The 72,089-nt window shown below is 43.8% G+C and overlaps 1 protein-coding gene across 1 annotated transcript; it reads left to right on the forward strand.

The window, feature by feature from the left end:
* Window positions 1–23,722: 23,722 nt before the first annotated feature.
* LOC115083346 (40S ribosomal protein S23-like) lies at window positions 23,723–36,033 on the forward strand. The gene is made up of 2 exons (XM_029587146.1): window positions 23,723–23,798; window positions 35,642–36,033. The coding sequence occupies exons 1-2, from the start codon at window positions 23,723–23,725 to the stop codon at window positions 36,031–36,033; spliced, it is 468 nt and encodes a 155-aa protein (XP_029443006.1).
* Window positions 36,034–72,089: the final 36,056 nt, after the last annotated feature.

Genomic DNA, 72,089 nt, shown 5'->3' on the forward strand with positions numbered 1-72,089 from the left:
CAGTGCTTTACACATGGAGATGGGCTTTTACAAAATTGTCAGGCCTATACCAGGGTAAATTTAAGCATATAGTACCTTCAGGGATGTACGTTTTCTTGCCATGGAATGAGGTATTCTCAGGGGCAGGGTTGGGAAAGGATTTGTACTTACATGCATGCTTTAGAATTTTCACAAGTGTGCAAATATATTTTCCTGAAAAAAAACTACCTGTACAAATTAGCAGGTGTAAATGTGCACAGCTAATTTTCCTGGCATAATTTTCATAGTACATGAATGTGCATACTTTCCTTTTAATAACTAATGAAAAATCTGCAGAGAACTGACTTTGCATAAATGCAGGTAATTTCAAAAATATCCCATTAATGAGCAATGCACTAACATTTATTGTGCAGTCTTCTATTTCTACTATTACTATTTATCATTTTTAAAATGCTACCGGTCATAAGCAGCACTGTTCACTTACTGTACATATTTATTTATTTATTTTTTATATACCGCAGTACGTAAAAATATACATCACCGCGGTTTACAATTAACAATAATTAGCAACAGGACAGAGCTTACAATCTAGTGAATATAAACATTATAACAAACAAGAATCTGTGGGAAGTGTATTACAGGAAAGTACTTAGAATTTAAAAAGATGAATTTTTAAACTGAATTTGAATACAGCCAGTGAGAGAGCATGACACACCAGCCCAGGAAGTCTATTCCAGGCATTAAAAAAGTGGATAGTACAGCTTTTCGTGTAGACAGTGGAGGAGAAAAGCACAGATAGGAGCAATTTGCCTGATAAACAAAGTTCATGAGGAAGGGTATAATTAGAGAGGAGAGGCAATCACTAATGGGGACCTGCAGAATGAACGCATTTGTGGGTGAGTAAGAGAATCTTGAACTGTATGTGGAAGTGAATAGGGAGCCAATGCAGTGACTTGAGAAGAGGGGTTAAGTGATCATAGCAGCAATGGAGAAGTCATACAGCTGAATTTTGAACAGATTGCAGTGAGGAGGGGGGCAAGATTGGGGGGGGGGGCAAGATGGCGGCATGGGCCAGACGCGCACAATCGCTCCGAGTTTCTTCATATCTGTTACCACTTTAGATGTCGTCTAAGCGCAAGGGAAGGGTTCAAACCTACCCCTCGGATTCTCCTCTTCCCTCTGGTCAGCGACTTATAACCAACTTTGCCTCTGGAAAGGTTGCAGTTGAGGGGGTGCTGTACCCCGCTGTGATATCCGGTGAGGGAGTACCAGTATTGCCTGGGGAATTTACCCTTAGCCCCCAGATCTATGGCTCCCGCTGGCGTTAATGATTGCCGTTACTCCACGTTTGACCACGGCACAGGGTGATGACGTGCGCCTGCGGGTGGGGGGTCAGAGCGGAGTCTGGGCACAGGCATTTTTGCCTTCCTCGTCTCTCCTGGCAGTTTTGGACATCTCCAAGGTGGCTGTATGTCCTGCCACCTCTTCTCCGGTTGAGACTGAAGGAGTGCATGGAAGATCTTCTGAAGAGCTGGCAATGAATGTTCCTGAACCAGTCAGCTATGGAACTTCAGGTGAGATTTTTCATCTCCCTCCCAAGCCAGCAGTTGTGACCCTTGAAGCCCTATGGGACCTGGTTGCTGGGTTTGGCTGCTCTTTGCAAGCCTGTCAGGTGAAGATAAAGGACCTTGATACAAAAGTGGACACTTTGGAGGGAAAGTGGGAAGAGAAATATAGGAATTTACAATCACAGATAAAGACTTTGGAGTCTGTTACCTCTGAAACTCAATATTGTAATGTCAAATTGATTAAAGACTTTATCAACTGCTCCAGAAGGCTGGAATATCTAGAGAATCATACTTGGCATTTAAATCTCCGATTTTTGAATTTCCCCAAGGTAATGGGTGAAAACTTCTACCAAACTCTTAAGAAATATTTCTTAGAAATATTGCAGTTTGAGGAAGGGAAGATTCCTTCTATTAATAAATTGTTTTTCCTATCAGATGTGAATAAAAGAAGAACATCTCAAGACCAACGTCCTGAAGCCATTACAGGTTTAACACAGTTGCTGGAAGATTCCACTGCAGAAGTTTATGACCGCTCATCTCTGCTTGTTTCTTTCATCTCCGAGCAGGAGTTGAGTGAGGTGATGAAGAGATATTTTAAAAATATCTCGGCTCCCTTTTATGGGCAGAATATTTGAATCTTCCTGGATTTTGCCCATGTTACCCAAGAACAAAGACGTAATTTCCTTGCTCTCCAGCTGCGGATCACTTCACTGGGGTTGTCTTTTGTATTAAGGTATCCTTGAAAATGCATAATTTGTTCGTCGAATGAATGTTTCGTTTTCTTTCTTCCAGAACAGCTCAAATCCTTTGTTAATTCCAGGAGTATATTGTCTCTTCCTCCTGGAGAAACCAGGTCTATCTAGATCCAAGATATTGTATAGCCTTTATTTTTCACATTAAGCATATTTCACTGTATATTTAATTCCTGCATTTCTCCCATAACTCTGTTCCCCTTCTACTTGCTTTTCTTCAGTGAAAATGACTTATTATTAAAAGGACTAATTGCTCTGTATACCGTTTCATTTTCTTTTCTTTGAAAAGTCATTTGATTTTCTGAAGTAAGGTATTGTCTTGCTTGGATTGATGAAATTAATTAAAAAAATAAATAAATACATAAAAAAGATTGCAGTGGGGAAAGACAGTTTAGCAGGAGGCCAGCAAAGAGCAAGTTGCTCTAGTCTAAGTGGGAGGTGATAAGGGAGTGAATAAGCATTTTGGTAATCTGATATGAAATGAAGGGATGGATTTTAGCAACGTTATAGAGGAAGAACTGACAACTTTAACAGGGTTTGGCTGAGCATAGAGGAGAGAAAGGCATCAAGATGACTCCAAAGTTATGAGCTCAAAAAACCAAGAGGATGAGAGTGCCATCCACAGAGACAGAAAAAGAAGAACTAGAGAACTGGGTTTTGAAGGGAAGACACAGGCCACCTTGGCCATTTTAAAGTTTTAAATGGTGGTGGGACATCCAGGTAGCAATGTCAGATAAGCAGGTTGAAATTTGAGGTGAAATTTGAGTGAAATTTTAAGCGTAAATAGGTAGATCTGAGACTCATCAGCATAAAAGTGGCACTTAGAGCCAGGGAAAACGATCAGAATGCCAAGGGAAGAAGTGTAGATAGAAGAGAGAAGAGTGCCCAAAACAGTGCCTTGAGGCATCCCGACTGATAGCAGAATAGCAGTGGTGGAAGAACCACCAGTAGATACAGTAAAAGTATTATGGTAGAAGTAAGAAGAAAGCAAGGATAGAGCAGAGTTCTGAAATGCAGTCGAGTATAGCATGTCAAGAATAGACAGTGATTAACAGTGTCAAAAGCAGCGAGTACGTCAAGAAGGATGAGGATCAAGTAAAGGCCCTTGGCCACTTCTATAATAGTTTCTATTGTGAACTTGCAAAATTATTATACATACAAACTTCTACATCTGAAAACCCTATCACTAATAAGCCCAAATTAAAAGGCTGATTAGCAAGGAAGATTTCATTTTCCACCCTCCATGGCAAATCTCTATTCTTCCCCCCCTCCCCCCCCCCCCCCATGGTGCAGCATAAAGCAGCTGAAATGTCCTAATCCATACCTCCTCAAAACCAGTATAAATGACCTCTGGCAACCTGATACTCAGCTCAATTTATTTATTTATTTAGATTTAATACCTGCCTTTCTGAATATGAAATTCACTCAAACTGGTTTACAGTACAATTAGAGAAACAGCAGATGAGCATAAAGCCATTTGCTGCCTTACAGTGGTTAGTATAAAGAATTTTAAAGTAGCAGCAATTTAAAGAGTAAGAATTTAGACACTTCAGTTTGGCATTCAAAAGATGCTTAACAAATACTGACTAAATTCTACTGACTAAGTTTATAAATATAGTGGAAAATACTACTTATTAAATTCAAGAATTAGATAACATAGAAAATATTCATAGCAGCATGCTTAAACAGCATATCTAAGGCACTTGAGGTGAAGTCATGTAGTGTCCTATAGTCATGTGTATTTGTGCTTCAGGTTTCACATTAAAGGCATGACAGAAAAGCTAGGCTTTGTTTCCTGAAGTGACAGTAATTGTGTATTTCTCAGAGCTCCTGAGATGGATCTGTTCCTGGTATCTGTTCTTTTAAGTGATTTTGAGACCAGAATTGACATTGAAGATCTGAGCAAGGATCTTAGTGGTCTAAATGGTAAGTATGCAGACAATCTTTCACTCAGGTATAGTGGCCCATCCCCTCTTAGCACTTTGATCATCAATTACAATGCTCAAATGGCTAAGAGAAGATGGGCATCCATTGCCCCGATCCTCTTCCTCATCAATTCAAGTTTAATGGACCTCCAGTGGCTTGTGCGCCCCCTACTTGACTCCAAGTTCAAGGTACTCTTAAACTTAGTAGTCTTGTGAATGTCAGAGCCTGAATTTAGGCTCTTTATCTTCCTATTTTTTTTTATTTTATTTGTATTGAATTTTACACATTTTAACAGAAATAGAATATTTTCAGAACTGAAATACAGATCTTGGCAAAATCCCTTAAAGAAAACATAGATGTTCTGCAATTATATTATCCATTCATTCAAGGAAATATGGGGAAACCAAGATGTGAAAGAAGCAGTTATACAAAAGAAAAAATAAACAAGTATCAATACAAATGCTGTGTAGTTCACTCCGCACTACTTAACTATACCAACCCACAGTGGTGATTCCTAGGAAAGAGAATCTAAATAAGAGCGTAATTGATCGGGGTCATTAAATGCATACTTAGAATCTTTATACACAATCATACATCTACAAGGAAATTGTAGTACGAATTTTGCCCCTCTAGCAATGACCTCCCCCCTCATTGTAATGAACTTTCTTCTTCTAAGTTGGGTATTCCTTGCAATGTCCGGAAATATTCTAATCGGGTGACCATAGAAGTTCGATTTTTGAAATCGGAAAAAAGATCTAAGAACAATATCTCTCTCCGTCACAAATGTAAATTGAACTAACAAGGTAGCTCTTGTTTTTATATCCATCTCAAAGGATTTCTCCAACAAATCAGAGAAATCCACATTTATATCTAGTTGATTTTCTTGTTGTGAAATAATATCTTCAGAAGAAGGTTGGGGCAAATAGTAAATTTTAGATATTGCAGGCAATGCATGGTCTAGATACTTTAATTTATTCAGAAGGTAGCTCTTGAATAAATCATTTGTCGATAATCATCTTTGTCTTAGAGAAATTTAGAATCCTAAGATTTGCCCTTCTCATTTGATTTTCAATTATCTCCAATTTATCCGTGCATATTTTTTCAGATTTTATAAGGTTAAGTTGGATATTCTCCAGCTCTTCTATTTTTCCCTCCATTGCTTTTACCACTGTTTCCATATTCATTTTTGTCTCCAAAAGCTGGGTTTTACAGATAACCTCTTGTACCGTCGTAGTCAGATTATTTATGGATTTATGCATAATTATCAACATGTTCCAGATTTCATATAACGTTATATTTTGTGGTGCAATGAGTGGGGTAGTACACAAAACTCTTATTTTATCGTTCTCTATTCCTACCTCCACTGGGCCTTCTCCAGGCTGGTCCCGGTGTTGTTGTGCCTCCTCGACTTGGCTCCTGGAACCCAATACTTCCAGGTTCACTGAAGAACCGAGGAATCCCTCAGCTCTTCTCTGGTTGCCAAGATTCATTGGGATAGATTTTTCTCTCAAAATCTCAGGTGAAATTTCCTCCTCTCTCTTTCCCGTCGGTGATTCAGGTGTCGTTGGTGCGCCCGGGCTTAAAAATGTCTCATAGGTCAGGGGGCTCGGTAACTGCTCCTTGCCGATTACCCCAGTGGCCTTGCCTCCAGGCTGTATTGGCGGAGTCCTCGCAAACAAAGCCTCTATCTGTGGCTGTCTCAGTTCAGAAGTTGGCGTCGAAGTCGAATCTCTAACTCTGGTTTTCCTCTTAGTATGAGGCATGTTTTAAAGTAAATTCCAAGGGAAAAGAAGGTAAATAACCAGAGAAGTAATAACAATGGATTGGAGCTGCTGTGTTCACGTGCTTGCTATACAGCGGCCATCTTAGTTACCTTCTAGGTTCTTTATCTTCTATTGCCTCAGTTACCAACATATATTGTAAACTCTTTTGGGAAGGGACTTACTGAACTTAAATACTAATAATACTATAAGCCTCTTTGAGAATTATCTGGAAAGGTGGGCTAAATGTCAAAATATTGGGGTAGATTTTAAAACCTGCACACACGTGTCCATGGGCACACGCTACACGGCACGTACGTAACCTTTTGAAAATCTGCCCCATTATGTCCATGTTTTTTTTTCTTTCTTTCTTAAACCATTTGGAGTCAGTCCAGAGTGTGGCTATTAAAATGGTCAGTGGTCTTCATTCTAAAACATATGGGGATAGACTTAAAGATCTAAATGTATACCCTAGAGAAAAGGCAAGATAGAGGAGATTTGTTAGAGTCATTCAAATATCTCAAAGGATTCCAGACACAGGAGGTGAACCTTTTTCAATGGAAAGGAGATCTAGAACAAAGGGTATGGAATGAGGGTGAAAGGGGGTAGACTCAGGAGTAATCTTAGGAAATATTTCTTTACAGAGAGGGTAGTGGATGCATGGAACAGCCTCCTAGTAGAGATGGTGGCATCAAAATAGTATCTGAATTCAAGAAGACCTAGGATAAACACAGGGGATCTCTGAGGGAGTGATAGGAATTATAAAGCTAAATTAGGTGGGTGGCTGAGCAGACTAGATAGGCTATATGATCTTTTTCTGCTGTCATGTTTCTCTGTTTGTTTGTTTTTAATGAACATGACATTGGAGGTTCCACTGTTTGAGAAGGGTGAAGACAGTGGAAATTTGAGCCTGCTTCAGGATTTTTGAGTTTAGGATTTTCTCGCAGGCAATGCATGTGGAAACTTTTCAGCTTCTTCACTCCATGAGAGTATAGTATCCATGTCATACTGCAATAAAGAAGAGTACAGCGGCTTTGTAGGCATTGATTTCAGTGTGATCCTTGCGTCTGTTTTTCTTCCATACTCTGTTCAGAGTATCTCTGAGAGTAGTGACAGATTTTCCAATTTATAGTTTCAAGTCTGTATCAAGTGAGAGACTGTGATAGAGGATGTGAACTTATCCACAACCTCTAGTATATAATTATTGATACTGATGGAGGGGGCTTGTCAACATTCTGTGCCATTGTATTTGTCTTCTTCAGTCTAACAGTGAGTCTGAAGTCCTGGCATGCTTGGGAGAAGTGGTTCATAAAACATTAAAGATGTTCTTCAATTTGGTTATCACAACAGCATCATAAGCAAATAACAACTCTCTAATAAGAACTTTATGGACCTTGCCTATTGTTCTGATTTTAGAGAAGTTGAACAGTTTTCCATCAGATCTTGCTTATGCAGTAGATATAGTCCCTCAGTTGCTGATCCAAAGGCATTCTCTAACAGGAGCATGAAGAAGATCCCAAACAGGATAGGGGTGAGGATGTCTTATCGTTTGATCCTACTGTATATGTTGAATTGAGCTGTAATATTATATGATGGCTTCTATGCTATCATTCAAAGCCTTAATAAAGCTGAGAAGCTTGGGAGGACAGCTAATCTTTTCCAGGAGCTAAAGAAGAGTCCCTCTGCTCTTGAGGTCAAAGATCTTAGTGAGATCAATGTAGGTGATTTACAGTGGTTTTCTGTGCTATCTGCATTTCTCCTGAAGCTGCCTCAGAGAGAAAATCATGCCAGTAGTCAACTTCTCAGCTCAGAAACTGATCTGTGAGTCAGGGTAGACTCTTTTCAGCCAGAATCTGGAATTGGTTTAGGACAATTCTTGCAAAGAGTTTTCAAATTGTATTTAGAAAGGAGATACCACCACAGTTGTTACAATCACTCCTGTCACCATTGTTCTTATAAAATATGGTGCTGTTGGCATCTTTTATGTCTGGTGGAACCATGCCTATCTTCCAGTATAAATAGAGGAGCTAGTGAAGCTGTCTAAGCCTCATAGTTTTTCACATTTCATGAGTCTGGGTGGAATTCCAACCTTTCCAGGGATTTCCTTTTTGCTAAGCCATCAGTTGACTTGCTAAGCTCTTCTTCTGTTGGCATATCATCTGCTTTCCCTCAAGACAGGCAGACACTTTGTGGCTTTTTTTTGGTTTCATCTAAAACAATATTTTCTTTGAAGCAGATATTTGAATGATATTATATTCATTGCTATTTTGTTTGGCATGTTTGTTGATGGTCTCATACCTGGCTGATTTCAAGGGTGTTTGCTTATTCTGTATTGGTCCAACTGCCCTTTTAATACAATCACACATACCTTACCTGTATCTGCAGAGATCTAAATGTCTTCGCGTAGCTGCAGCCAGTAGTCATTGGCACAACATTTAGCTGTCTGTTTCGTAGTGTTTCTGGCTGCCCTTAACTGTTCTAGAATCTTTTGGCTTGGGGCATGCGTGTAAACAATGAGCTTGGATTCAATGATTTGGATTTTAGATTTAATTGTGCACCTCTCCAAATATAAGTTCTAAAGTGAGCTACAAATTCAAAGAGGGCTTAAAATCCAAGTTTATGCCTGAAGTAGTGACTTGCCGATGGTCACAAGGAACATCAGTGGGAGAAGATAGATTTGAAGCCTTTCTTCCCTGGTTCTCGGCCCACTGCTTTAACCACTAGGACCTGTGCTCCACTCTTGACGTCAGTTAGTTTAATCATGCTTGAGACAGTCAGTGGTTTTGTTATACTTTTTGCCAAATATGAGCAAGGCAATATTATGAATAGTATCTCTTAGTTATTCCCGTTTCTGTTGTACACTTGAAACCGGGGAACAGGTAAGCAGTGTTTCTCTACAGTACCTGCATATTGGTTTGTCTTCTCCGGCGTCCCCTGCTTTGCTGGTATCTATGCATGCCACTCATCTTTTTGAAGTGGGGGCTTTTCTTGAGCTGAAGCCTGACCTTGATGCATGCCGCAGAATTAGTCAGCATTTTGACATCTGCATGGGAGAAGCATGTGTAACCCTTAAAGTTCAATTTTCTTTATGACTCCTTGTGTCTGAAACCTGCACTTTGATTCCCAACCCAGTATCAGAAATGAATCCACACGCTCTTTAGTGAGTAACAGTTTTATCTTTACTGGAATGAATGACTGAAATAAATCTGTTCACTTCCTAAGCATCTGCATTTATCATATAAACACATGTATATAGTACAAGAGAAAACTCAACTTTGTCATAAACTCATGTTAAGTATTTCAACCAGAATCAGCATGTGATATAGCACCCGACCTTAAGCAGTCTCTGAACAAGCAAAGTCCCAGATTGTATCCTACTGTGTGTCCATTTGAATTTAGAGCTGAAGAGGGCGTCAGTACTGCTGCTTCAACTGCCAAATCCACAATACAGCAGCCTCTATCCAAAAGAAGAGCTTCAAATCCTGACAGGGCACAGTTCAACTACTCCCAAGTCGTCCACAGCAGGGTTCCAGAAAAGAGAACCTTAATCAGCACAGATAATATTTATTAGTTCAGAGCAGGGCAGGAACTCTGTTCAAGCTGAGCAGTGATCTGTTCGCACACGCTCAATACAATCAAATTTTTATACATCTCTTTAGGTAAAGTAAGAAACAACTTCAATACATCTCAAAACAATGTTAACTAACATAAATACATTACACATGAATACAATTATAGAGGGCTGCTCACCTTAATCAGCACAGATAATATTTATTAGTTCAGAGCAGGGCAGGAACTCTGTTCAAGCTGAGCAGTGATCTGTTCGCACACGCTCAATACAATCAAATTTTGAATCTCCTTTCCCCCCCCTCAGCTCTTAAAGAGACAGCACTCTATTGTCAGTCTTTTCATGTCACAATGATGATTCAACATTTCTCTGCCCTAGTTCCTAGAGGTATGTTACATGGTCCCCTCCTAAAACCTGACGTCCCCGGCAGGTATTTATGTCCACAGCTTATATATTAACTCTGTTTGTTTGCTCAATATCTCTTGCATCATACTACTTAGTTGCTGCATGTGTTGTGAACCCCGATCGCGTTTGCACGCGACCGGGCTCCCCTACCTTCGCCAGCCGGGCCAGCTCGGGTCCCCTTCCCCGCGGTCCGCGGCGCACGGGCCGCGGCAGCAAGATGGCCACCATCCGGGAAGCAGCGTCGTCATGCCCGCGATCGGCCCCGCCCCTTAAAGGGGCTGGTTCCCGGAAGAGGGGCCGGCCCCGGAAGAGGACGTCAGCAGGGAGGGATATTTAAACCCCTTGCAGTGTAGGGCTGATTGCCTTTGCAATAGGTCTGGTGGTTTGTTCCTGTTTGCGGTTCCCTGGTTGTTTGACTCCTGCCTGCCTGATTTTGCCTTGCTTGCTACCTGCCTGGACCCCGGATTGGACTTTGACCTTGCTTGCCTGCTGCCTGCCTGGACCCCGGATTGGACTCTGACTTTGCTTTGCCTGCTGCCTGCCTGGACCCCGGATTGGACTCTGACCTTGCTTACCTGCTGCCTGCCTGGACCTCGGATTGGACTCTGACTTTGCTTTGCCTGCTGCCTGCCTGGACCCCGGATTGGACTCTGACCTTGCTTACCTGCTGCCTGCCTGGACCTCGGATTGGACTCTGACTTTGCTTTGCCTGCTGCCTGCCTGGACCCCGGATTGGACTTTGACCTTGCTTACTTGCTGCCTGCCTGGACCTCGGATTGGACTCTGACTTTGCTTTGCCTGCTGCCTGCCTGGACCCCGGATTGGACTTTGACCTTGCTTGCCTGCTGCCTGCCTGGACCCCGGATTGGACTTGGACCTTGCCTTACCTGCGGTCTACCCGGACCTTCGGATTGGACACTGACCCCTGCCTGGAACCAGGACGCGGTACCTGGTTGTCGTTGGCCTGTACCCCGTTCATGCTGAAGCCAGCATAGGGTACTGAGGGGTTCTAGTACCGGGACTTCCACTTCCAGAGTCGAAAGGCACCTAGATTCCTCAGGTGGGTGACTTTTACTCTGGGTCTAGGGTCCACTTACATAACAGATTGCAAAGGCCATGGACCCAGTGGACCTGTCCGGTCTTCAGGCAATCCCAGGCCTCGCCCAGCAGTTGATGCAGCAACGTCAGCAGCAACAACAACAACAACTGAGCTTGGAAGCACTAACAGCCACGGTGGATCGGTTAGCTCGGCATCTGGAAAGACCCCATGGAGCCGAGGCCGCGGTTCCAGCACCACCTCCACCAACTATTCATGCTTCAGTATCTCACTTGCCCGCTCCTCCTCGCTTTTCCGGGGAGGCCAAGTTATGTCGAGGATTTCTTAACCAGTGTTTTATAAGGTTTTCGTTACAAGGACAACAATTCCCCAATGACCAGACGAAAACCTCTTTTATTATCTCTTTGCTCGATGGGAAGGCCATGGCCTGGGCATCCCCTCTCTGGGAGAGGACAGACCCCATATTGAATGACTTGTCTCGGTTCGTGACTACATTCCGCCAGGTGTTCGATGAACCCGGAAGACTGGCCACAGCCTCATCAGAACTACTAAATCTGCGCCAAGGTTCCCGTACCTTGGCAGATTTTGCTATTGAATTTCGGACACTGGCCTCCGAGTTAGGATGGCAATCGGACTGTCTCAGGGGCATTTTTCTTGAAGGCCTATCTCCCCGCATCAAGGACGAACTTGCGGGTAGAGATCTTCCGGAGGATCTAAATTCCTTAATCGACTTGGCAGGCCGTATCGATCGACGAATCCAACAGAGGGCCAGAGAAACAAGAACCTCTCGCCAACTATTTTCCTTGGCTCCCAATTTCTCCCGTCCATTGGTAACTCCCGGCACGGCCGAAGTTCCACCGGAGACAAAGGATGAACCCATGCAGTTGGGAAGAAGTCGGCTGACGGTTGAGGAGAAACAACGACGAAGGAGGCTGGGGCTGTGCCTATACTGCGGTAACCGAGGACACCTTCTGGCTCAGTGTCCCGAGCGCCCGGGAAACTACCGGTCCTAGGAGTCTCGGAGGGGCAGACCCTAGGGAGTAATCCTGCTCCTCAATTTGTTGTACCAGTGACACTTCAATGTGAGACAGGACCTTTCACCACCCAGGCCCTGGTTGATTCCGGTGCCGGAGGAAACTTCATTCTGGCAGAACTGGTCCATCAATTACAGATTCCGACTTACCTTCGTAAGACACCACTATTCATTTCCTCCATCCGTGGTGAGAACCTTCCTGGACGGATTACCTCCTGCACTACCCCTTTACTCCTCCTCACTGGATTGTTGCATCAAGAAAAGATTTCTTTTTTTGTCCTGGAAAAAGCCATCCACCCAGTGGTACTGGGTCTGCCCTGGTTACAACGACATTCCCCTACGATTGATTGGAGTACTCTCCAAATTGCGGCATGGGGCCCAGAATGCCATGGGACTTGCATCCAATGGACTCATCAACCTGCAATTCCAGTAATCACCACGAAGCTGGCTTTACCACCACAATATGCCAAATTTGTGGACGTTTTTTCTAAAGAAAAAGCAGAGATTTTACCCTGTCATCGAAGGTTCGATTGCGCTATAGACTTACTCCCGGACACCATTCCTCCCAGGGGGCGAATTTATCCACTCTCGGGGCCAGAGTCCCAGGCCATGTCAGATTACATTAAGGAGAATTTATCCCGAGGATTTATTCGTCCTTCCACATCCCCGGCAGGTGCGGGGTTTTTCTTTGTACCCAAGAAAGACGGGTCATTACGGCCATGTATAGATTACAGGGGTCTTAACGCCATCACTCGCAAAGATCGTTACCCTCTTCCTCTGATACCTGAATTACTAGACCAATTGCACGATGCAAAAATTTTCTCGAAACTGGACTTGCGGGGAGCATATAACCTGGTCCGAATTAAGCCTGGGGATGAGTGGAAGACCGCTTTTAATACTCGTAATGGCCACTACGAATACTTAGTCATGCCTTTTGGATTGTGTAACGCACCTGCGGTTTTTCAAAACCTTATGAACGAAGTTTTTCGTGACATGCTATATAAACAAGTGATTGTATACCTTGATGATATCCTCGTTTACTCCAAGGATCTGAACACACACCGCAAAGATGTTAAACGAGTCCTACAACGTCTCAGAGAGAACCAGCTATTTGTGAAACTTGAGAAATGTCTCTTCGAGAAACAATCAATACCTTTCTTAGGATTTATTATATCCACCACGGGGTTTCAGATGGATCCAGAGAAACTGGCCAGTATTCGAGACTGGCCACAGCCCAAGGGACTTCGAGCCATACAGCGATTTCTTGGGTTTTCCAATTTTTACCGGAACTTTATCCCACATTATTCACACATCATAGCTCCGATTACCGCTTTGACCAGAAAGGGGGCTGATACCAAGAGATGGTCTCCAGAGGCAATACAAGCATTTAAGGATATCAAGATGGCCTTTTTACAAGAACCATGTCTCCATCATCCAAACCCCAATCGTCCATTTATCGTTGAGGTGGACGCATCCGAGGTAGCTGTGGGGGCTGTCCTCAGCCAGTGTTCGGATCAAGGGGCACTAATTCCCTGTTCTTTTTTCTCTCGTAAGTTCTCACCCGCAGAAAAAAACTATGGTATCGGTGATAAAGAATTGCTGGCCATCAAGATGGCTTTGGAGGAATGGAGACAGTGGCTGGAGGGGGCGCAACACACCATCACCATTTTTACTGACCACAAGAATTTGGAATATCTTAACAGAGCTCAGCATCTCAACCCTCGCCAAGCCCGCTGGTCTTTATTCTTCTCACGTTTTGACTTCAACCTCCGGTATCGTCCAGCAGCAAAGAATGGGCGAGCGGATGCCCTATCCAGATCGTTCGAGGTCGAAGATTCACCAGAGACTCTGCAACACATTATCGATCCCGCCAAACTTACGCTAGCGGTCACTGAGACAGTGCCACCCGGAAAGACTGTAGTGCCTCTCAGACTACGCCCCAAAGTACTTTCATGGGCTCATGATTCGTTATCTGCTGGACACCCCGGGAAAGCACGAACCTGGGAACTACTTGCTCGTTACTACTGGTGGCCCCGGATGAAGGGGGATGTACAAGCCTATGTTTCCTCCTGTCCAAAGTGTGCTCAGCAGAAGCCGTTGCCGGGTCGACCCTGGGGTCTCCTCCAGCCCCTTCCACCCCCCCAAGAGCCCTGGACCCACATTTCCACGGACTTTGTAGTCGACTTGCCTCCTTCTGGGGGGCACCAGGTCATCTGGGTCGTTGTCGACCGTTTTTCTAAGATGGTCCACTTTTTGCCTTTGCCCAAATTGCCTTCGGCTCCCGAATTGGCGGATCTCTTCACCTCGCATATTTTTCGACTTCACGGCCTTCCTCTTCACATCACTTCTGACCGGGGACCTCAGTTCACGGCCAAATTCTGGAACGCGCTTTGTCAGAAGTTCGGCATCCAATTGGACTTTACCACTGCCTTCCATCCGCAGGGGAATGGTCAGGCTGAACGGGTCAATAGGGGATTAAAATTATTCTTACGTCTTTTTGTGAACCACCGTCAGGATGATTGGGCCAGCCTTCTCCCCTGGGCCGAATTCTCTCATAATTCGCATGTACATTCTGCCACTGGACACTCTCCTTTTCAAATTGTTTTTGGTAAACAACCTCGCCCTCCACTACCTCTCCCTCTTACGGTAGCTTCTCCTGCTGCTCAACTTTCGGCTCAACTCCTACATGAACTTTGGGTCACCACCAACGCTCGCCTGCACAGGGCTGCCATGGCAGCGAAACGGATGGCTGACAAGCATCGCCGTCCCGCTCCGCTCTTTCTTCCGGGAGATCGGGTTTGGCTTTCCACTCGTCATCTGCGTCTCCGGGTTCCTTCCATGCGACTGGCTCCCCGGTACATCGGACCTTTCCTTATCAGTAAACGTCTGGGTCCGGTAACCTACCGCCTCCGGCTTCCTACTAGTCTTCGAATCCACAATTCCTTCCACGTGTCTCTCTTGAAGCCTCTGACTTCCTCTCCTTTCCATACGACCCCGGGTCCGGTCCCCGCCGTCGAGTCCGCTGAGGATGCCATCTATCAAGTCCGTGAGATTCTGGACATTCGGCGCCACCATCGACGGTGGGAGTACTTGATCAGCTGGGAGGGCTTTGGCCCTGAGGAAAACTCCTGGGAGCCTGTGGCAAATATATTGGATAAATCGTTGCTTCTTCAATTTCATCGGATGCATCCTGGGAAACCCGGTCCGTCCAGGAGGGGACGTAAGAGGGGGGGTACTGTTGTGAACCCCGATCGCGTTTGCACGCGACCGGGCTCCCCTACCTTCGCCAGCCGGGCCAGCTCGGGTCCCCTTCCCCGCGGTCCGCAGCGCACGGGCCGCGGCAGCAAGATGGCCACCATCCGGGAAGCAGCGTCGTCATGCCCGCGATCGGCCCCGCCCCTTAAAGGGGCTGGTACCCGGAAGAGGGGCCGGCCCCGGAAGAGGACGTCAGCAGGGAGGGATATTTAAACCCCTTGCAGTGTAGGGCTGATTGCCTTTGCAATAGGTCTGGTGGTTTGTTCCTGTTTGCGGTTCCCTGGTTGTTTGACTCCTGCCTGCCTGATTTTGCCTTGCTTGCTACCTGCCTGGACCCCGGATTGGACTTTGACCTTGCTTGCCTGCTGCCTGCCTGGACCCCGGATTGGACTCTGACTTTGCTTTGCCTGCTGCCTGCCTGGACCCCGGATTGGACTCTGACCTTGCTTACCTGCTGCCTGCCTGGACCTCGGATTGGACTCTGACTTTGCTTTGCCTGCTGCCTGCCTGGACCCCGGATTGGACTCTGACCTTGCTTACCTGCTGCCTGCCTGGACCTCGGATTGGACTCTGACTTTGCTTTGCCTGCTGCCTGCCTGGACCCCGGATTGGACTTTGACCTTGCTTACCTGCTGCCTGCCTGGACCTCGGATTGGACTCTGACTTTGCTTTGCCTGCTGCCTGCCTGGACCCCGGATTGGACTTTGACCTTGCTTGCCTGCTGCCTGCCTGGACCCCGGATTGGACTTGGACCTTGCCTTACCTGCGGTCTACCCGGACCTTCGGATTGGACACTGACCCCTGCCTGGAACCAGGACGCGGTACCTGGTTGTCGTTGGCCTGTACCCCGTTCATGCTGAAGCCAGCATAGGGTACTGAGGGGTTCTAGTACCGGGACTTCCACTTCCAGAGTCGAAAGGCACCTAGATTCCTCAGGTGGGTGACTTTTACTCTGGGTCTAGGGTCCACTTACATAACAGCATGGATATACACGTCTCCAATGGATTCCTTGAATATGACTGTCTCAATATGTTGTGGCTGTGCAACCCCTTGGGCAATTGCACTTCAAAGTCATCGAATCTACTAGGCAGTCTCCTTGGTCTCTGCGATCTTTGAGGTAACGGTAGAAGTCCTATTTTGGTCATTGATTCATCAAGAGTTTTCCTCTTCCCCGAGGAGGATGCACGCTGTTCTTCATTGACTGAGCTGTTCAAATCGCATGAATTGTTATGATTTACTGGTATACTAACTTCCACAGGATCCTCTTCCCATGACTCTGGATGAAACTCCTCCGCATTAGGATTTAATGTTCCATTTGACTGAATTTCACCAGTAATTGGACTCTCTTCCAGTTCAGCTGGATCTGAACTTCCGCTCTCCATGATAGAGCCATCCATACTATCCTCAGCATCCTCCTTCTGCTTTTTCATCAATTGCTTGGTACTATTGAATGGTTCACAGTGAATATCAGCCTCTTCTCTTCCAGAAATAAATCCACAGGGGCGCAGTAGATCCCTGTGTAACGTCCTTTCGGGTCCATCCCCTGTTTCTGGCTTCACCACATAGACTGGTATACCTTCAATTTGTTTTACCACAATATACACTGAAGACTCCCACCGATCAGCCAATTTGTGCTTGCCCCTCAACTTCACATTCTTGACCAATACTCTATCACCCTCTTCCACTGAGGATGGCATTACTTTCGCATCCCATCTGCGTTTGTTGGCTAGTTGATGTTTCTCAGCTTCCTGAGTAGCCAGCTCGTATGCATACTTCAACCTCTGACGTAACTCTCGTACATATTGGTGATGAGTTTTAGCATTATGACCCACTGGACTGATGCCGAAGCATAAGTCTATTGGAAGTCGAGGTTCTCTTCCAAACATGAGAAAAAATGGAGAAATTCCAGTACTGTCATTCCGAGTACAATTATAGGCATGTACTAGTGGCCGAACATATTTTCTCCAATGTTCCTTACGCTTATCCTCTAATGTACCCAACATTTCTATTAAGGTTCTATTGAAGCGTTCTACTGGATTTCCTCGAGGGTGATATGGAGTGGTTCTGGATTTAGTGCCTGCTATTCTACATAGCTCTGAAATGAGTTCAGATTCAAAATTGGCTCCTTGGTCACTATGGATTCGTTTTGGAAATCCATAGTGGCAGATGAAATTCTCCCACAGGGTAACAGCAACAGTTCTTGCAGTCTGATCTCTAGTGGGATATGCCTGAGCATACTTAGTAAAGTGATCCGTGACTACCAAAACATTTCGTGTATCCTTGTCGTCAGGCTCTAAGGTAAGGAAGTCAATGCAAACGAGCTCCATGGGGGCGTAAGCTTTTATATTTACCAAGGGGGCTGCTTTTTCTGCTCTAGCTTTTCTCCGCACACATCTTTCGCATGTCTTCACCCATTGCTCTACCCCATGTGCCATTCTCGGCCAATAAAAATGTGCACGTGCTAAGTCCAAGGTCCGTTCACAACCCAGATGGCCAGTTTCATCATGTACCCCCTCCAGAGCTCTCTGACGATATTTTCTTGGAATCACAAGTTGTTGGTGTGGTCCTCCACTCCTCATCACTTTTCTGAAAAGTACTCCCTCTTGAAGACATAGTTTTTGCCATTCTCTGAAGAATAATCGCAATTCTGGATGCTCCCGATTCCTGTCTCGATCTTCAAATTTCTCACCTCTCTCCAGCATCATTATGACTCGGGATAAACATGGATCTTCCCTCTGGAACACTCTCCAGTCACCCAAGGTAAACCCAGGTAGGGTGGGTTGTCCAGGCCACAGGTCCGGGTCATCAAAATCATCTGGAACAGCATCTCCTCCTGCAGGTAAGATTTCCACCAAGGCACCAGGGCTGCACTCAAACTTGGAAGTAGAATGAGGTGTAATGGGAGTGTCGTAGTCTCCCGAATCTTCTGAAATATGTGTCAAAATAGAGACATCATGCTTCTGGAATGCCGCCTTACATATTACCTTAGATAGAGTGTCCATTCCTTCTAGATCTGTCTTCACACGAGATAGCATCTTGGCAACCCTCTCCTCATATTTCAAAAATTCTTCATCATCTTCTTCAGGATCATGTGGTCTCCTAGACAACCCGTCAGCATCTATATTGGCTTTACCAGATTTGTATCCGATGTCAAAGTTGTACAGGGAGAGGGATGCTAACCATCGATGACCTGTGGCATCCAGTTTAGCAGTCGTCAGGACGTACGTCAGAGGGTTATTATCTGTCACTACTTTAAACTCTGCACCATATAGATAATCATGAAATTTTTCACAAACTGCCCATTTAAGGGCTAAAAATTCCAATTTGTGGATAGGGTAATTCCGTTCACTTTTAGTGAGCCCACGACTGGCATATGAAATCACTCGCAGTTTTCCTTCTTGAATTTGGTAAAGTGCAGCGCCTAGCCCTGTAGTGCTGGCATCAGTGTGTAATACATAAGGTAGCTTCCAATTTGCGAAAGCCAACACAGGGGCAACCGTGAGTTTTTCCTTTATAATTTCGAATGCTTTCTGACATTCTGAGGTCCACCGCGTACCCAATAGCTGCTGACTTTGAATCCGGGCTTCTTTCCTATCCTTTCGACTGTTTGTTAGTCCCACCAACAGATTACTGAGCGGCTTCACCAAGCGTGAGTATTGATTCACGAATCTTCGGTAATAGCCCGCAAATCCTAGAAAAGATCGCAGCTCTCTAATGTTTTTAGGTTGTGGCCACTTAGTAATGGCTGAAATTTTCTCTTCATCGGGGAGCACCCCCTTTTCTGAAATATGATGACCCAAATATTTCACTGACTTCTGAAAGAATTTACATTTAGATGGAGAGAGCTTCAATCCACATTTCAACAGTCGTTGTAACACCCTCATCAATCGGTCCTCATGCTCTTCCAGTGTGTCCGAGAATATTATAAGATCATCCAAGAAGGCCACAACTTCATGTAGATTAATATCAGTCATTACTTTCTCTATCATTCTTTGAAAACTTGCTGGAGCATTTGTCAGTCCTTGAGCCATTCTCTTAAACTGCCAGTTTCCAAAGGGCGTGGTGAATGCAGTTTTAGGCCTATCCATTTCTTCTACCTCAATCTGATAGTACCCACTCTTGAGATCTAGTACTGAGAACCACTTGCTACCTGATAGGAGAGTGAATGTCTCCTCAATTCGAGGCAACGGATAGGAGTCTTTTCTGGTTATGTTGTTCAATTTACGATAATCAACAACCATCCTCAAGGTACCATTCTTCTTTCTAACCAATACCACAGGTGAAGCATAAGGGCTATCAGACTCCTCAATCACTCCTGTGGCTAATAGCTCCTTCAGGTGCTGCCTGAGATCCTCAAAGTCAGCTGGGGATACATGACGTGTGCGCTCTTTAAATGGAGTTGGATCCAACAGGGTGATTTTATGCATTATTCCTGGAATACATCCAATATCAAGGTCATGACAGGAAAATGCTCCTTTTGCCTCTTGATTAATTCTCTTTTCTATATGCTGTTTAAACTCTTCAGATATTGGAGAATCTCCGAAGTCTAGCGACACCTTCTCAGACTCCATGTTACCCTCTCCAATAGATTCTAGTTTAGCACCATCCTTATAGGTCGAGCCTGTAACGTTCATGGTCCTCACTATATCGACTGGCTCACCTACACCCAATGTCCTTCTAGGAGGCAAACTGATGCTACAATCCGATATATTCTTCAATAGCACCCTAGCCTTTGTGTGCGACTTACTGCCAGTTCGGATGAGTTGAGGTTGTACTAGTAAGCCTCCGGGTAGAGGATAATTTTCTGAAGCCTCAAGCAATATGGACAAACTCTGACCATGTCTGGGCATTCTCAGAATGCATTCCACTTCCTTCGCTTCATCCCTTTCGAACACTATTGGTCTGGTGCTGGTCAATCTAGCCATCATTGGCCTAGTAACTCTTTGATTGGAACTTTGATGAGAAACATAGGTCTGATATGTAGTTACCCAATTTTTGTCCATGGCTAACTCCTTAAGGTAATTTGGGCCAGCCAGTTCTTTACAGTCATGTATTAGATGTCTGAGAATATTTGTTCCCACTATTAAAGGCAGGGGTTTGTTCTTTTGATCGGGACAGACTAGAGCAAGGACAGAATATTTGTTCCCACTTCCACAGGCCTCCTTGGGAAACTGTACTTCAACTTCAATATACCCCAGATAAGGAACAGGTTGACCTCCTGCACCCGTAACACAAAGTAAGTCTTCTAGCGGGTATAGCTTCCGATGTGATAAATAGTCTTCATAGAAGGTTTGTGTTATGCACGTCACTTGAGAGCCAGTGTCCACTAAGCAAGGGCACTGCACACCATCCAAATAAGCGGTTGCAGAACAAACCTTTCCCACGAGGCGTTTCAAAACATCATCTGGTAGAGGACATGGTGGGATATGATCACTGGATATTTTTCTTTTGGGACTTATCTGAATTGTATTTGGTGCCTTTGTCTGCCCCTCGCAAAAGCACCTTTTTAGTTTAAAGGAGTATTTGAAACCTACCTAATGCTGGGTATTTTTTTTTTTTCAAATTTTTCCCGCAATTTCTGTTGGACTAGAGCAGCATTTACAGAATTGATGCATTCTCCCATCATGTGTCCATTCTCTCCACAGTTATAGCAAAATGAAAGTATCTTGGGATGATGCCTCCCTTTTTGAGGCATCTTCTCTACCCAAGAGTTTCTTCGCATCATGCTGTTTGCAACAGGGCTATTTACTATTTCTGAATTGGCAGCTCTACAATGAGTGATCAATGGGGCGAGCAAAACATTATCTTCTCCTGAAAATGTTCCCAACTCAGATCCCACCTTAAACTCACTTGCCTCTGGTGTCATATGTTGAGCAATGCTTATGTCATTTGCTAGGTAAGTCCTGCTTACAGGTTTAATCTGGGTAACTCCCAATTGACGTATCCTCCTAGATTCTTTCATGTTTCTTTCTTCCTCAATCGTTCTGATTTTAAATAGCAGCTCCGAGTACTGTGGCAGTTTCTTCGACTGGCTCTCTAATAAGTCCCTCAATTGCAGTCTGGTAATCAGGGTCTCCTCCCAGCACCCACGTACAAACTGTTGTAGTAACTGCCTGTCTGGGGCGAGCCCAAAGAAAATTCCCCGCTCCACGACTTTCTGTAACAGGACCTGAAGCCTTCTCAAATAGTCTGAAGATTTTTCTTTGCCATTCTGGAAAGTTTCAATAAATTGAAAAAATAATTCCTCTCCATTAGTTACACTGCCATATGCCTTCTCCAGTTCCTCTAAACACTGCTCTGCTGTGGCGCTTTTATCTATGTAAGAGACAATATTTAAAGCTGGAGGAAGGAGACTTTCAATTAATTTCCTTTTTTTTGCACCTGCAGTGAGATCTGGATCCTGCAGTAATTGCTTAATTTGAATATGCCAAGTTTCATAGTCTCCTTCATTACTAGGTTTAGGGACATTTCCAGAGAAGACTTTAATTTTGTAGTACGTATGATTCAACTCTGCGCCCTTTTCCTTAGGAGTTTTGATCACATGCTCCACTATAACCTTTGAAACATCCGCAGGAATAGAAATTGGTGGAATGGAATATTGAGAAGAATTGACTGCCACAGGATTTTGGGTTAGCATAGCATCCAAGCACTTGGGGACTCTTTTTCGGCTTTTAACTGGAGTCTGCAATATACTCTGGGGTGATTGATCTATATCTCGTGTTTCTTTTTCTTGTGACCCCAAACTCTCAATCATGAGAGCAGATGTTCTTTTTCTCAGATCTTGAATATTGATTTTATGACTGTCAGCTATATATGCTAATTCTTCTTGAAGTCGATCTGTCATATCTAAAAGTATGTCACTCACTAGTGGGTCAGTGCATGCTTCAGGGGACATTGACTCAACATCCTGTTCTGATACTGTCTCATCTAAGACAGGTAAAATTATCCACTGACTGTCCAATTCCCCTTTTAAGCTCATTCTTTCTAAAATAATTATAGAAAGCGGTTCTTCAAACTCACACAAAACTTGATCAGATGACTCAGTTCTTAAACGTTTCAATTTTGTAACTACACCCGCTGGGCTTAAGGCATCTTCTACACTTGCTAAAGATATTTCAGGATTTACAGAACTCAGAATAACAGATCTATCAGGAATACAATCATAGTACTTGCAATACTCCATTTTGTATGAGAAAGAAACAAAGAGAATACTGTGCTCACTTCACTAATGATGCTGGGTCGCTCAGTAGCAGGTCAGACAGAGAGAAGAGAAAAAAAAAAAACACTGCCCCACGTTGATGCGCCAGAATTTGTTGTAACCCTTAAAGTTCAATTTTCTTTATGACTCCTTGTGTCTGAAACCTGCACTTTGATTCCCAACCCAGTATCAGAAATGAATCCACACGCTCTTTAGTGAGTAACAGTTTTATCTTTACTGGAATGAATGACTGAAATAAATCTGTTCACTTCCTAAGCATCTGCATTTATCATATAAACACATGTATATAGTACAAGAGAAAACTCAACTTTGTCATAAACTCATGTTAAGTATTTCAACCAGAATCAGCATGTGATATAGCACCCGACCTTAAGCAGTCTCTGAACAAGCAAAGTCCCAGATTGTATCCTACTGTGTGTCCATTTGAATTTAGAGCTGAAGAGGGCGTCAGTACTGCTGCTTCAACTGCCAAATCCACAATACAGCAGCCTCTATCCAAAAGAAGAGCTTCAAATCCTGACAGGGCACAGTTCAACTACTCCCAAGTCGTCCACAGCAGGGTTCCAGAAAAGAGAACCTTAATCAGCACAGATAATATTTATTAGTTCAGAGCAGGGCAGGAACTCTGTTCAAGCTGAGCAGTGATCTGTTCGCACACGCTCAATACAATCAAATTTTTATACATCTCTTTAGGTAAAGTAAAAAACAACTTCAATACATCTCAAAACAATGTTAACTAACATAAATACATTACACATGAATACAATTATAGAGGGCTGCTCACCTTAATCAGCACAGATAATATTTATTAGTTCAGAGCAGGGCAGGAACTCTGTTCAAGCTGAGCAGTGATCTGTTCGCACACGCTCAATACAATCAAATTTTGAATCTCCTTTCCCCCCCCTCAGCTCTTAAAGAGACAGCACTCTATTGTCAGTCTTTTCATGTCACAATGATGATTCAACATTTCTCTGCCCTAGTTCCTAGAGGTATGTTACACATGCTTTTGAGATTAGTTTGTCGTTTAATGGTTAGATCCAGTTGATACTAATAGCCTGATCTTGAATGTCTCCTTGAAACCTTCTCAGGCTTGGTCTGGAAAAATGAATTAGTATGAAAAGAGCAATGTTCGAAGAGTCTGTGACCATCTGAGTTCATTTTTCAGATGCCTTAGTATCCTAGGCGTGTATTCCAGGAGTTATGGTTAGTTCTTGCTCTCGCACAGAAGTCATCAAGCTGATAAAGATGTTCGTTTATGGGGATCATGCAAATGGAGGTATTGAATTCATTAATGAATTGAGTTTTTATTTCAGAGGAAATATTAAGGGTTGAGGTGAACGCAATCACAAGATTAGCTGGGAAGGGGGCTTTAATTAATGAAGGCACATTTTGTCCAACTCTATGCAATCATTCTAATAATTAATTCTAATATTGCTATCCCTAATTTCTGCTTTTATATATAACACCCATATTTGCAATTGGATGAGAACTTTCAAATTATGTCCAAGTTAGTTGTACTGACAAGTTTCTTAAATTTGTATTTATTTGTACAGTTTTCACAGTGGATTGTACAGTGTTCTTTTTCATGAAAATAATCTTCTAGTCTTCGCTGAAATGGACAGTCTTTTGAGGTAGAATAAGTGCATGAGGTCAAACTACATTGGTGGATGTCTGAATATTAGAGAGGTAATTTTCACAAGGTTTGTTTTGCCAATAAATGGGTGTTCACCTGCAGATTCATGTCTTCCAAGAATTGCCCCCCTCCACTCCTAGTGTGGCGAATGGGAGTGGTATTGAGGGTGGTACTGGGGACATTCTTGCAAAGTTTGCACAGGAAGCTTATTTCTAGCTCCCCATGCATACTAAGTTCTCAGCAGGGGTGTTTGTACCTGCCAACTCTGCGGTGGTTACATACGTCCTTAAAGAGCAAGAAAATTTCAAAAGGAAACTCCACAGAGAGTTTACATTTGAAAATGAGTTTACAGGCCTCTGGGCATACAATAGTCATGGACCTGCATGCTCTGGGTAACTGAAAATCTCTCCATAAGATACCACAGTATGGAAAGTGGCTGAATGAAAGTTGCCATTTAATTCAATTGCAGATTCCCATTAAGTCAAGCATCTTGTGGCTTCTTGCAAAACGTTCTGCATTCCACATACTGCAAGTCTTCTCACTCTCTGGATGATAATAGGGTTAGTGGTAAAACATTAATAAGATGATGGCTTTTTATGTATCTTGAGTCCCTTGAGTGCTCTCTACTTATCTACAAGGTATTCTGAGAGGTTCTGTTTTGAAAGCCTCCATCTAGGAGTGGTAATGATTTTGTGTGAATCTGTGATTCCATTATAAATTCCAAGCTTTTTAATAACCAGGGCTAACGCTGTCCACATACATCGTTTTCATCAATGGAAAGCAGATTTATTTGTAACTGTATGACTTTTCATACAGTAATTTGATAACCATAATGCCAATAGGTTAATCATATTGATGAAGTACCCAGAGAGAATGTATTTAACGCAGCTTACCCTCTGGAAACGTGACCTGATTTACTGTGAACCTTTTCACCTTTAGTGGCAAGGGAATAGCTGCTAGTTTGGCCTGGTGTTCAAATATATAATTCCACAGGCTGGCATACAACCCAAGGGCAATATTACCACTGCAAGATTGATCTGAATTAACAAGGTAGAAAAAAGACCCAGTCTAATAAGCAAAGAAAATGTACAGTCACAAAATAAACAGCAATTTAAATAAATGTATTTCTTTTAGGAGACTCCGTATGAATGCCAGTTATGGTATAAATTCAAAATTTTCCTAATATATTAAGGTCTATATTTACTCAATTTTTTTTCCCATTCTGTGTCTAAGGGAAAAATGCTTAGTAAATAACCCCCATAGTTGTATTTATATATATCTAATTTTATTAAGCTAGTATTTTTTTTATAAATTAAAAAAATCTTTAACTAAACCATGACTAATACTACATGACTTAAAATTGTGTGTAATAGTAGAATTATAATAGTATTTTCGACAAGTTTTGTTTTGATTTTAAGATATTTTAGATTTGAGAGAACTGACCAATGTGCTGGGATCCTGAGTCTGGTTCCCTGATTTGAACTTTTAAACAGCAGAGTGAAATGTCATTTTTACTGTGTTCAGAACCCCAGCTTCCATCTAAAAAAATCACAGGAAGTTCTCAAAGTTTCAGGAGATCAAAAAACCCCCAAAACACTAAATTTTGTGTAAATTCTTATGAATCTCAAAATGAACCGAGTCACAGGTTTTGCATTTTGACTATTCTCATACTACCAAAGACTTGAATATCATTACTGACACTTAGCATGACCATTAATCAAAGTGACGAAACCTCCACTGTGGTTGATGTCACTCTTTTCCTAAGATGTGTGGTCATGCAGCATTTTGGAATCTTTTTAGGACAATTTTCAGAGCTAATTAGTAGAGATGTGAATCAGAACCGGAATCGGTTCGGATTCCGGTTCCGATTCACATGTGGGTTTTTTTTCATTGGGCCTGATCGCGGTTTTGTTTATCGGCTGCGCCCGAGCCGATAAACAAAAAACCCACCCCAACCTTGTAAAACTAATCCCTTTGCTTCCCCCACCCTCCCGATTCCCCCAAAAACATTTTACAGGTACCTGGTGGTCCAGTGGGGGTCCCGGGAGCGATCTCCCGCTCTCGGGCCGTCGGCTGCCACTAATAAAAATGGCACCGATGGCCTTTGCCCTTTCCATGTGACAGGGTATCCGTGCCATTGGCCGGCCCCTGTCACATGAAGGGAGCACTGGATGGCTGGCACCATCTTTAAACCTATTGGACTGTAGAATAGATTAGTATGGAAACATTGACTCTAATTGTTTTAGGTGATTTTAGCATACACACAGGTGGGGGGGGGGGCGGGGGATCAGCTTGCCAGGTGGACACCCCCTTTCCTGTGGCTTTCCTGCTTCTGCTGCTGCTGCTGCTACTTTGAGTGGAGGACAGGGTCCTAAGGCTAATACTCGCGTCCCCTAAGACCAGAACTAATGAGTGCTGGTTTGGAAAATCATGGAGCATACCATTGTTTGAAAGATGGCCCAGTACCTACCTTCTATTTTTGACCTTTCAATAATGAATGCATTCTGCAAAATACTGATCCGCCATAACTATAAAATGCTTCCACACCTCTGATGTTTTGCGGGATCTCCATTCTGCATCCTTGGGTGCTGCTGCTGGGGCTGGAATTGAGACGGGACCAGGAGGTAATAGGCCAGGGGTGTCTTTCACACTTTCAGCTGCCTACTGATCCTGGGGTGTCCTTTGCTCTGGTAGGGGTCATTTACTGTCTGCGGCTGCTCACTGGCTATCACGCTGGTAACTGGGTTTTCCAAACCCTCCACAACTGCTAAACTTTCAATATCTCCTTCCTCTAATTCTTCAAATCTTCACATGATTCAGCTGAATTAGTAGGTTCTGCAAAAATCTTTTGCAGACACTAATTGGACTGGAACACAGAGCACTGTGCTGGGTTTAACTGATGCCCTCCTTATCCTTTTCATTTGCTTCTGCCCTCCTCCATGGCTACTTGTGATGGCCCCAGGTATCTCTGAAGGGAGAACCTGCTCTTTTCCTCTCCCCTTGCAACATTTGCCTCTTGTTGCCAGTGACATGTTGGAATTTATTGAAATAGATCACTAGTGGACACACAAAGACATCAGAATGGCCAGTCACTCTTGTCAAAAGGAGAGTACAGTGAGTGAACTAATGGTGCTTGCCAAGTGACTCTGCACACTAATAGATGTATTTTAAAAGCCCATTTGCACGCACATGCATGCTTCTATATAAAATTGTGCGCACATGTATGCTCAGTTAGCCTATTTTGTGTTATGCATGCATATCCGCGCGCATGTTATAAAATGGCCACGTCTCTGGACATGAACATGCATAAGTGCATACATGTGCGCTCATGCGCCGGTATTAAAGTTGTCATCTAAGAAAATTAGTCAAACTTAGGGCAATAGTCACACTTAAAAGAATTAGGGGTAGATTTTAAAAGGTTGTGTGCATGCGTCCATGTGCGTGCAGTACCCGGCTCGTGCACTTGGACGCCCGATTTTATAACAAGTGCGCACAAAGGGGTGCACGATTCTGCAACTTGCATGCACCGACGCCCGCGGCCTTCCCCCGTTCCCTCCCAGGCTGCTCCAATTGCGGAGCAGCCTCAGAGGGAACTTCCTAACCTAACCTACCTTCCCCTTCCCCTAACCCTCCAGCCCCTTAGCCCTATCCTAACCCCCCCCCCCAACCTTAATTTTACCTGTTTTGCCTGCCTCTGGGCAGGTGCAAGTTGTGGGCGCCAGCACCCTGCAGGCACATGGTCCTCTGACAGCGGCAAATGGCCGCTGTGCCGGAGGCCTCTGGCCCCACCCTGCCCTGCCCCCCGGACTGCCCCACCCCACCCCCTCCCCACCCCTTTTTCGAAGCCCTGGGACATATTCGCATCCCGGGTCTTTACACACTTCACCGGTCCTTTCTAAAATAGGCCTGGCGCGCATAACCCCACCTATGCGCATAAATCCAATGGATTTACTTGTGCAAGCTTTTGAAAATCTGCCCCTTAGTTTACTGTCACACTGACTGTTTTACACAGAGAAAGCTGCAGACTGCCTCTAAGTCACTGCAGTGCGTAAATATTCCACACAATACAGGAAACAAAAAGCTTTCCTGATTCATTGGCACAGTATTGACTGTAGTGGTAGTCTTACCCTGATAATAAACACTGTGAGGTTATTTGATTAAGTGTGGGAGTGGGAGAGAGAGAGAACCTCTGTAGGGAGCAAGCTGTCATTCTACTATTTATACCACTGTAAGAGGGGGCACTATTAACTAGGGGTGAGGTTTGGAGTGGGGAGGGGGCAGTTTTACACACATAGTCAGAGGTACGAACAGCAAAGGTGCCATCAGTGAAGATTTTCTGTCATTTGGAGTGATGAAAGGTAAAAGAGGAGTTGATTTGTACAATGTACTCTCTACCTAGTTTGATTGCTAGGTAGAGAGTACATTGTACAAATCAACTCCTCTTTTACCTTTCATCACTCCAAATGACAGAAAATCTTCACTGATGTCAACTTTGCTGTTCGTACCTCTGTGTATGAAAAACTGTCTCCCGAAACCTATCTCCACCCCACCCTTCAAAGCTCACCTGCATTAATAGTGCCCCTTTTACAGTGGTATAAATAGTAGAGTGACATATTGGTCCCCATAGAGGATTTTGTTTTCTCTTTCTCTCTTTATTTCTCTCTCTCTGATATACTTTGCCACATAGCAGAAGCTCCTGGTTAAGTTATCCTGATATGATTTTCTGGCTAACTGTCTCAGCCGGATAATGGCTGAATATCTACCTCTGTAACTCTTTCACAGAAATCACAGACTTTATCCTGATAGTAGGTAGCAAGCCAAACCACAGTGTCTGTGAGTGACTCTAACTGAACACTTTGCTTTCTCCTGTATATTAATCTCAAAAGAATTTTATAAGCTTTTTGTTAACTTTAAAGTTTGAAGCCAGGTAGTAGCCTTACCATTGTGGACTGACCACTCCCTTATTAAATTTGCGGTAAATTTATTGTATTATTTAGAAAAAGCCTCGCAAAAACATATCCTTATTTTTGGAACAGAGCTAAAATGTCAGGAGAGAATCTGTCTCCCCTGTTTCACCGGCGTGTCTGTCTAATAATGTGGGAACATCAGTGGAAATTTGAAACAATGCTTTGAAGAATACCATTGATTCCTTTGCCCCTGTAAAGTACTGTGTCTGTATTAAAAAAAAAAAAAAAAAAGAGAGTGCCTTGGTTTTCTGATAAATTACATGCCTTGAAATGCTCTGTATGTCAGATGGAGAGAAAATGGAGGAAAATGTAGCTTGAATCTGACAAGTTTAGCTGTTAAACTTATCTGCTCTATACTGCAGGATGATTATGGACACCAAGAAGGCTTTCTTTCCTATCTTATCTGTTAAGAGTTCAGCCGGAGAACTCTTTTATGTTGTTAACCATGGACTAGTCCCTTCTAAACAATGTTTGTCAATGGTTGTTAATGACCTTGACTGTCTTGATTTTGCTGCCTTTTTTAACTGAAAAAAGATTACTAACCTCTAGAAGTCCATCATCTTGTTTTGTTGTATTTTTGATTCAAGGCCAAATATTATAAATTAAGTTTTTGACTCTTTTGCATGTATTACATGAGAAGAAAGCTTAGATATTCTTAATAATATTGGACCTATTATTTGTCAGCTGGTTGATGCATCTTACGGCTATTGACCTTGTAGGACCAAATATTCTTAAAAAAGGAACATTTGGACCAGAATAACTTAGTGAATTACTATGTGCAATATCGTTTATTTGGAAAAGGTCATTGATAAAACAATGCCCCTGCAGCTAGAATCATTCTTAGTAAAACAAATTTGACTAGATCTTTCCAGTCCTGGTTGGTCAGATTTGAGACTGAAACAATTGATCTATTAAACAACCTCTGCTTAGAACTATAAGGGTAATTTGATTTTACTGGTATTATTGGACCTTTCAGTACCTTTTGATAACCTTGACCAGAACATTTCAATTACCTGAAATAATATAGATAAGTATTGGAGGATTGATTCTTAGTAGGCTGAGGTCCTTTATTGCAGAACACAATATACGGTGGAAAAGGAATCAAGGCACCTCTTAATAGTTGTCAAGAGTAAATTTTGGCAAATAAGAAAAACATGGAGTATGTCATCTTTTGGATTCATTATGTCTAGTGACAATTATATATGCCCTAATAACATCCAGAATTGATTACCATAATTCTCTGTATAATGAGCTACCCTTGAGAATTCGTAAGAAGCTGTAGTGGATTTAAAATGTGGCTGCATGGGTGTTAACTGGTAAAAGGCACAGCCAACATATTACCATGGTTTTAAGACAATTTCAATTGTTGCCTGCTTATACAAGTCTCTAATCAATTGAGGTTGGCCTTTTAAGGCCATGAATGGCTTTGGGCTGGGTCAGACCAAGGTCCATTGAGCTCAGCAGCCTGTCTCTGATAGTAGCCAATCCAGATCGCAATTATCTGACAGATCCCCTAAAGAAGATCTAATTCCTGTTACCTATCCCAAGGGATAACAATAACTTTTTTAGATTACCTGACTATTAATGTGTTATCGACTTTTTCTCCAGGAACTTGTCAAACGTCTTTTAAACCCTGCTATGCTAGTGGCCTTAACCACATCTTCTGGCAACAGATTCCAGATTCGCTGAGCCGAGCAGCCTGCCTCCGGAACTTTTTTTTTTGTGTCCCCCCCCCACCTTTCCCTCCCTTCCCCTATCTAACTCACCCCCCGGTCCTAACTAAATCCCCTCCTACCTTATTTCGTGGAGTTATGACTGCCTCTGGCAGGTGTAACTTGCACGCGCCGCTGGCTCCCTGCCCCGGCACAGGCCGTTGTGCCAGAGCACTTGGCCCTACTCCCAGCCCGCCGCCATGCCTCCGGCCCCGCCCACGGCCCGCTGCCATACCCCCAAACACGCCGCTGGCCAGCCCCTTATTCAAAGCCCCGGGATTTACGCGCATCCCGGGGTTTGCGCGCTCCGCCGAGCCTATGCAAGATAGGCTCGGCGCGTTCATGGGGAGGCAGGGGTAGGTTTTCGGGGGTTGCGCATGTATCTTACGCACGCAACCCTTTGAAAATCTACCCCTATTCTTTTTTGGGCCATTCCTAATATTCTGTTTGCTTTTTTGACAGCAACTGCACACTGAGCCAAGAATTACAATGTATTGTCCACATGGACTCCAAGGTCCTTTTCGTGAGAAGTAACTTCCAACAGAACCCAGCATTGTGAACCTGTAGTTGGAATCATTTTTTCCTATGTGCTTCACTTTGCACTTTTTCACATTAAATTTTATCTGCCATTCAATTGCCCATTCTCCTAGTCATATAACTTCTGGAAAGGGGAACAACCAGTGAAGTGATCATATATACAGATGGGGCCGGATTTTAAAAGGGTTACGCGCATAAGGTACGCACGTAACCCTTTTAAAACCCCCCTGCGCGCGCCAAGCCTATTTCGCATAGACTCGGCAGTGCGTACAAGCCCCGGGGATGCGCACAAGTCCCGGGGCTTTGCAAAGGGGGCGTGTCGGGGGCCTGTCGGGTGGGCAGGGCGAATTTTGGGGTGTTCCGGGGCATGTCAGGGGCGTGGCACCAGCCCAGGGGCGTGGTCGAGGCCTCCGGACCAGCCCCTGGGTTGGGTGAAGGCGCGCCAGCAGCCCGCTGGTGCGCGCAGAGTTATGCCGGCCAGCATAACTTCAGCAACAAAGGTAGGGGGAAGGTTTAGATAGGGCCGGGGGGGGGTGGGTTAGATAGGGGAAGGGAGGGGAAGGTGCGGGAGGGTAGAAGAAAAGTTCTTCTACCCTCGGAGCGACCTCGGAGGGAACGGGCAGCGCGCGCAGGGCTCAGCGCCCGCAAGTTGCACAAATGTGCACCCCCTTGCGCGCGTATCTTATAAAATCCAGTATGCTTTTGTTCGTGCCTAGTGCGCGAACAAAAGTACGCGTGCGTGTATATTTATAAAATCTACCCCATGGTGTCAATATGTTTTATGGCTGCATGTTATACGGCTGTTAAACAAAATAGCACAGCACTCAGAACTGGTGCCATTGTTTAAACCAGGAGGTGTAGAGCAGTAGCAACTGGGGTCTGCTCCTGCCCCTTTTTCTACAGAGACCCCTGCGGAAGAGGAATGGGGAGGGCCGCGTTGGCATTTTATTTCTAAAAAAAAATCCTTTATGAAATACTAGTGCATGCAGACTGTGCCGCTATGTGGGAAGTGATAAAGTTACCCTCCCTATCGTTAGCCTAGCCTCAGATAAAGATGCCATGGTGGAAATACAGAGTTTAGATTCAAGATTTAGAGTAATTTAATTTATCTTATTTTCATTTAAAATCATTAGTATTTATGTAATACTTTTTCCTACTCATTTATATTTTCATTTTTGAGAATTCTAAGTTTATTTATGATGTTTGCTTGATTCTAGCACTTATATTGAATTCACTTTTCATGCAGATTTTTTTAGGCATGTTTTCTCTTTTGTAATTTCTTTCTCCCTTCCTATAGAGGATTTATTTTAAAAGTTTGACAGATATGTACAAAAATAAGTTTTGACTATCTTTATGAATTCCCTCTTCTTCATACTTTGTTCTGCCAGATATATTGTCTTCATTTGCTTACATCATAAATGACATCATAATAAAAAAAAATAACAAACAAACAGTTGTTTGCCCTGAAAAATATATCACATGTGGAACCTATGAAATAAAATGACCAAACAAGCCCTAGCTAAACTGGTGTTTTCCTTTGATACTATTTTTTATGGGATACAGAAGGCCTCACAAGCTGTTTACATGTGACTTTTCCTCTTTACGCTGCAGTGACTTCATACTCTTAAACCAGAACAATCAGAAGCTGATGTTATTAGTGTATACCTTTTGCCCCTGCAGGATGAAGACTGTTGTCCTGGCCGAGAATGATAGTATAAAGGTGTAGTTGTGTGACCAGGGTAACAAGTTCTCAGATGGAACCCACAGGGGTGCAGTTCAGTTCCTTCCTCCCAAACAGTTCTCCCAAAGACACAGGGGTCCACAACCCACCCAGCCAAGTCTCCTTAGATTAAGAGCGGAGGCAAGGATAAACGCATAAAAGGCTAAACTTCTCTTTCAATAGAAGCAAATTTAACAATTTTATTTCAAACAATAGCTTTCTCCTTTTAGCAAACAATACTATTTTTTTTTCTTATTCTATAAAATGTGCATATAAAAATAAATTCTTTCACTTTTCTTTATTTTCTGTTAGAAACCATCACTTTAATAAAAGCCAAAACAACAAATAAACGTAAAGCACAGAACTCAGGTCTCACGATTCTATAAAATTATCAAGCATTACAGTCAGATAAGTATTGGCTCATATTCAACTCAGCATTTGCATATTAATACTTTATGTCAAGAACCGAATCTTTGTGTGATCTGTTTTCCAGGTAAAAGAGAAGTTTTCTTCTTGGAGTTCTCATTCAGGTCAGTGTATACTTTTGTTTTTTTGCTTCCTTTCTGTCCTTGTGTTTTCTATGTGTGTCCCCTCTTTTCCTTTATGTTCTTTTCTTTCTTCTCTCTCTTTCTTTCTTTTTTTTTTATTTTCTTGTTTGTATTTTGTGTATTTATCAGCTGAAGCCTGTCTATATCATGGAGGTGTATACAGTTAGCTTGAGTTTTTGTTCCTGGTCCCAGAATGGTAGAGAAAGTTCTTGCAGGTTTGGATGTCCTTCTTTGGTTCTTCTTTCCCGTTCTTCTCCCTACTATCCTAAACCTAACAAATTAATAAGAGAGGCTTCCTCCCTGCACCGAGCTTCTTCTGCAACCTGAATGTGACAAGTTCCTCCAGTGTTTTTGTCCTCGACGACTTAGTGAAAACTATGGGGCGGATTTTCAGACTCCGCGAATAGGCCTACTTTTGTTTGCGCTCCAGGCACAAACAAAAGTACGCTGGATTTTAGCAGATACGCGCGGAGCCGCGCGTATCTGCTAAAAACCTGGATCGGCGCGCGCAAGGCTATCAATTCTGTATAGCCGGCGCGCGCCGAGCCGCGCAGCCTACCCCCATTCCCTCCGAGGCCGCTCCGAAATCGGAGCGGCCTCGGAGGGAACTTCCTTTTGCCCTCCCCTCACCTTCCCCTCCCTTCCCCTACCTAACCCACCCACCCGGCCCTGTCTAAGCCCCCACCTTACCTTTGTCGGGGGATTTACGCCTCCTGCACGCCAGCGGGCCTCTTGCGCGCCGGGCCACGACCTGGGGGTGGGTACGGAGGGCGCGGCCACGCCCCCGGACCGCCCTGGGCCGTAGACACGCCCCCGAAGCCGCCCCAAAACGCTGCCGACAAGCCCCGAAAATGCCGCGACGACCGGGACCGCCCCCGACACGCCCCCGACACGCCCCCCTCGGAGAACCCCGGGACTTACGCGAGTCCCGGGGCTCTGCGCGCGCCGGTAGGCCTATGTAAAATAGGCGCACCGGCGCGCAGGGCCCTGCTCGCGTAAATCCGGGCGGATTTACGCGAGCAGGGCTCTTAAAATCCGCCCCTATGTGTTTAACTAACTAAAAAAAAGAAGACAATTTGAATATTCCTACACTATGAGAATGAACAAAGTTTCTTCCCATTCACAGCTTTACTTAAGCTGTTGTAAAGTTTTTCTTCTATTCAGTAGTTCCTATTCCCCTATGGCCATTGAATGTAGTACTGTGACCTTGTCTGAGCTTACATTAGTAAGAAGGGGTAGGATTCTTTTTCTTTAATCTCTTCTCAGCTTTTATCTACAAGCTAACCAGTTAGTGTCATGGACCTCAGAGTAAGGCTGACTAAGGTGGTGAGCTTCAAGAACTTTACTTCTTTCTTTAATAAATGTCTCCTTCTTATTGCATGTGAGACCTTAGTCATACATTTTTCCAGTCTCAAATCACTAAATAATGCTGCTTAAATTCACCGCAGAGCAGCAGTTCTTTTAATATTACTGCCCACTCCCTTATGTTGCCTGGACGGGAACCACTGCTTCTAACATACATATTAGACATTCACATTCTATAATGTTTCCCCACCATCATTTCTCAGTTATAATGTGTTTATTATTTATTTAAGGCCTTTAGGGACTGAGCACCAAGACAGTGCTTCTGCCCTCTAAGAATTCAGCTTTCATTCTCTCTATCAGTTCAAAAACTGTCATTGGATTTTTTTTCTCTCTTATCCACAGGTTGTTTTTCTTACAGTCTTATGTTCCCTAGGGAATGGCTTCAGAATTATACTTGCACTGGATTCCCGAGTGATTTGGGGCCCTCTAACTGAGACTCTTTCTGGACCAGGCCATTCCATCACTGTCCCTTCTACAGCCACAGGGACCTGTAACAGCCTCCTGCTCACTTCAGACCTCAGACAGACCCTGCACTAGCTTCTCTTTCTCAGGGGCACACAGTCAGAATCCAGGTAATTTCTATTTTTCTTAACACTTTTAATTATTAATTTTTAATTACGAGTCTTTATACAGTGAGAAAAACTTCATAACCACTGTCGTGAGCAGAAATGGTGTGACAAGAAAGCTCACTTGGGTACTGGCCTGAGGGCCAATCCTTTTGGAGGCGCTTCCTATGCCAAGGAAAATGTCTTGGAAAAAGTTGCTGTGAAGGTTAAACAGCTCAACTCTGTCATCAGGAAGTGTGTTCGAGTGCAACTGATCAAGAATGGCAAGGAAATTACAGCTTTTGTCCACAGTGATAGTTGCTTGAACTTCACTGAGGAAAATGATGAAGTTCTGGTTGCTGGTTTTGGTCATGCCAGTGATGCTGTTGGTGATATTCCTGGTGTCCGATTCAAGGATGTAAAAATAGCCAATGTTTCCCAGTTGGCCTTGTATAAAGGCAAGAAGGAGAGGCCAAGATCATAAACTTTTGATAAAACACTTCCTTTATGACTAAAACCCTGACTGTTGATAGAGCAGGAGCACAGATGTAATGCTCACCTCCCCCAGGCCTAGTAAAATACCCAAAACATAAAAAAAGGGAAGGAACATTAAAAAGAAAAATAGAGCATGATTGAGAAGTATGTACGAGTGTGTTTATTACAAAGGTTTCTGAAAGGTAAGTGGAAAAACAGAACAGAGTTACTGTAAAGTTACTGCTACACCAGGTGATTCTGAGCAGCTTAGTTTAACAGGTGTAAGACTGGAACATATGTCTGAAAGAAAACTCACACACGATGAGCAAAGAAAGATGTGTTGAAGAGACAAATGAATTATCACAGCCCAGATATCTCAGTCAGCCCTGCCAAAGAGGTTTTGACAAATGATTAGCTTAGAAGTAAAAGCTGACCAGAAACAAAAGAAAGTGACAGTAACTTTCCCCACACTCCCATCTCTTCATGACAAACAAAGTTTCAAAATTAAAATTTAAGGCAATAGAGAAGCACTCATCTGTGAGCAGCAAAATCATTAAGTATCAAAGTAATAGCAACTCTGTAAGTTACGGGCTGCACCCCAGCACGGATGTGTGAGCGCCGCAAATAACCAGGTGCCCGATGCACCTGTGCTGGTGGCCACCCCCGCCGCGCCCGCGCCGTACTTGAGCTCGGTGGGAGGGCAGGGGTCTGACCTCCTTCCCCTCCACATGCTGGTTAGAATGGCACTGGCCTTGTGTCACCGGCACCGCAGGATGCTGTGGCGCAGAAGCAAACTGATGATGGTGCTCCCCCTGATTGGCCCAGCGTCAGGGGCGGCAACATCATCAAAGCGCACCCCGACGCTGGCTGCCCGATTGGCTGAGGGGGAGCGCACATTGCTGACGTTAGGGGGTGGTGGCCGGCAAGTGATTTAAATCCCACTGGCACCCCCTTGAACCAGCCTTTTTCCTCCTTGGCCCCCGAGCGGAGCCATTTCCTGTGGTCCTGGTGAGTCCCTCTCTGATTAAAAAATATGTATATATATATATATATATATATATATATATATATATATATAAATCAAGTGGATTCTTTTGCAGCGGGAGCTCTTTACATTTAATAGTTTCCTGCTCTAAGGAAGCTGAGCTGTTGTTGCCTTTCTATGGGGAATTTTGGGTTGGGTCCTGAGATGTCTTGTCCTGCCAATCTGCCTTAAAAAATTTAAAGTTGCCCGCTGCTGTTTACCGCACTCCTGCTGGTTCCTGTTCAACCCCGCACCCCACAATTAATTGGTTTGTGTTTTAGCTGATACACGTCCATTGCACTATCATTAGGAGCTGCTGCCATTTGCACAGATTTCCCTGAGGTCCAACTCCTTGGCTGTAGCTTGGCAGGCCCCAGCACAGTGCACTACAGGGGTTTTAGGTACCCCTGTCCTCAAGGCTCCTGCTGGTCCGGAACCCTCTGGTCCCGACCCCGTGGTCCTCCCACCCACTGGCATTTCTGACTACAGGGGAGCTAGAAGTCAACATGGAGGAGGTAGGGTGCTTGGGCTGTCTCGTGGAACAAACGTTTCCATCAAAGGAACCATGAAGCTTGGGGCATGGGCCAAAAATACCCCGAATGGACAGCATAATTTGGCAAAAAATGGGGGCCATGGAGGAAAAACATCAGAGGGTAGTAGCAGTGGCATCGGTTGCCTCAGCACTGATATGTTGCAGCTCGCTCTTGAGGAAATCAAGGATCCAGCAGCCATCCAGATGCAAGTTGTCCCACTATACTTACTAAGGCGTTATACAGTACCTGAATGCAATCCACTTTGAAGCACTGTAAAAAAGTGTGAAAAGCGGAATATAAATCCAAATAAATAAAATTAATCTGATACAGGTATGCAAAGTCCGGTGGGCTGTGCAGAACATGACCCAACAACATCTCACAAGCCCAGTGCCAGGAACTCACCCAGCCCAAGCAAGAGGCGCTACAGGTTCCCATCCTGGCTGGCCTCCCACTCACATCTGAGCATTTAAATATCAGCCAATGCCCTTGACACCGGCCATAATACTGGCCGTACTGCTCCTAAGACTGTCACACCTATAGGGACCCGGCTGGTGCCACTCATTACTGGGGTTATACGCCTTACAAGATTGACCCATGGCCCAGGTGGGACAGTTGGCCTCACTATTCCCCACCCACTTTTTGATCTCTGCAGTGCACTTGCCGAGAACCCTCACCTTACACCAAATGGGGTCAGGAATACGGAGGGCACAGTCGCTTTCCTGAGCAATACAGAGGTAGGCAAGGTTGCCACAAGTGGCTGCCAGTGCCCTTGGGCAGCACACAGAGAAGGGGAGACAGCGACGCATGCAGTCACAGACAATGCTTGTCTTCAGCGCACTCAGCCGAGTTCCATCGCAGTGCTTCTGCTCGCACAATAAGCATAGCGTGAAAGAAGTTCTCTTAAAGGAGAGTGCAGGCAGGTAAAGGCACAAGTGGCTGAGGCACTGACATTCGTTGTCTTCCTCTTCCTCATTTAGCGGCTCTTCCAGATCATTCTCCTCTTCCTTCTGTAGTTCAGGTCCCGCTTCTGCACTTCACGAACAGGAGAGGGAGAAAGCAGTCTGCACCCACAAACTGTCGGAATTCGAACACCAACTGTGGGAACTGGTGCCTAGGTCTCTTAGGTGGCGTATCAGACACAGATACTACGTTGACTTGTTCTGTTTGATGGAGAGGCATAGGAGGCGGGGCCAGACCAAGCAGGAGGAGAAAGGTAGCTGGAAACAGCCATGCCCATGAAAAGAGAGATCATAAATTGGGTACGTGCTTTCATGCGTTTGTCCTTGTGGTGTACTCTGAGCTGGCTGCAAAGCAGCCCTTGCTCTCTTACTTAGACACTATCCTATGCACAAACAAAGAATACGATGGTTTTGCATGGCTCAATTATGATGAGGCCTTCCGCGAAAAATGGCTGGGCTGTCCGCCATGTCAAGGGGGAGAAAGGATGTCAGCCTGTGGCTCACTAAAATATCTACCTGGGCTGTCATTTATTTATTTATTTAAAATCTCTTCTATACCGATAGCCGTTCGCACATCGTATCGGTTCACACAAAACAGAAACTTTTGGGCGGTGCCCTTACAAGTAACCAAAAAATACAATTAACAGGGGGAGAGGAAAAATTGAAATGCAAAGCAGGTACAAAAACTAGGTATAACAACTATAACATCAATAACAATGTACAATGATCAACGTCATAAGAACATAAGAACATAAGAATATGCCATACTGGGTCAGAGCAAGGGTCCATCAAGCCCAGCATCCTGTTTCCAACAATGGCCAATCCAGGCCATAAGAACCTGGCAAGTACCCCAAAACTAAGTCTATTCCATGTTACCGTTGCTAATGGCAGTGGCTATTCTCTAGGTGAACTTAATAGCAGGTAATGGATTTCTCCTCCAAGAACTTATCCAATCCTTTTTTAAACACAGCTATACTACCTGCACTAACCACATCCTCTGGCAACAAATTCCAGAGTTTAATTATGCGTTGAGTAAAAAAGAACTTTCTCCGATTAGTTTTAAATGTGCCACATGCTAACTTCATGGAGTGCCCCCTAGTCTTTCTATTATCTGAAAGAGTAAATAACCTATTCACATCTACCTGTTCTAGACCTCTCATGATTTTAAACATCTCTATCATGTCCCCCCTCAGTCGTCTCTTCTCCAAGCTGAAAAGTCCTAACCTCTTTAGTCTTTCCTCATAGGGGAGCTATTCCATTCCCCTTATCATTTTGGTAGCCCTTCTCTGTACCTTCTCCATCACAATTATATCTTTTTTGAGATGCAGCGACCAGAATTGTACACAGTATTCAAGTTGCGGTCTCACCATGGAGCGATACAGAGGCATTATGACATTTTCCACTTTGTTCACCATTCCCTTTCTAATAATTCCCAACATTCTGTTCGCTTTTTTGACTGCCGCAGCACACTGAACCGACGATTTCAATGTGTTATCCACTTTGACGCCTAGATCTCTTTCTTGGGTTGTAGCACCTAATATGGAACCCAACATTGTGTAATTATAGCATTGGTTATTTTTCCCTATATGCATCACCTTGCACTTATCCACATTAAATTTCATCTGCCATTTGGATGCCCAATTTTCCAGTCTCACAAGGTCTTCCTGCAATTTATCACAATCTGCTTCTGATTTAACTACTCTGAACAATTTTGTGTCATCTGCAAATGTGATTATCTCACTCGTCGTATTTCTTTCCAGATCATTTATAAATATATTAAAAAGTAAGGGTCCCAATACAGATCCCTGAGGCACTCCACTGACCACTCCCTTCCACTGAGAAAATTTTCCATTTAATCCTATTCTCTGTTTCCTGTCTTTTAGCCAGTTTGCAATCCACAAAAGGACATCGCCACCTATCCCATGACTTTTTACTTTTCCTAGAAGCCTCTCATGAGGAACTTTGTCAAACGCCTTCTGAAAATCCAAGTATACTACATCTACCGGTTCACCTTTAGCCACATGTTTATTAACTCCCTCAAAAAAGTGAAGCAGATTTGTGAGGCAAGACCTGCCTTGGGTAAAGCCATGCTGACTTTATTCCATTAACTATGTCTTTCTATATGTTCTGTGATTTTGATGTTTATAACACTTTCCATTATTTTTCCTGGCACTGAAGTCAGGCTAACCGGTCTGTAGTTTCCCGGATCGCCCCTGGAGCCCTTTTTAAATATTGGGGTTACATTTGCTATCCTCCAGTCTTCAGGTACAATGGATGATTTTAATGATAGGTTACAAATTTTTACTAATAGTTCTGAAATTTCATATTTTAGTTCCTTCAGAACTCTGGGGTGTATACCATCCGGTCCAGGTGATTTACTATTCTTCAGTTTGTCAATCAGGTCTACCACATCTTCTAGGTTCACCGTGATTTGATTCAGTCCATCTGAATCATTACCCATGAAAACTTTCTCCATCATGGGTACCTCCCCAACATCCTCTTAAGTAAACACTGAAGCAAAGAAATCATTTAATCTTTCCGCGAGGCCTTATCTTCTCTAAGTGCCCCTTTAACCCCTCGATCATCTAATGGTCCAACTGACTCCCTCACAGGCTTTCTGCTTCGGATATATTTAAAAAGGTTTTTACTGTGAGTTTTTGCCTCTACAGCCAACTTCTTTTCAAATTCTCTCTTAGCCTGTCTTATCAATGTCTTACATTTAACTTGCCAACGTTTATGCTTTATCCTATTTTCTTCTGTTGGATCTTTCTTCCAATTTTTGAATGAAGATCTTTTGGCTAAAATAGCTTCTTTCACCTCCCCTTTTAACCATGCCGGTAATCATTTTGCCTTCTTTCCATCTTTCTTAATGTGTGGAATACATCTGGACTGTGCTTATAGAATGGTATATTTTAACAATGACCAAGCCTCTTGGACATTTTTTACTTTTGTAGCTGCTCCTTTCAGTTTTTTTCGGGGACGCCGTAAAGCTTCATGTGATATAAACCAGTGGAGTTGCCTAATTGAATTAATAAAAATTCTTTTCACCTTTGAAAAATATTTTGAGTATTCTGTCAGGATTCACAACTATCCTGCACTTTTTGTACTATGCGGTAATTGAAGTCTCCCATTATTACCACACTATCAATTTGGTTAGCTTCCCTAATTTCCCTTAGCATTACACTGTCCGTCTCACCATCTTGACCAGGTGGATGGTAGTATACTCCTATCACTATAGTCTTCCCCAACACACAAGGGATTTCTACCCATAAAGAATCCTTTAAATCCTTCCTACAAGACAGGTTCTATTAAGTTACGATAAACAACTATGTATCTCAACCGATCAGTTCTAACCTTGGCGTCCCTCAAGGATCCTCTTTATCCCCGACTTTATTCAACATTTACCTGCTCCCACTTTGTAACCTACTTTCTAAGCTAAATCTAACCCACTACCTTTATGCGGACGATGTCCAAATACTTATTCCTATCACCAAATCCTTGCAAGAAACTCTTCACTTTTGGAATTCATGCTTCCTCTCCATATCCAATCTCCTTGCTGATCTCTGTCTAGTTCTGAATACCAACAAAACAGAATACCTCCTAATCACCCAAGAAGGCAACTATCAACTCTCCAACACTTATCCTTCGGCACCACCTCCTCTATCTACCCAGGTCAGAAACCTAGGAGTCACTATGGATAACCTACTGAATTACAAAAGTTTTATCAGTAACACAGTGAAAGAATGCTTCTTCAAACTCCAGGTTCTAAAAAGACTCAGACCTTTATTGTACCCCCAGGATTTCAGATCAGTTCTGCAAGCAATCATATTTTCTAAAATTGATTACTGCAACTCCCTTTTACTTGGTCTCCCAGATATCTCTCTAAAACCGCTACAAATGCTCCAAAATGCCACTGCCAGGATCCTAACTAAAGCAAAAAAAAGGGACCACATAACACCGATATTAAAAAATCTACATTGGCTCCCTATAAAATACAGAATCACCTACAAAACCCTTTCATCCATCCATAAATCCATTTACAAAGCCTCATACCTAGACCTCAGGATCCCATTCCAGTTACATACTTCCTCCCGTCCACTGAGAACTGCGCAAAAAGGTTCTCTGAAAACCCCTCCACTCAAAATTTCGTCAAACAAAATAGCCTTCTCCACTGCAGGTCCGATCCACTGGAACTCTCTACCATCGGATCTCAGGCTTGAACAATGTCCCCTCACTTTTAAAAAAAGACTTAAAACTTGGCTATTCTCTCAAGCCTACGATTGAGCACTATTCTCAAATCGCTCCTCCAGGTCTATGCCATATAATACCTCTTGCTCGACATCTCAACAATTAATTTTCCAATCCCTCCTATCTATTTTGCAGATACCTTATTCATAATTGATTTTAATCGCCTGTATATAACATTTCTATTACTACTGTTGTTTTTAATGTTATTTGTTATTAGTATTTATTCAATTTTCTCCAAGTTCATGTTCCTGTTCCATGTAAGACACACATGTTAAGTCACCCCAATGTTATATGTAAACCGAAATGATTAGCAACATTGTTGCTAGAACTTCGGTATATAAAAAATGTTAAATAAATAAATAAATAAATAAATAAAGATTCAATTTTGTATTTAGTCTCATGCAGGATGTTTATCTTGTTGGACTCTATGCCATCCCGGACATAAAGTGCCACACCTCCTCCCGGGTGCTCCTCTCTGTCATTTCGATATAATTTGTACCCCGGTATAGCACTGTCCCATTGGTTGTCCTCCTTCCACCATGTCTCTGAGATGCCAATTAAGTCTGTCATCATTCACTGCTATATATTCTAATTCTCCCATCTTACTTCTTAAAGACTTCTGGCATTAGCATACAAACATTTCAAAGTTTGTTTTTTGTTTGTATTTTCATTCTGCTTTTTAATTGATAGGGATAAGTTAGAATTTTTTTAGCTCAGGTGAGTTTTCAGTTACAGGCACTTGGACTACTTTTCTTATTATTGGAACCTCACTGTCGGGATGCCCTAATTCTAATGCATCATTAGTATCCTTTGAAGATACCTCTCTCTGAACCATGAGCTGCTGAGTGACTGGCGGCTTTCCCCTTTGTTCTAGTTTAAAAGCTGCTCTATCTCCTTTTTAAAGGTTAGCGCCAGCAGTCTGGTTCCACCCTGGTTAAGGTGGAGCCCATCCCTTCAGAAGAGACTCCCCCTTCCCCAAAAGGTTCCCCAGTTCCTAAAAAAACTGAATCCCTCTTCCTTGCACCATTGTCTCATCCACGCATTGAGACTCCGGAGCTCTGCCTGCCTCTGGGGACCTGCGCGTGGGACAGGGAACATTTCAGAGAATGCTACCCTAGAGGTTCTGGATTTAAGCTTTCTACCTAAGAGCCTAAATTTGGCTTCCAGAACCTCCCTCCCACATTTTCCTATGTCATTGGTGCCCACATGTACCACGACAGCCGGCTCCTCCCCAGCACTGTCTAAAATCCTATCTAGGTGATGTGTGAGGTCCGCCACCTTCGAACCAGGTAGGCATGTTTCCAGGCGATCCTCACACCCACCAGCCACCCTGCTATCTACATTCCTAATAATCGAATCACCAATTATGACAGCCGACCTAACCCTTCCCTCCTGGGCAGTAGGCCTTGGGGAGATATCCTCAGTGAGAAAAGACAATGTATCACCTGGAGAGCAGGTCCTCGCTGCAGGATCTTTTCCTGCTGCACCCGGTTGATGATCTCCCATCATGAGACCTTCTTCCTCCAAGGCAGCACCAGGGTTGCCAGTCTGAAGTTGGGACTTGGCTACTATGTCCTTGAAGGTCTCATCTATATACCTCTCTGTCTGCCTCAGCTCCTCCAGGTCTGCCACTCTAGCCTCCAGAGATCGGACTCGTTCTCTGAGAGCCAGGAGCTCTTTGCATCGCATGCACATGTACAACTTCTCACCGGTGGGTAAAAAATCATACATGTGACACTCGATGCAAAAGACTGGGAAGCCCCCTCTTGCTGCTGGACTGCTGCCTTCATCTCAATTTTGATCAGTTCCTAGTTAAGTTTTAGGATGCTATTGGAGTAGGAATGTGTCTAACGTCCTTTAAATGTATCAGTGAATTAACTATATGTCTGGTAGTGGCCTACTGGGGTCTGATCGAATTCTCAATAAAGTTTTTGTTGATGGGTTTTTGGGGTTTTTTTGTGAAAGTGGCACCTGCCTATAAATTAAGGGATGAGCTAGGGGTGGGTTGGGAAATACAAACAGTCTAACTTCAGTTAGTCAGCCAGAGTGACTTACTGCTCTCTTGATTAACAAATGTTGATACCTATTCAACCCAATCACACTACCTCAACACCTTTCCAAGGTGAGTAACTGAGCTGAACCTTTCAACCTTTTTAGATAAAGACTGCTCCTAGCTTATTTCTAGCTTCTGGCTACTTTTTGGGGTTTTTTTTTTAATTCAAACACTCAGTTTGTATTAAATACAAACACTCAGTTCTGCAGACTTTTAAAACTTAACACACTACCTACTGCTTACTAGCTAGCTTATTGACTGACTATTTAAAAATACAAACAGTCTAACTTGTTTATTCTCTGTCTTTCTGACTATTAAATGCACACACACACAAACACACTAAATAATATTCCCAAATAGCTAACTTTGCCCCAATACTTTTAAAAAGACAATGTCCCAAGCAAAAACTTCCTGATTCCTTTCAGCCACCAGCAAGGTGATCCTCTCCTCTCAGTGTTCCCACTGGATGCTAAAGCCAGTTCACAGCCCTTTGGTAGCAAGCTGTCATATGGCGGGGCAAATTAAGTGCGTGCAAGACGTGGGCGGCACATACTGGAAATTCAACCATGGCGCCTGCTCTGCAACTGATTGCAGATTTAACCACATCTGCAGCTGATGCGCTGCACCACACCAGGTTGTCTGTGCAGCGATAAGTGAAGGAAAGGAAAAGGCCTTAGCCCCAACCCCAATGAGATGGCAAGCAATGCTTCCCTGGATGGCCCACTATGCCTGAAGGGTCATGGCAAATACTATAGTGAGTGGTTTCTGAAAGAGTTTCCTTATTCCCCGCATGGGTCATCCACAATCCACTAAGGTGGCCAACACTCCTTTAGCATGCATCCTGGCTGACATCATGTAGGAGAAGCTGAGAAAGGAGGTTCAGCTGGGATGCCTAACCTTCCCTTTTGCCGAACCTCCTCTAGAGCATCTGATGCTCTTCCTACTAGAGATGTGAATCGTGTGATCGATCGTCTTAACGATCGATTTCGGCTGGGAGGGGGAAGGAATCGGATCATTGCAGTTTGGGTTTTTTAAATATCGTGTAAATTGTGTAAATCGAAAACCGGCACACTAAAACATCCCTAAAACCCACCCCGACCCTTTAAAATAAATCCCCCACCCTCCCGAACCCCCCCAAAATGCCTTAAATTACCTGGGGTCCAGTGGGGGGGGGGGAGGGGAAGGGGGAGGGTGGGAAAACCGGCACACTAAAACAACCCTAAAACCCACCCCGACCCTTTAAAATAAATCCCCCACCCTCCCGAACCCCCCCAAAATGCCTTAAATTACCTGGGGTCCAGAGGAAGGGTCCCGGTGTGATCTTTTACTCTCAGACCTCCGTGCGCTGTAGAAATGGCGCCGGCGCTACCTTTGACCTGTCATATGACAGGTCAAAGGTAGCGCCGGCGCCATTTTGTTTTTTTGTCCTCCGACATCAGGAGCATAGGAGATCGCTCCCGGACCCCTGCTGGACCCCCAGGGACTTTTGGCCAGCTTGGGGGGGCCTCCTGACCCCCACAAGACTTGCCAAAAGTCCAGCAGGGGTCCGGGAGCGATCTCCTACGCGAATCGTTTTTACGTACGGAAAAACGATTCGACTGCAGGAGGTTGTTCCGGACCCCCGCTGGACCCCCAGGGACTTTTGGCCAGCTTGGGGGGGCCTCCTGACCCCCACAAGACTTGCCAAAAGTCCAGCGGGGGTCCGGAACGACCTCCTGCAGTCGAATCGTGTTGCCGTACGGCCGGCGCCATTTTGCGTAAAATGGCGCTACCTTTGACCTGTCATATGACAGGTCAAAGGTAGCGCCGGCGCCATTTCTACAACGCACGGAGGACCGAGAGTAAATGATCACACCGGGACCCTTCCTCTGGACCCCAGGTAATTTAAGGCATTTTGGGGGGGTTCGGGAGGGTGGGGGATTTATTTTAAAGGGTCGGGGTGGGTTTTAGGGTTGTTTTAGTGTGCCGGTTTTCCCGCCCTCCCCCTTCCCCTCCCCCTTCCCCCGATTTACGATTTTTTAACGATAAATCAGGGGAATTGTTATTGTATCACGGCTCTAACGATTTTTGACGATTTAAAATATATCGGACAATATTTTAAATCGTCAAAAAACGATTCACATCCCTACTTCCTACTAGCAGTCATTCCCAAAAGGAGCCGGGAAAATACAGGTTCATAGATAACCTTTCTCACCCACTCGGAGCTTCTGTGAATGACCATATTCCCTCAGAATACTGCACAGTGCAATATTCGTCCTTCGATGCTGCATTGGACTTACTAAGATCTTGTGGCCGGACAGCTGGACTGCTCGCAGCCTAAACAGGAATATCACATTTCTTGAACTCTTTCCCATCATTGTCACCTTGCCTATCTGGGGCAGCACTCTTAGCTGCCAATGACTACATGGAACTCATACATCCGCACCTACAGCAAAGTGAAGGCATTTCTCATTGCAAACCACTGGTCTGGTCACCAGGTTTCAGAGGACCTCATGATTAAATATATAGTGCATGCCATATGACTGTCCAGGAACATGGTTCGTTCGCACCTAGCAGCCCTAGCATTTTTCTCTAAGCTCAAAACGGGTCACACTGAGCACCATTTTACAGGGAAAAGAGTGATACTCGGCTGGGCCAGAGAGTCCCTGCCTCAGCATAACGCTTGGAGGCCACTAACCCATGACCTGCTGCTATGACTGTGGCATGTTTTGCTTCAGGTAGCTACTGATGAGTTCAAGACTGTGCTTTTCTAGGTTGCTTTTGTGCTGGCATTTTTTGGTGCCCTGCGTGTTAGCGAGTTTACAGCGCCTTTGCATAAGGCATCTCAACTTCAGGGCTTGCTGGTGGAGGACATGAGCATCACAGGTGGAACCTTAAATCTAAAGTTGAGGCAGTCTAAGAATGACCAGAGCACCCGTGGCCAAGTCATCATACTGACAGTGGTCAAGGATCTGGAGACATGTCCGGTATCGGCCGTTACCTGATACCTAACCCTATTCCCAAAAGGGAATGCTTTATTTTTGCTACCCTGCGATAAATCCCCTTTAACTCACTATCAGTTTTCGGTGGTGTTCAAGGAAGCCCTAGCAGAGGCGTGGTTCCAGAGTGAATGTTTTGGCACTCACTTATTCTGCATAGAAGCTGCTTCCAGTGCTGCCACTGCCGGGATTCTGCAGGCAGCAATTCAGCGGTTGGGTTGCTGGAGGTCAGGAGCTTACGCGTCATACATTAGGCATGAGGACAGTTCCCTTGTGCTTGCACTCAGCCAGTGCACACCATGACCTAGTTTTCTATTTCACTTGCAGCTGTCATCCGGCATCACTCTGCATGGATCGTTGGCCACTCATTCATCACTCATGCATGGAGAAGAGCCATCGAAAGGAAATTTGGTCATGACCTTGGACTCTCGCGAAAAATTTGGACAGTCAATTGGCTGGGCTGAGGAGGCATGCGATGGCATCAGCTATGGCCCATGTTGCAGTCGAGAAGAGTAAGCACAGCACCACCAGACCTTATCATGATTCACCTTGGCGGCAATGACTTGGGCAAAGGCTTTGGGTTCGCGCTGATGAACGCAATCAGGAAAGATTTAACCACCTGGCCTCCTCATGGCCGTCCACAAGAATCTGCTGGTCCGAGATCATACCCTGCCACAGCTTAATGTGCACCAGGTGGTGGGGTAGATACTGTGCCAAGTTCAACCGGCAGGTAGCCAAAGCCATACAACTCCAGGGTGGTTATGATTTGTGACATGAATGGGTGGATGGGCACTGTGCAGAACCATTCGCTCTGGACGGGGTATACTTGTTGAACTTGGGAAGCAATCTGTTCTTACAAGTTATGCAGAGGTTTTTCACCAAGATGCAGTGGCCATAGCCGTTGTTTGGGTGGTATCTGTCACATACAGGTGAGAAAATGCATTCGTGCTCTCACGTGCCTAGCCCCTGTGGTGGCAGCAACCAAATCCAGAAATGCCTTTGTAAATGCAGAAGCATTAGATAGAAGCTGGGAGGTGCTGATATGTATGTGAGAGGCCTAGAGGCCCTCTCCTGTTTGCCACGATGATCAATGTAAGGCTCATGCTCAGGGCCTTGATGGATCAAGGCTGATTCATGGGGAGGGGCTCTGGCAAGGCTTGTTTTGTAGAGGATGGGCTGAGATCCCCTCCGGCAGGTGGCTACGGCAGTGGGCTTGCTTTGTGGATGTCCAAGCCATGATCCCATCTGGTTCTTGGCGGTCACAATGCCTGCTCTGGGGGCTTGCTGGGTGCAAGACCCCACAGTTCCACTTGGGCAGATATTTAGAGTATCGTTACCTGCCTGGTCGCAATTTTGTAAACATTATGTATGGACTCGGCGGTTAATTAGACTCCCATGTAAGGGATTCTAATAAATGGCTGCGGCCTTTGCATCCAAATTGTGTGCCACGATTTCCTTGTGTGTAAGTGCAGCGAGGCTGGGGAAGGGGCAGAAAGGAGCCCACAGGTGTCAGGGCTGCCCGATTAATAAGTGAAGCAAGGTTTCAGTATGCAACATATGATGGTGTGTATGAGTACAGATGCTGTTACTTCTCACAGATTAGAGTGCATTGATTATTAGTTTGTTTTTTTTAAATAAAACTAGTTAACACAGTTGAACTAAGCTGTCAAGGAAACTTACACCTAAGGAACTCACCACATAACGACTGTGGAAGAAGCTTGGTATAGGTGGTAGCTTCTCTTTGGTTTTGTATAAGCTAGGCTAGTAGGAAGAAGGTTGGAAGAGCCAGAAGAAGCCAGAAAAAAAACAAGAACAGCAGAGCCTGCAAAGACTTTCAACCTGTCTTCCAACAGTCTCAGGAAGCATTTGTACACTGGACATACCAACATAGTCAGATCTGAGCTTAAAGTATACAGAACTCAAGCAAATATGCTGGAAGAGACAAAACATACAGAAAGGAACAAAGAAAAAATGGAAACATATATTTATTTATTTATTTATTTATTTGAGGTTCTTTATATACCGACATTCGTTTAGTAACATCATGTCGGTGTACATTCAACAAAACTTTAGCAGCAGCGCTGGAACAGATAGAAAATAGCGGCAGTGCTTTACAATTAATATTCAACTTAGAAAGGACATTAGGAGATTATAACAAGGAAAGATTGGATCAGGGAATGCAAACAGGGAAGGGGAGGGAGAGGGAAAATAAAGGAAGAATTAAGAAGAATATATTAACGTTAATACATATGATAAATACATTAAATACATTAGTTATAATAGATTACTAGGCATCAACTTTATAGAGATATTAGATTACTAGGCATCAACTTTATAGAGATATTATATAGAACGAAGAAAACAGAAAGGAAACACACCAACATAAAACATAAAAGTCATATACTTACTGGAGCAGGAAAATAAGAAAGCTCTTGTTGACCTAAAAGACATAAAAAGGACAAAGAGAGGAAAAACATTATTAAGAGAAAAGTAAAGTTATTTTAAAAGTTAAATCCATGCAAATTGTTAAGAGAATGTAATTACTAAGAGGCAGCTGATAAGCATGTTCTTGTATATTATGGTTTATTTTAATTTATGTTTTGAAAATGAATAAAGATATGTTTAAAAAATGTTAAAGAAGATAGACTTAAGCACTTATCTAATAGCGTTTGTTCTGTTGATTTGTTGATAAGCTTACGTAGGTCTAGAAGTTCTGTGTGAAAGCAGAATTATTAATACCTGTGTAAAGAAAGAAAACATAGAAAGAGTATTATAGCATAAGTAAAATTATTATAAAAACATATTTCACACTAAGAGAGAATTATTTAACTTTAATAGAAAGAAAGTGTTCATTTGCATAATACTGTGAAGTGAATTGTATCTGTTATGTTATGCATGTGGCACATTTAAAACTAATTGGAGAAAGTTCTTTTTCACTCAATGCACAATTAAACTCTGGAATTTGTTGCCAGAGGACGTGGTTAGTTCAGTTAGTATAGCTGTGTTTAAAAAAGGATTGGAGAAGTCCATTACCTGCTATTAACTTCACTTAGAGAATAGCCACTGCCATTAGCAATGGTAACATGGAATAGACTTAGTTTTTGGGTACTTGCCAGGTTCTTATGGCCTGGATTGGCCACTGTTGGAAACAGGATGCTGGGCTTGATGGACCCTTGGTCTGACCCAGTATGGCATATTCTTATGTTCTTATGTTTACATATCCTTGCCTCCCCTTCTTAGCTTGGAGGAAATTGCTAGGTGGGTTGTGGACCCCAATCCCTGTGGGAGGCCTAGTAGGGAGGACGGCTCTGGACCGCACTTCTGTGGGTTCCATCTGAGAACTGCTGCCCTGGTCATGTGACTTCACTTTTAAACCATCTACCTCAGTCTTCACCCCACAGGGGTGGCAATTTACATATTGGTATTTGGAAGGGTTTCTGACTGGCAGTGTAGACCTCTGCTGAAGAAGTTCTGTATATTTACGATCTAAAGTCATAGAAAGTAAGACGGATGAAGCAATGATACAGACAGGCTGCGGGCAGGCAAACTGCTTAGATCACATTTGAACCATGGGGGACTCAGCTAGTTTCAATTCCCCCAAGAATGGGTCTGATTTTGTGAGGATCTACGGTAAAAATGAGCTGAATTTCTTGACACAAATTTTGCCAAAAAGGTGTCCCTAAAACCGTTGTGGATTTTGTGATGAACTGCACCATTTCTAAATATAAACAGGCTCTCAAAGTTTTGTGAATTTTGCCATCAAAATCATCAAATTAGTTTGTGAACTTATTTCTGCATCACTACATGGACACATTTAAGGGATGCAATGCCAAAGCTGAGCAAACTCACAAACATTTCCTTCTCTCCTTTGTTACTGTGTCCTCGTTCTTAAAAATATGCCTTTTTCTTAGGGCTTTTGGCTTATCCTTTTCCACAAAACTCATGGTCTTGGTTTTATTTTTTGATTTCAAGTTTTAAAATCATGCTTTATACAGTCAATATTAACAAATTAAACTAAAAGAATACAGCGTATGACATTTTCTGCAAACTATAAAGTGTGCCGGCATTCCCTTTACCCTAATTAAAGGGTTAATGTACTCACCGGCCACCAATGGTCTGCAGTGGGGAAATGGGCTTCCTTCTGCTGGCAATGAATCGGAAGACTTTTGAGGTCTGCAAATGGGTGGGGGACAGTAGGAGATGGGAAAGCAGCAAGACCCAGAGGTCATGAATAGTTCTGGGAAGAGAAGGCTCAGAAAGTTGAGATCTTTGTTTGGTTGGGGGAGGGGGGGGAAGGTAGGCTCTAATCAGGGATAGCATTCATGGATCTATTTTTCCCTCTCCAATTACAAGGAAATAGTCAAACCTTCTAAAGCTTCCTGCCTTTATAGTATTCCTTCCTTCTTACCTCATATATTTTTGCATCTCTCTCTCTATTTCGTTTTCACTTTTTTCTATGTGCTTGTTTTTTTTTAACTTCCTCCTCATTTTGTCTCTCTCTCTCTCTCTCAATTGCTTCCCCTTAATTGTATCTCTCTCCACTTTTTCCTTTCTTTATCCTCTTCTCTTTGTTCATTTGTCTGTGCCTTTCATTTCTTAAACATACGCCTTCCTCTGATATGATTTTTAGTCAATGAGAAGCTGTGAGAGGAGCTATGCTTTATACCTGTAACCTCTGGGTGGGAATGGGATTCAGCAATCCCTTTGAGTCAGGAATGATCGCTCTTCAGGGGTGGATTGCCCTATCGGGGGATCGGGCATCCCCTGGTGGTCCGGTCGCTCTAGCCATGTGGTCTGCTGAGCGCGGCTGTGACAGAGCCGCGCTCGGCAGCCCACGTGGTATCTCCTGGGCCAACCTGGGTGGGGAATCCCTGGGCCAGTTGTCATCGGGAATCCGCCCCGATGCTCTCGTATCAACTATTATAGTCCCAAGGACAATATTCTTCAGCTAAGAACATATACTTGTTAGGGATGTGAATCATTTTTTGACGATTTAAAATATCGTCCGATATATTTTAAATCGTCAAAAATCGTTAGAGGCGATATACAATAGGAATTCCCCCGATTTATTGTCAAAAATCGTAAATCGGGGGAAGGGGAAGGGCGGGAAAACCGGCACACTAAAACAACCCTAAAACCCACCCCGACCCTTTAAATAAATCCCTCACCCTCCCTCACCCCCCCAAAATGTCTTAAATTACCTGGGGTCCAGTGGGGGGTTCCCAGTGTGATCTTCCACTCTCGGGCCACGGGTGCATTAATAGAAATGCCGCCGGCGCTACCTTTGCCCTGTCATATGACAGGGCAAAAGTAGCGCCGGCGCCATTTTGGTTCCTGTCCCCCGACATCACGAGCGCAGGAGATCACTCCCGGACCCCTGCTGGACCCCCAGGGACTTTTGGCCAGCTTGGGGGGGCCTCCTGACCCCCACAAGACTTGCCAAAAGTCCAGCGGGGGTCCGGAAGCGACCTCCTGCACTCGAATCGTATTGCCATATTGCAAAATGGCGCCGGCCATACGGCCATACGGCCGGCGCCATTTTGCAATACGGAAAAATGACCATACGGCCGGCGCCATTTCGTATTGCAAAATGGCGCATAGTGCGGAGTGAGGAAACTCACCCAAACCTAGCTTGATATAATCCAGGTAGAGATTCCATCAAGCTGGGTTGAGAGAACATTGCACAAATCTCATCTTTGTGTGTTTCCTCACTCCGAAGGTTCATCAAATCTTCACAAGAGAGCATTGTTCTGTTCGTACGTGTCACTTTGAATGTCAAAGTGGCTCCTAACCCCTTCACTAATACCTAAACCTCATCTCGAGTTACTAGGTGGGCCTCATATAGAGGTATAAATACCTATCTAGTATGAGGTTATTATAGCTGATCTCTCTCTTCTCTCTCTCTCTCCCCCCAGTTGTTGTAGAAGGGCCCTGATAGCTAGACTGGATCTCCAGCAGCTTAAAGTGGTCCCCCCAGTGGTTGCACATAGGAAATACAACAATTCTGGCACTTATCACAAAGTGCAAAAAAGTTATCATAGTTTGCACTAATACCTATGCAAAGCACACATTGCAATAAACTGCCTATTACCATAAAACACACCCCTTTTCCTATCACATGCAATATTTAGTGCATTTTGATAAATCCAGGCCTTAGTGCAATATTACAAGATTCTATCTAATTTAGCTACAAAATTAAAACATATATTTGACCTGCAATAATCTATATATGAAGGACTTTACTTGCCAGAATATTTAAATCCTCTGTTTTGATTGACTGAATTGCCTTTTGCAGTTAAGTAACATCACTTCCTACCCCACTATTTATCCATGTTTTAGCTGCATAAAAAATCTGAATCAACCCTATAGTGAATGGATAGTTTGTAACTTCCTTTTCTACATGGACATTCATTTGTAATCATCAACATTTTGTTTTTCCTTCATTCTCTTTCTTTCTGTCTCCCCACAATATGGTTTTAGAATGTGTAAAAGTGTTTTCCTGATCAGCTGAAAAGAGAACCGAATCCACTCTGGGAGTCCTCCTCTCAGCCCTCCTCACAGCGCTGACTGGCACAGAGCTGGGCCACAGACAGTTGGCAAAGCCTCTTCTGGTAGCCAGGAGGCTTTAGAAAGCTTTTACAACCTGAAGGCACTGCATGGAATAACAGACGGGGATTCCTCAAGGGCGGGGTTGTAATTCTAGTGAGAAAGAACTTCCAGCGATATAGTAAGACGAAGCCTGAGCTATCTTTTAGGTTAGCCTGCTTTAGCTTTGGGTTTCACTCTGCTGTTATTCGTTGTATGTGGTGACGGATGGGGGGGGGGGGGGGAGGCTGACAGGCACTAAAATGGGTTTTCAGAATGGAATTATGAACAGTCATTCAAGCACCGCCTATCAGCTGCAGGAATAGTTTTTTTCACTGTAGCCTGTAACACGATGCCCATGCCGCAGTCACTTCTACCAACAAATATTTTTCAATAACTCGAGTTGGTAACGTGTTTTCGTGGCCAGCCATGCAACATGTCACAGTATGTCATAGGATAATGGCTGCACAGTTTCCACTATTCTGAATGGCTGAGCCTACCTGTCACTCATCACGCACCGTGCTGTACTGTATATGTTCAAAACAAGTCATTTATGATCTCAAAGCAGTAAAAACAAAACTCTTAATTGTCAGAAAGCTAATTTAAGCCTAATTATGATTACCAGATGGTGCCTGCTGTGCTTACTTATCTTAATTTTATCCTGGTCAGTTTTCTTTTCTCTCTGGAGAGTGAACACTATTTCTGCTTTTTTCACAGTGGTGAGTATCAAAGGCTGTGTGCAGGTTTGCTAAAAAGTAGGTGGATTCCTTCAGAGAGGACAGAGGCAATTTCCTCCCTGAAAACAGAAACATCTCTTTTCTGGCCATCTGTTTTCTTTATTTTGGCCACTATAATTCACCTAAGCCCAAAGGTTGATTAACAAAATTATGATATCCTCGTAATACAGAGCTCAGTTGAAGAGAAAAAAAATGCTAGTAAGTCTGGCATTTGAGCAATAATGTTTTCCTATAAATGTATATACATATATATATATATATATATATATATATTTACATATAACATATATATATATATATATATCTATATACACACACACACACACACACATATATATAGTGTGTGTGTGTATATATATCCCCTATATTTTGACTTAACAAATCCATACACCAAGTGTATGAATATTTTGCAACTTAAATTATTTGTTTATTCCTTCCTGCCTATTCAAAGATGCTCAATTATTAGAATAGCAAAGAGAAACTGGACTGGTACTGCTCTCAAATGCCTATCTGTGAAAGATGCTAACCTACGAATAATTCTGAAATTAGGTTCATACAGTCATTAAAGATGAAAGCACCTAGAATTCTCTTTGTCAGGAAGCCTGGAAAAAAAAACAAAACAAAAAACAACAACAACCTATCAAGTTTGGAGTGGAAAAAATTAACCCTGGGAAAATCTGGAAAAGCCTTAAGATTATACAAGACATTCATCAGCAAACTGATTTTTTTTTTTGTACAATCCTGTGTTGTGCTCAAAACAAAAATCTGAGAATACTTCTTACAGCAGAAAACACAAAGCTCTGCTCCGGCCATACATCTGTGAGTTTTGAAACAAAGGTTTGTTTGTGTGCCTCAATCACTCTTGCCGATGAAAGCAGACACTTAGTTGAAAAACTTTTCAGGGAAACACTCTAAACCAACATCCTGGTATAAATTTGCAAAATGCAATACAGGCCTGATTGTCTTTGGAGTGGATGCAGGCCGCATACGAATAGCTCTTTCTGAAACGTAATGTTCTTTGCATGGCTCAGTGGCTAATGTACAATAAATCAACAAAAGAGTGCTTCAATACAGCTATTGGGCAGCAGTAAGGCCACTGTTATTTTATCTTTTTACAGTATTTAATTGGAAGGTTTTTTTTTTTTTTTCCTCTCTGAAACTTTAGCCAGCCTTCAAATTACTAGGCTCTGCATAAGTAGAGATTGATAAGATGAAATTTTTTTTTTCCAGGATTTTTTCCCCCCCTTACAAGAAAGCAAGGTTTTGCAGAGGGAGAATAAAGTTACAAGTGTCTAGCATTTTGCTGAGGGAGAATGAAATTAGATGCTGAATGGAGCGGATAGGAAAGGCTGGGAAAATGCAAAGTTGGCAGTCATACCAGGTCAGTCTAGAGCTCCCACTGCCCTTCTTACTGCACCAGGTGTCTGCTGCATTCAAATGATACTATTATTCATAGACCGAGGCAGAGTATTAAAACTCCCCCCAAAAATCATTTGCAACTGAATAAAGATATAATCCTGGAAATATAACTCTCCATTAAGGGTCCCCATTAGCAACACAAGAGACTCATTGTAAAGGAGTTAGTTATGTATATTTATCAAGGTTTTTTTCTTTCTTTCTTTCTTTCTTTCTTTCTTTCTTTCTCTTTTTTTTTTTTTTTAAATAAAAACATTTTCCACTGCTTACATGTTAATAGAGAACTTTTATAGCCTCAGTCTCAGAATTAGTTATGCATAAAAATGTAAGCATCTATTATTCTTTGGTAAACTATTTAACATTTGACAGTGAATTACTAATACATGAATAGTATTCTGGCAGTGGATTGGATAATGTGCTCTCTGTTAATCGGGCACTCTCGCTGGAATGGCCTAGAGATGTGATGTCTCATATTTAACAGTTTGTGTACTAGAAAACCAAAGGCCAGTTTTGCTAACTTCCCTTTCTCCCCTTTTCTCTGAAAGGGGGAAAAAAAACCTCACAAGCACCACCAAAGGCTCTGTTAGATTGCAGGTGATATGGTACACACAGGAGTTCTCTACCAACAAATGATGAGGGGGTTAGGGGAAGAATTTCTCATCTCTGGGTTTTTGCCTGGGATGTGTAGAAGAGGGCCCCATTCAAATGTCTCGCTCTTCCAAGGGGCATGATTTGTGCTATTCCCGTGAGCAAAGTGAATCGTGGTAGGTAAACTCCTTAATCAAGCCCATGTGAAGCCCGTTTGTGATTGCTTTGTGAGGGTCTTAAAAAGAGAAGTTAAGCACCTGGCAGACGCGGGGGGCAGCAGTTTCCCACCCACAGATTCTGGTTATAGAAAGCATAACCACTCTGCAGCCTTTGAAATTGTTGTAGACATCTGTACCTACTGTAAAATGTTAAATGTCAGTGAAATATAAAAATGATCATTTATTGCTCTTTCTTCACAAGCACGTCTTTGTGATGTAAACATGAATGCTTTACAGTGACACATATAACTTCGCAATAGACATTTTAAAAGTCATTTAGATGCATAAACTGTGCTTCATGTGCATAAATGGCTCGTTATAAAATCGCCTGGGCTTTCAGGGGTGAAAGTACACACAAAATGCTATTTCACGTATACTTTTGTCCTTACTAAGCAGAGGCACTCTGCAGTCGGAGGATCCAAGCAGGGTTAGCATTTATGTGCATACTTTTTCCATTTTGAAAAGTATATGTGTAAATGAAAAAGAAAAAAAAATTGTGCACATCAAATAGCAGCTGTAACTTATGAGGGATAGTTTCAAAGGGCATTTACATGTGGTAAGTTCCCTTAGAAAATTAGTGAAACTTATGCATGTGAATTGCCACATAAATTAGCTGATGCCTTACAAAATGATCCTGTTAGTGTTACACATCTACAAAACTGTAGCTATAACATTCTGTTGTTTTTTTGTCAGCATACACTCCGGTATAGTATAAACGAAAGGGTGATAATGATCTGTTGTTGCCATTTTTTTCTAATGCTATGATCTTGAAGCCAGGCAGATGAAATAAGTTGAATAAGAAAGTGATTTGAACCTGAATTTGTAGGTTTCATCATTTGCTAGTGTAATCACTAAGGCTCATTGCCACCAATTTATAATAGAAAACACACTAGATACAGTTGTCAGTTATTACAGTTATTAAAGTTATTACCTATAGTGCATACTAGGGATGTGAATCGTTTTTTGACAATTTAAAATATCGTCCGATATATTTTAAATCGTCAAAAATCGTTAAAGGCGATATATAATAGGAATTCCCCCGATGTATCGTCAAAAATCGTAAATCGGGGGGAAGGGGGAGGGGAAGGGGGAGGCGGGAAAACCGGCACACTAAAACAACCCTAAAACCCACCCCGACCCTTTAAAATAAATCCCCCACCCTCCCGGCCAAAAGAGCCAAGTTCAGTGATCGCACAGCTCTTTTACAGTATAAACCAAGGAAGGAAGAAGCCCGTTTAACATGTGTATTGAGGCAATCTACAGCAGCAAGCATAATAAAAGCAGCTATTCCCATGCATTGGCATATACTTTCAATGCATAATATTTTTTTGGAACCTCCAACGTTCACCATGTCTCGGGGCAGAAATATAAGAGACCAGATGGTTCATGCCCAGATTGAAAATTTCAACAAAGAAGAAACAACAGTGGGCCACCAACCATGTGGCCACTGCACTTGGTGTGCACAAACCATCGCTGGGATACAGTGGGAGGATCCCATTTCTGGATATAAAGTCTGGCGGAGAAGTCACACAAACTGTCAATCTAATAATGTGGTTTATGTCATCATTTGCCCGTGTCCAAAGTTATACATCGGACGTACCACGAGACCCATCAGGGTCAGGTTAGGAGAACATAAATCGAGGTTCACCACATCCAAGTTAACGGCACCAATGGTACAACATTTGACAGATTTGGGACATAATATCACAGACTTGAAATGGACGGTGTTAGAACACATAGAACCCCCATCGCGTGGTGGTGACATACGAACCCTCCTGAATCTCCGCGAAGCATTCTGGATTTTTACTTTAACATCTTCTGTTCCCCGGGGTATGAATGACAAACTTAACTTTAATACTTTATTGTAGATTTACAGTTAATAAGATTTTTTATATAATTCCATGGATATAGTTTTATTATATGGTTACATAACAACATACTACACGGGCGTCTTCAGTTATTGGTTAATGATAACAGGAGGCAATGTTAAACAACTGAGTTCATTTCCCTGGAGGACGTTTACAAGAGGTAATTCTCTTTCAGGTTCGTATCGAAGCAAGACTCTACGTTACTATAGTTCTCAATTAGGTCGGGGGTATCACGTCATTAGCAGACGCGAAATGAAAATGAGTCAAGAGCACGCCCCTTTCCACCGCAGCTCCTTCAGGTCCGCTTACTAGATAGCTTTCTCAACAGGAAAGTTTCCTACAAGGTCCGATTTTGACGTCATGAATGCTTTCAATCCTTTAAAGTTGCCCATTGGCTAATTCAGCTCCAGCAGATACATATAAAAGGGGTCACAGTATGCCTGATAGACTATCCTTCCGATGGCGATCGATAGAGGAAGATCGCTATGTGGCAGACACGGATACCATCTAAGGAATCGCTGAGAGGAGAGTTTCAGACCCTGTGAAGTTGATTCTTCAGTATCATCCAGTCCCCTGAGGAAAGGCTTATGTCTGAAACATGAATTGTTCATGTCGGGATCATCACTAAAGGACGGACACTACACACCAACAACAATCGGGGAAGTCTGATTTTTTTCTCCTTTTGAACATCATTCTCAGTTTTATAGAGTTTATAGCGTAAAGCACGCACATAAACCAGTAGTATACTATTGCCACGGAAGAGTCTCAGGTCATCGGGATAACACGCAACACAAACATTTTTTTAAAAAAAGATCTTAAGGAGGAGGAGGAAGGTTGATGATTATAACCACTAAGTAGTGATGCTGGGCACCTACACAATATATGAAACCCTCCTCTAACTCCATATATATTATTCAAAGAAATAATTTAAGTATATAAAAAACACACACCACAAGTTGTGTAGGGGTTCAACAACACTTAAAATATTAGAAAACAGTATTATCAACTTTAAGTTATTACTGTTGACAGCGACAGAGCACAGCTCCAGGATTGTTTTGATTTAGTAATCAGTTCACTGAATTCAGTGGTGTATTTTTTGATAACTTTTGAAATTAGCCAGAGAAATCTCAAGGTTTGAATTTCCCACCTTGCTGAGTGGTTAAAATTTAACGTCATTAGACAGCTAAGAGAGGCAGTGTGAGAATGTTTCAGAGCGCATGGCTTAAAGTTATCTGGTTAGCTCTGAGTATCAGCACTAGCCAGGTAACACTATCTGGCCAACTCTGGATAGAAAGATTGCATGCCTAAAGTAAGCAGAATAATATAAAAAAACAAACAGTGGCTGAGCAGCAGCCGATCTCCCTCCTCCCACCCCCAATATAATTCCAAATTCTTAAAATGTTGCGTGGCAAAGTGGACTCCCCCGCCCAAGATATGCAAAACTTGTAGCAAACAACCGACTCCCTCTTCATAATATAATTTAAAATGGTCTTACGATGAGTTGTACTTATCATCTCAGCCCCTACCTTTAAAAAAATCTAGTCCAAAATTCCCACTCCCCCCCCCCTGAACCCCCAAACAATCCTGAAAACAGAGCAGGAGCAGTGGAGACTGTTATCTGCTGAATAATAAGTGCCAATAGCGCTGACAGTTGACAGCACTTAGTATTAATGTATTCACTGCATTCGGGCAAAGATTGTTCCCTTTACTGACAGGGATGGAGTAGGACTGGGAATTTCTGGCAAATTCTTTTTAAAGGTATGGGTTGAGGTGGAGGATCAACACCACTGACACAGGAAACAATTTTAAATTATATTCAGTGTGGGAAGGGGGCCGTTTGACATGGTACAAGTTTTGCTTGGCTGCTCAATATTTTAACATTTTGGAATCATATGATTGGGGGGGGGGGAGGGGTAGAAACTGGGAATCAGCCTCTGATCAGTCTCTAGAATATTTTTTTCAAATATTCAGTGAGCCGGTGAGTGGCAGCCTTACCCGGATAACGCTATTCGGGTAAGTTTGGTTGAGTATATTCGGTGACACTTTTACCCAGATAAATGCTGTTGTATATTCAGCTGAAATCCCAGCAATTCTATGTGGACGCATTCTCTGCTTACCAGTTAGGCAGTACTGACCTATGAATCTCCACTTTTTGTTTGAAAGACTTGAATGTTAGGAATGCATCTGGAAGAGGTTCTCATGTAAATGTAGACTTTGGCAAACTTTCCTAAAAGTAGGTTTGCAAAGTGCAGCCGTTTCTTCTTACCAGTGGTATTTTTGTGAAGTACCTCTGACCTGCCTCTGCTTCTTCAGTATCACCTCTTTCCACCCGCCTTCCTTCACTTGGGCCTCCTGGCATTCACTTTTAAGCCTTGGTCGGAGACACCTGGACTGCAGAACAGAAAGCGCAGGATATGTCCTACATTCGTGTAAACAGGTGCTTAAAAGAACTATGGAAAAAAGGTGATTTGATACACACAGCAGCCGTACTGTAGACATGAAGAAACAATTTCTACTTTTCAGTTCTAAGGTTTGATAAGGGCTATCACTTTTCTAAGGGTGAGATCAAGGGCAGTTTATTCCCCAATTGAAGTAGACTAAGCCAGGACTTTGAGTTTTTGGAATGCATTTCTTAGCCGAAACATACGGAGAAGAATTAAAAAAAAAAAAAGCAAAAAAAAAAAAAAATAGCCAAGAAGGCTTTCTTTTGTAAGAAAATATACAGTTTCAAAATAAATGAATAACCAAATGGTAATTGGAAAGGCAAGACATTCTGGAATTGAAAACAAACATTGAAAAAAACAAAGACTCTCTCTTTATCGCTGTAAAACTTCCTTTCCCACAGGGTTTTGGCTTATTTCACAGAGCGATTCAGGTCCAGGATAAACCAGACTGCAGTATCATCACCTCCACTTGGTGTTGTTACAGTGTTCTAGAATGTCTCAGCACAGTGAGAAAAATGTAAAGGAGATGGCAGAAGCTTCCAGTGCTACAAATGCACAAGAGACAATACTTACACTAACCCTGACTGAATCAGCTGGGTTTTTTTTTAGGGGGTGGGGGCGGGAGGGAGGGGGAAGGAGAACGAAAAGGTGTTTAAAAGCAGAATTGGAATGGAGAGAATGGGTTCATAGAGCTCATCTCAATAGGTCATCTGGTAGTACCATGCACTGAAATATCCATACTCCACTGCATGGAAAGCACAAAATCTGAGGGCCGTTTTTCACTCAAGTTAAGCTAACTATACACGTGGGGCTTCCACAGCCCATGTACATGTTAAAAGAGGCATTCTTGGAGGTGGGTTCAGGTCAGGGAGTGCACAGTATTTTCAAAGGTACACACCTGCTATCTTACTCCCTTCCCCCTGTCCCCCCTCCCCCCACCCACACAAATAGCATTCACAAATACATTTAAATATGCATTTTACACCAGTTAATCTTGAAAGGGAAGCTACCTGGATCATTTCTCTGAGGCACGTGGCAAGTATGTGTGGTAAGAGGACCCATGTGCTTTGAAACTATGCAAGCTACCCAAAAGCTTGCTAAAAGCCATTGCTGGCTAGGAGGAAAACGTATTATTCACAGCACACATTCTTGACAAAAGAGGCCTATTTTGACAAGGAAGCACTGCACGTCTGACCAATTTGGGAGCTTTTCCACTCTTTTCTTTGTGTTCAGTTGCAAGAGCTTTACTTCAAAGTGTGCAGTTTTATCATTTCAAAGGGGCTCAGACCGAAAAAAAAATAGAAATAAGGTAATGGAACGTTTAGGAGATATTTATATGAAATTGTTATATTTTGCTTTTTGGAAAAAAATGAGAAATGTACAACAGTGCTAAACAGTGAGCACACACATTTTCTATCTTTGCTACTAAAGAGCATTTATAAATGTTAATCTCATATGAGTTGATATTAAAAGGGAACTACCCAACTAACTACAAAATTAGGTGGCTAGATCCTGTGGGTCAAAATTTCTTCCTGTTGAGCAGCTAAATTGAACAGCCTAGTAAAACTAGGAGCTAGATATAGCAGCTAAAAAAAATGGGTAGAGTTTGGTCAAGGGAGCAACATAGTTGGCTACAGCTGAATTTTCAGAGATAGGAGGGGCTTATTTATTTACTGAAATGCAGGCCTCACATTGAAGTGTCATGATCACAAGCAATTGGTTATGGTGACAGGTTCTGCATTTAAAACAAGCCATGTCCATTCATCCACAATGGTCAACCAAACTTTATCTTTGAAATGACAGGCGATGTCTGTGTTTTTGGACAATCTCTTGCTCTGGTAGAAAATAAAGAGCCTTCTTTTCAGCGGTCATGAGCTTTGCTGTGCATTGCTTCAGGTTTTAGAGACTCAGGCTATGCTAAGAAAAGGGGTGTGTTTAGGGAGTTACTCTACCACATGGTAACTTACTGCTTTGCATCTGTAAGTTTATTGTGTGTGTGAGAGAGAGGAGAGAGAGGAGAGAGAGAGAGAGAAAATCTACAAGGCCATTGTAGTAGCTAGTTATTTATATCTCTATAGGAGGTCCGCCTAGTAGCTTGAGGTGAAGTTTAGGTAGTAGTGTAGGGGTTAGGGGGCCACTTTTACATGCAGAGTGAGACATACGAACAGAACTGTACACTCTTGTGAAGATTTGAGGTCCTTCAGAGTGAGGAAACTCACACAAAGATGAGATTTGACAATGTTCTCTCAACCTAGCTTGATGGACTCTCTACCTGGTTAACACATTCTTAGGTCCATCCCTCCCCTTTGGGCCCCATGTTGGGCACTATTTTTGTGTACCCTGTCCTGTGTCCTTACTCTTGGTATGGTTCATTCTCAAGCATGGGGGAAGCCTCAGTTCACACCTTTCAGGTGCAGTGATTAGGATCCACAATATTTTCCTTATGTAAAATTGGTGTTCAAATAGATTCTTTATTATTCTTCAGTAGAGATAATCTGGCAAACATTGCATTTACATGGTGAAGCGCTTGTGACTTCTTTCACTTATTCAGTATGGAGCATTAATCAGTCAAAATCTCTTTATTTCCTTTGTGGCAGTCTCTACTGGTAAGGGAATTCCTGCACTTTTTAAGAAACACTTGTACCTAAAAATCCTGTCTCACTGTTTCTCTACAGAACAGACTCCTTTGTACATAAAAACATAAGTACATAAGATAATCCATGCTGGGTCAGACCAAGATCCATTGAGTTCAGTATCCTATCTCCAACAGCGATCAATCTGGGTCACAGATCCCAAAAAAACAGACCTATTTCTTGTTATGCACTTCCCGGAAAAGAAATGACTTTCCCTAGTTTTCTTGGCCAATAATACTTTATAGAATTTTCCTCTAGGAACTTGTCCAAACCTCCTGTAAATCCTGCTATGGTAGTCGCTAGGGGTGTGCATTCGGATTGACCGCATTAGTAAAACGCAACTCATATTTTTTTTTTACTTAAAAAATTGATTCGACATAAACGATCGGATTTCCCACATATCGAACATAGATATGTTCGATATGTGGGAAATCGCGATTGTTGAGCCAAAATAAAAATATAAACCCCCTCACCCTCCTTAATCCCCCCCCCCCGACTTACCACAACTCCCTGGTGATGGAGCGAGGAGTGAGGACGCCATTTCTGCAATCCTTGGCGAGAAGCATGTGACGTCGGCGGCACGTCGAGTGACGCCGGCGTCACGTGATTCCCGGCTCGTTCGCGCCGGACGGCTCGTTCGGCCCAAAAAGAACTTTTGGCCAGCTTGGGGGGGCCTCCTGACCCCCTCAAGCTGGCCAAAAGTTCTTTTTGGGCCGAACGAGCCGTCCGGCGCGAACGAGCCGGGAATCACGTGGCGCCGCGTCACTCAGACGCGACGTCACGTGATTCCCGGCAAGTTCGCGCCGGACGGCTCGTTCGGCGCGAACAAGCCGGGAATCACGTGACGCCGACGTCACGTGATTCCCGGCAAGTTCGCGCCGGACGGCTCGTTCGGCCCAAAAAGAACTTTTGGCCAGCTTGGGGGGGCCTCCTGACCCCCTCAAGCTGGCCAAAAGTTCTTTTTGGGCCGAACGAGCCGTCCGGGTCAGGAGGCCCCCCCAAGCTGGCCAAAAGTTCTTTTTGGGCCGAACGAGCCGTCCGGCGCGAACGAGCCGGGAATCACGTGACGCCGCGTCACTCGACGTGCCACTGACGTCACATGCTTCTCGCCAAGGATTGCAGAAATGACGTCCTCACTCCTCGCTCGATCACCAGGGAGTTGTGGTAAGTCTGGGGGGGGGATTAAGGAGGGTGAGGGGGTTTAATTTTTTTTTTTGCACATATGTACATATACCCAACTCATTGGATTTTTTTTATGTCCATATTGGCCGCAAGTGGGACCCCCTTTCGGACATAAAAAATATGAACATAAAATTTTGCTCTGCACATCCCTAGTAGTCGCCTTGATCACCTCCACTGGCAAAAAATTCCACAGCTTGATTGTGTGTTGAGTAAAAATTTATTTCCTATGATTTGTTTCAAATCTGCTGGTCATTAGTTTTATATTAACATAGTAAATGTAGGCAGAAAAAGACCCATGTGGTCTATCCTATCTGTCCAGCAAGATTTAATTTATTTTATTTTTTAGGGTAGTAACTGCTGCATCATGCAAGTTAACCCCAAGCCTTCTGTTAAGGGTAGTAACTACCCCTCCAGTTAACATAGGATAGCTCTTTTCTTCATTTCCATCTTTTAGCCACTAGGCGTCCTCTGTGTTTATTACACGCCCATTTAAATTCCATACTGCCCTTGTCTTCATTACCTCTTCCGAGAGGGCATTCCATACATCTGCACCTTGTCTCTGAAGAAATATTTTCTGATATTAAAGCATTAATGGTATTATATAATCCCAGTAAACCACTGGGGTGTTAACATTGCTAGCCCTAAAGATCTTGTGGATGTATAATATTCCACTGATATTTCACGAGAGAGGAAGGAACACTTCAAGCCCAGAAAACGGTAATGGCCTTGCATGAGACTATAGATGATAAGAGAATGGCAGTAATCAACATCTCTAAAAAGGTCTTTTCAGCATATCGAATGAATGTTTTGCAGAAAGGCTTGTCCTTTGTGCTGATTGCACATGTCAATACTTTTGATACGGAAGTACATTTACAGAAGTTCCTTCTCCTCTTTGTTTCTGCTTCAACATTAGGTTCTTCATCTGGTGAAACACCACTTGCTAATCATCCTTGTAAGTGGCTGCCTCCGGGATCCATTGACCCCCAGCATATGCACATATTTATGGTATTGGTTTAGACGGACCTTGCAGTGATTGCCAGACAACCACAGAGGATGTTTTCTAATTTCACGCTTAATGAGTGGAGATCTTTACAAAAATTAAAAAATGACAAAGAAATTATGATTAAGCCCACTGATATGGGTGGGGCTATAGTTGTTATGGAAACTGTCTGACACGTATGTCCAAGAAGTTTGAAGACAAGTTCAAGATAACAGTTTTTTATATACCTTTTGCAGGTTGTTCCCACTTTTGAACTTAAAACACACATCAATAGATATGTTTTTACATGGGTTTGAAGGAGGATGGCTCCCTAGAATGGAGAGAGATTTTTTGATAGTATCTAGACTAATTGTTCTGGTTTTATATAGTCTACCTAAAATCCACAACTCCCTATTAGGGATGTGAATCGTTTTCCATATCGTCTTAACGATAGAAATCGTGTGGCAGGGCAAGAAAATCGTCTTAGGCACGATTTTTTAGTTAAAAAATCGTTAAAAATCGTTTTTTTCCGATTAGTGTGCACTAACTCCCAGTTAGTGCGCACTAACGGGAGTTAGTGCGCACTAACTGGGAGTTAGTGCGCACTAACTGAAAATGATACAATTTGACACTTTTCAGGTCAGTTAAGGTCAGTTTAGGAATGAATATGTATTCCTATTGGCTGCCCTCTTATTTATTCATGTTACCAGGTTTCCTACTGACAGTATATGGGGGATAGGAAATGGAAACAGTTGGTAGCTTGACAAAACAAGTAATGTGATCAGTCAATGTGACTAGAACTTGTGCCCTAACCCTGATACCAGGGGTATTGTGATCTTCCTGCACATAGTGCCCTATCCCTATTAATACCAGGAGTGTTGTGATCTTCCTGCACACAGTGCCCTATCCCTAATACCAGGGGTGTTGTGATCTTCCTGCACACAGTGCCCTATTCCTGATACTGGGGGTGTTGTGATCTTCCTGCACACAGTGCCCTATTCCTGATACCGGGGGTGTTGTGATCTTCTTGCACACATCCCGGTATCAGGGATAGGGCACTGCATGCAGGAAGATCACAACACTCCTGGTATTAATAGGGATAGGGCACTGCATGCAGGAAGATCACAACACTCCTGGTATTAATAGGGATAGGGCACTGCATGCAGGAAGATCACAACACCCCTGGTATCAGGGATAGGGCACTGTGTGCAGGAAGATCACAATACCCTGGAGGAGTGAGGGTCAGGCAGCTCCCCCCTGTCTGTGAAGCCAGCCTCTCACTAGTAATGCAGGGAGGGAGCTGTCTCAGACTTCACCATCCTCCCCCCCCCCCCTCACCCACACACCATTCACTAGCTGGGACATGGGGGAAGTCAGGAGTGAGGGTCAGGCAGCTCCCCCCTGTCTGTGAAGCCAGCCTCTCACTAGTAATGCAGGGAGGGAGCTGTCTCAGACTTCACCATCCTCCCCCCCCCCCCTCACCCACACACCATTCACTAGCTGGGACATGGGGGAAGTCAGGAGTGAGGGTCAGGCAGCTCCCCCCTGTCTGTGAAGCCAGCCTCTCACTAGTAATGCAGGGAGGGGGCTGTCTCAGACTTCACCATCCCCCCCCCCCCCCTCACCCACACACCATTCACTAGCTGGGACATGGGGGAAGTCAGGAGTGAGGGTCAGGCAGCTCCCCCCTGTCTGTGAAGCCAGCCTCTCACTAGTAATGCAGGGAGGGAGCTGTCTCAGACTTCACCATCCCCCCCCCCCCCTCACCCACACACCATTCACTAGCTGGGACATGGGGGAAGTCAGGAGTGAGGGTCAGGCAGCTCCCCCCTGTCTGTGAAGCCAGCCTCTCACTAGTAATGCAGGGAGGGAGCTGTCTCAGACTTCACCATCCTCCCCCCCCCCCCCCTCACCCACACACCATTCACTAGCTGGGACATGGGGGAAGTCAGGAGTGAGGGTCAGGCAGCTCCCCCCTGTCTGTGAAGCCAGCCTCTCACTAGTAATGCAGGGAGGGAGCTGTCTCAGACTTCACCATCCTCCCCCCCCCCCTCACCCACACACCATTCACTAGCTGGGACATGGGGGAAGTCAGGAGTGAGGGTCAGGCAGCTCCCCCCTGTCTGTGAAGCCAGCCTCTCACTAGTAATGCAGGGAGGGAGCTGTCTCAGACTTCACCATCCACCCCCCCCCCCCTCACCCACACACCATTCACTAGCTGGGACATGGGGGAAGTCAGGAGTGAGGGTCAGGCAGCTCCCCCCCTGTCTGTGAAGCCAGCCTCTCACTAGTAATGCAGGGAGGGAGCTGTCTCAGACTTCACCATCCACCCCCCCCCCCCTCACCCACACACCATTCCCTAGCTGGGACATGGGGGAAGTCAGGAGTGAGGGTCAGGCAGCTCCCCCCTGTCTGTGAAGCCAGCCTCTCACTAGTAATGCAGGGAGGGAGCTGTCTCAGACTTCACCATCCACCCCCCCCCCCCTCACCCACACACCATTCACTAGCTGGGACATGGGGGAAGTCAGGAGTGAGGGTCAGGCCGCCCCCCCCCTGTCTGTGAAGCCAGCCTCTCACTAGTAATGCAGGGAGGGAGCTGTCTCAGACTTCACCATCCACCCCCCCCCTCACCCACACACCATTCACTAGCTGGGACATGGGGGAAGTCAGGAGTGAGGGTCAGGCAGCTCCCCCCCTGTCTGTGAAGCCAGCCTCTCACTAGTAATGCAGGGAGGGAGCTGTCTCAGACTTCACCATCCACCCCCCCCCCTCACCCACACACCATTCACTAGCTGGGACATGGGGGAAGTCAGGAGTGAGGGTCAGGCAGCTCCCCCCTGTCTGTGAAGCCAGCCTCTCACTAGTAATGCAGGGAGGGAGCTGTCTCAGACTTCACCATCCACCCCCCCCCTCACCCACACACCATTCACTAGCTGGGACATGGGGGAAGTCAGGAGTGAGGGTCAGGCAGCTCCCCCCCTGTCTGTGAAGCCAGCCTCTCACTAGTAATGCAGGGAGGGAGCTGTCTCAGACTTCACCATCCACCCCCCCCCCCTCACCCACACACCATTCACTAGCTGGGACATGGGGGAAGTCAGGAGTGAGGGTCAGGCAGCTCCCCCCTGTCTGTGAAGGCAGCCTCTCACTAGTAATGCAGGGAGGGAGCTGTCTCAGACTTCACCATCCTCCCCCCCCCTCACCCACACACCATTCACTAGCTGGGACATGGGGGAAGTCAGGAGTGAGGGTCAGGCAGCTCCCCCCTGTCTGTGAAGCCAGCCTCTCACTAGTAATGCAGGGAGGGAGCTGTCTCAGACTTCACCATCCTCCCCCCCCCCCCCCCCTCACCCACACACCATTCACTAGCTGGGACATGGGGGAAGTCAGGAGTGAGGGTCAGGCAGCTCCCCCCCTGTCTGTGAAGCCAGCCTCTCACTAGTAATGCAGGGAGGGAGCTGTCTCAGACTTCACCATCCTCCCCCCCCCCCTCACCCACACACCATTCACTAGCTGGGACATGGGGGAAGTCAGGAGTGAGGGTCAGGCAGCTCCCCCCCTGTCTGTGAAGCCAGCCTCTCACTAGTAATGCAGGGAGGGAGCTGTCTCAGACTTCACCATCCTCTCCCCCCCCCCTCACCCACACACCATTCACTAGCTGGGACATGGGGGAAGTCAGGAGTGAGGGTCAGGCAGCTCCCCCCTGTCTGTGAAGCCAGCCTCTCACTAGTAATGCAGGGAGGGAGCTGTCTCAGACTGGTATCAGGGTTAGGGCACTGTGTGCAGGAAGATCACAACACTCCTGGTATTAATAGGGATAGGGCACTGTAAGAGATGACTGTAGTAGATTGAATAAAGATCTGATGTTTCTGCTCTCCTCACACCAAACAAAAACAACACACAAGCAGAGAAGCCCTTCTTACAAAGCTGAGCTAGTGAGTTAAGTAGGAGGAAAAGTAAACATACTGGTGCCAGTGTGGCTACTTAAAAAATACACTTACCAACAATCAATTACATATATTTGAACTGTGTACAGTTCCAGCCAGGACCACCTTTCTAAAATGCACAGTGATTGGCAAATTCAACATGCACTAGCATTTCAGGTGCCTGCTAACAAAAATAATAAACAAACAAGTTCTAGTCAGGTGAGTGCTGATCATTACATTACTTTTTTTGTCAAGCTTCCAACTGTTTCCATTTCACATCCCCCCAACCATATTGGTAACATCAATAGATAAGAGCACAGCCAGCCAATAGGAATACATACATACATATTCATTCCTAAGTGACCTTTACTGACCTGGGAAGTGTGAACACTTTGTTTCATTTTCTGTTGGTGTTCGTTAGTTTCCAGTTCCATTTCCCATCCCCCCAACCATCACCTCAGTGGTAACCTTGGTAACATCAATAGATAAGAGGGCAGCCAGCCAATAGGAACACATATTCATTCCTAACTGACCTTCAGTGACCTGGAAAGTGTTTATTTGTATCATTTTCAGTTAGTGCGCACTAAATCGAGTTAGTGCGCACTAACGGGGAGTTAGTGCGCACTAACACGATTTAACGATTTTTAACGATAAATCGTTAGAATTTCTATTGTATCGTGTTCTATAACGATTTAAGACGATATAAACATTATCGGACGATAATTTTAATCGTTGAAAAACGATTCACATCCCTACTCCCTATGGAATCCTCGAGGCAGAGCCATTATTTCTGCCTAGGGGTCAATGCTTGAACCCCTTTCTACTTTTATAGATAAGTTTCTTTGTGATTTTGTCCCACTCTTAGCTCCTTATATTAGGAACTCCTGATTAATTTTATTTTTGGGATGTCTTCCAAGCCCCTTAAAGGGTGTTACTATGGTTAGGGTTGATGTTACCTCACTGCACAAACAAACTACAAGAGTCAGTGCTTGAAGAGTTCCATTCTTTTTTTAGAAATTAGCTCAAACCTTATCTGTGTACTAATTGAATTTTCACTTCAATTAGCTGAATTTGTACTTAAAGAAAATTTATGCTCAATAGTCAGTTTTTTCAACAGGTGAAGGGAACTGCCATGGGTGCCAACATGACACCGGATGTTGTGGAGTCTTTAAAGAATGAAGGTTAGTTCAGTGTTTTTTTCACAATTATATTAGGTTTGGCATTGGTTCATCAATGACAACTTTTTATTGTGATCAGTGTAGTGTCTGCTCTGCAAGATTTCATTAGAAGGGTTAACATGTTTGAACTGAATTTACAGTTTACTTATTATTCTAACACTTCTTCTGTGGCCTTTTTAGATATTTTCATCTCATCAGTGGATGTTTTTTAAATTTTTGATCTATCACATACCTACCGATAGGAATACCTTACTACAATATGCAAGTTGCCAGCCATTTACATTAAAACAGAATTTATCAGTTGGATTAAGAAAAGGGTGGTGTATGAGTGACAAAAAACCTGTTTATTTGAGAGAAGGTACCCCATTAATGTATAAAAAGAGCATATACTCCGGCAAGATGGGCCAATCGGGAGTTACTTTTGAAATTGCAAGATTCTGAATTGAACACGCAAATGGTTTGTGTTTTACCTTTTCGCACTATTACTTACAAGATCCAACACAGCATTCGCCATCATTGA

The sequence above is a fragment of the Rhinatrema bivittatum genome, chromosome 2, assembly GCF_901001135.1.
Source record: "Rhinatrema bivittatum chromosome 2, aRhiBiv1.1, whole genome shotgun sequence".
In the NCBI taxonomy this organism is placed as follows: Eukaryota; Metazoa; Chordata; class Amphibia; order Gymnophiona; family Rhinatrematidae; genus Rhinatrema; species Rhinatrema bivittatum.

Coding starts and splice junctions, on each gene's coding strand:
- LOC115083346 (XM_029587146.1), top strand. CDS start 23,723: ATGGTTAGTTCTTGCTCTCGCACAGAAGTCATCAAGCTGATAAAGATG. Junction 23,799..35,641: donor TGGGGATCATGCAAATGGAG/GTATTGAATTCA, acceptor TTATACAGTGAG/AAAAACTTCATAACCACTGT.